The 72,089-nt window shown below is 40.8% G+C and overlaps 6 protein-coding genes, 1 non-coding gene and 1 pseudogene across 7 annotated transcripts; 3 read left to right on the top strand and 5 right to left on the bottom strand.

Moving 5' to 3' along the window:
* Positions 1-3,350: 3,350 nt before the first annotated feature.
* LOC102424896 (olfactory receptor 7A10-like) lies at positions 3,351-4,151 on the bottom strand. Its single transcript, XM_006106152.2, has one exon. The coding sequence runs from the start codon at positions 4,143-4,145 to the stop codon at positions 3,351-3,353; it is 795 nt and encodes a 264-aa protein (XP_006106214.2). The 5' UTR covers positions 4,146-4,151.
* A 3,362-nt stretch (positions 4,152-7,513) lies between these two features.
* LOC102422758 lies at positions 7,514-7,697 on the top strand (annotated as a pseudogene).
* A 4,202-nt stretch (positions 7,698-11,899) lies between these two features.
* Positions 11,900-12,868, bottom strand: LOC102424582 (olfactory receptor 7A10-like). Its single transcript, XM_006106151.1, has one exon. It carries the CDS (start codon positions 12,866-12,868, stop codon positions 11,900-11,902), a length of 969 nt encoding a protein of 322 aa, XP_006106213.1.
* A 3,542-nt stretch (positions 12,869-16,410) lies between these two features.
* On the bottom strand, positions 16,411-16,538 carry LOC111823959. The gene has a single exon (XR_002827069.1). It is a non-coding gene; the product is annotated as a small nucleolar RNA SNORA32 (small nucleolar RNA).
* Positions 16,539-26,427: 9,889 nt separating this feature from the next.
* Positions 26,428-27,381, top strand: LOC102424266 (olfactory receptor 7A17-like). The gene has a single exon (XM_006106150.1). It carries the CDS (start codon positions 26,428-26,430, stop codon positions 27,379-27,381), a length of 954 nt encoding a protein of 317 aa, XP_006106212.1.
* A 7,379-nt stretch (positions 27,382-34,760) lies between these two features.
* LOC102423960 (olfactory receptor 7A10-like) lies at positions 34,761-35,714 on the bottom strand. Its single transcript, XM_006106149.1, has one exon. It carries the CDS (start codon positions 35,712-35,714, stop codon positions 34,761-34,763), a length of 954 nt encoding a protein of 317 aa, XP_006106211.1.
* A 17,679-nt stretch (positions 35,715-53,393) lies between these two features.
* On the top strand, positions 53,394-54,347 carry LOC102423663 (olfactory receptor 7A17-like). The gene has a single exon (XM_006106148.1). The coding sequence runs from the start codon at positions 53,394-53,396 to the stop codon at positions 54,345-54,347; it is 954 nt and encodes a 317-aa protein (XP_006106210.1).
* Positions 54,348-63,354: 9,007 nt separating this feature from the next.
* On the bottom strand, positions 63,355-64,308 carry LOC102423363 (olfactory receptor 7A10-like). The gene has a single exon (XM_006106147.1). It carries the CDS (start codon positions 64,306-64,308, stop codon positions 63,355-63,357), a length of 954 nt encoding a protein of 317 aa, XP_006106209.1.
* Positions 64,309-72,089: the final 7,781 nt, after the last annotated feature.

Genomic DNA, 72,089 nt, shown 5'->3' with positions numbered 1-72,089 from the left:
CTGGTGGGGTCTCTTGGCCTGGCCTGTACCCTCTCGCAATCTGGGACCCCTCGGGGGTGTCAGAAAGCCGGTTTCAGCCCGATCTGCAAGCAAGGTCGAGGGACTCCACTAGTTCATGAATTTGTGCACCAGGCCTTCTAGTATGCATATAAATTCCTGGGTTAATCACTCCCCAATGCACTCCATCCCCCATATTCCCTTGAAATTCATCAGTCTTTCCATGCTTCTATGCCTCTGGATCTATTTTGTTCATCAGTTTATTTTGTTCATTGGGTTCCTCATATGAGTGAGATCATGTAATTATGCTCCAATAAATTAGTTAGAATTAAAAATTCTAGTGATGTATAACTCATGTCAGATCAAGAGCACAGGCAGCTGAGTCACATCAGATAGTGGTGGGAAATATATCTTATATCTGGGAAGAAAGCAAGGTCTCATATATAGATATAGGAACTGTGATATTAAATTAAGGAAATTCACATTTGATAAACCATTTTTACATAAACTGTAAGATCAACACACACACACACACAAATATATTAAACATCACATATTGGTTGAAGAAAGAAGTATAATACAGATGCACAAAACATCATGAAAGAACTTTAGAAACATAATATAGCAACTCATAATGAGCCCAGAATAGATCAGAACTACTTCCCACCATACAATCCATTTTGATTATAAACCCATTATATTCAAACAAGTGCTTTCTCCCCAAAATTAAAAATAGGACTCCCATTTGACCCAGTGATCCCACTTCTAGGAATATATCTCAAGAATCTAGAAACACCAATCAGAAAGAATATATGCACCCCTATGTTCATAGCAGCACAATTTACAATAGCTAAGATTTGGAAACAGCCTAAGTGCCCATCAGTAGATAAGTGGATTAAAAAGCTGTGGTACATCTACATAATGGAATAATACGCTTCGGTAAAAAAGAAGGAATTCTTACCATTTGCAACAGCATGGATGGAACTGGAGAGCATTATGCTAAGGGAAATAAGCCAGTCAGAGAAAGATAAATATCACATGATCTCATTCATTTGTGGAATATAATGAACAACATAAACTGATGAAAAAAAAAACAGATCCAGAGACAGAGAAGCATCGATCAGACCTTCAAACCTCAGAGGGAAGGTAGGGGAGGGTGGGGATAAGGGGGAGAGAGATCAACCAAAGGACTTGTATGCATGCATATAAGCCTAACCAATGAACACAGACACTGGGGGGTGAGGGGGCAATGGGGGATAAGAACACATATGTAATACCTTAATCAATAAAGAAAAAAATAAAAAAAATAAAACAAGTACTTTTAGGATGTCTTGTTATGCAGAAATAGGTAACTGATACACTAATAACAGAAAAGAAAACTGAGATCACTTATAATAATACTAGAGGCCCAATGCATGAAATTCATGCATGGGGTGGGGGTCCCTCAGCCTGGCCTACACCCCTGGGGGGATGTCCGACTGGCTCTCGCAATCCGGGACCGCTGGCTCCTAACTGCTCTCCTGCCTGCCTGCCTGATTGCCCCTAACCCTTCTGCCTGCCTGCCTGATCGCCCCTAACCACCTCTGCCTGCCTGCCTGATCATCCCTAACTGCTTCCCTGCTGGCCTAATTGCCCCCAACCAACTCTGCCTCGCCCCACACCCAGGACCCAGATTCCTCCGGCCAGTCTCAGGCACGAAGGACTCCGCCTGGCTTTGCCCGGGCCAGCCACAGCCACAGGGGACCGTGGGTGGGCGGTTTCACCTGGGCCGCAACCGCAGGCACCTGGGACCATGGGGCGGGAGGCTTGTCCCTCTCCCGGGCCGCAGCCCCAGCTGCCAGTGCCCAGGACCATGGGACTGGTGACTTGTCCCTCTCCTGGGCCGCAGGCACAGGTGCAGCTGCTGGCTCCCGGAACTGCAGGGCGGGCGGCTTGTCCCTCTCCAGGGCTGCAGCCTGGCTGGTCCCCATTCCTCTCTCGTGAGCTCATTTGTGCCTGGCTGGTCCCCATTCCTCTCTCCCCAGTGTTGAGTGTCTGGGCAGTTCCAGCATGAGGGTGAGGGCATGAGGGTGTGATGACCATTTGCATATTAGCTCTTTATTATATAGGATCCTCTTTCCCATTCTAGGCATTTGTACAGATATTTGAAGATAGCATTCATGTTTATTCTGTTATTGAAGTTTATTTCAGATAACTGCATTAAAAAGTGTCTCTATTTAGACTCTTATAGTTAACCAGAAGAGGTTGAAAGAATATGCATGTTTGTGCAAAACGTATGACTCTGAATCACAGAACTGGACAGGAATTCAAGCTCTCTAGTGAGTCATCCTTTGGTCACTTATGTACATATGTGACATATCTATAGATCACATATTAGTTTATATAATGGATGATGATAATATGGTTCATTCCTATACCTTTAGTGGTTATGACAATATTTAGAGTAGGGGGAGGTGCTTCATTTAAAACAATAGAGGGAATCATATTTGTAGGCAGCAATGAAACTTTCCAAGTAGAAGAGGGTGATAATTAATTGGAAACATAATTAAGCCAAGCAAAACTCCACCCCAATGTGAAATCCCTTTACACATGGACACCAATCTTACATACATCAATGAATAAACATACACCATAAAATAGTTTGCATAGCAATAAATGTACAGACTTAAAATTTTTCTTCCTCATACTCAAGGTCATCTCTGACTCTAAGGGTTTATTATGTCGATTTATTGAAATTTTTGTTTCCATGTTATCTAGAATTGGAGACATGTATTTGATTGTCAGTTTGCTAGTGACTATGGTAAGAATGTGGACCCCAAGCTAAATAAGATACAGGATCCTAATGAGAGAACACGACCCAATGACCTATAACACACACTAAATGTCTACATTTTCAGAAAGAGCAGGTATGGTAGTGATATATGAAGATATGATTTATAAAGAATGTTAAACTGTGCTCTTATATTTTCCTTTCTTATGAAATGATATAGATGGCTTTGGTTACCAAGTGCAGTTTATTTCCATAGGAGTAGTACAACTCATGATTGTTCTTTTAGTAAAATAAAAGAAAAAATTACTCAGTATGATAGATTTCATTTAAAAAATTGTTCTTAAGAAATCCATGGAGTCTCGTGAGATAAATGGGAATTTCCAAATATTTCACCCAAGGATGGGATCAATTTGGGAGAGGAGAAAAATAACATAGGAAAAGCTGTTAGGTATCACAAAGTCAAGAAATTAATGAAGTGATTCAGTTAAATTGTGTAGAAATCATAGAAACAGAAACTCCAGGAATAAACAGAGAGTAAATTCTACATCCACAACATCTGGCTCTGAGGCTTTGAGTCCAGCTATCATGTGCATTTCTTCAGCCCTAGAATAATTGGTACTTTTACAGCTACCATCCCAACAAGTCTTTTCAGAGCCCTCTTTATGTCATTGTTCCTGAGACTGTAGATAAAGGGGTTCAGCATGGGTGTGACCACAGTGTACATCACTGAGGCTGTTCCATTTGAGTATGAGCTCTGGGTAGCAGCAGAGCTGAGGTAAACCCCTAGGATCGTACCATAAAACAAGGAGACAACCGAGAGGTGAGAGGCACATGTAGAAAATGCTTTATACTTCCCCTGTGCTGATGGGATTGTACGTATGGAGGACACTATCTTAGAGTAAGAGTAAATGATACCAGCAAGGGGACCACCACCTAGGAGCACAGTTACAAAATACATCACCATGGTATTAAGAAAGGTGTTGGAACAGGCAAGTTGGACCATCTGTTTGATTTCACAGAAAAAGTGGGGGATTTCAAAGTCTGTACAGAAGGACAGTTGCAACACTATTAAGGTTTGTACCAAGGAATTCAGGGCACTCATGATCCAGGATATCAGAACCAGCAGTCCACAGAGCGGGGGGTTCATGATGACTGTGTAGTGCAGGGGGTGGCAGATGGCCACATACCTGTCATAGGCCATCACGGCTAGAAGGAAGTCATCCAGTCCTCCAGAGAATATGAAAAAATACATCTGTGTGATGCAGCCTGCATAGGTGATGACTTTGCTCTGTGTCTGGATGTTCCACAGCATCTTTGGGACGGTGGTCGAGGTGAGACAGATGTCTACCAAGGACAGGTTGGAGAGGAAGAAGTACATGGGTGTGTGGAGGTGGGAGTCAGAGCTGACAGCCAGGATGATGAGCAGGTTTCCCAACACAGTGATCAGGTACATGGAGAGGAAAAGCCCAAATATGAGGGGCTGCAGTGCTGGTTTTTCTGATAACCCCAGAAGAAAAAATCCTGAAAATCCTGTGAGGTTTCCTAGTTCCATGTGGTGGAGGTGACTGCCATAATATAGAAAAATGACATTACTAATTTTCACACAAGCAAGCATTAATAACCTAGCATAAAGGAAGTAATTTCCATATTTGGTCTATGGTTTGGTCTCCTTTGGGACATCCCTAGGGCCATTTCTCGTTAGAATTTCCTTTTCCATGTGAAGACACATGAAGAATTCTTGTCTTAATTCTTTCAGTACGAAAAGTAAAAATAAAAAGCAATGGATGAGATGTAGAGCACAGCAGGTGTCTGTAGTTAATAATACTGTATCGTGTATTGGAAAGTAGCTAGAGGGTAGATTTTAAAAGTCCTTATCACAAGAAAAAAACTGTTAACTATGGTGGTGACAGATCTATTGTGGAGGTTGTATTGCAATATATACAAATACAGAATCATTATGTGGTACTCCTGAAACTAATATAATGTTTTATGTCAATTATACTTCAATTAAAAATGTTTAAAACAAATGGAGAAGACACAGTAGGACTGATTGACAGATTGGACCACACACAGTTTATGAACTTTATACATTCTCTACAAAACACTTATACATACATTAAAGAACTAAATGGAAAACAGTCACTTTGTGTGAAAGTCTCCATTTCTTTGTTAGAAAGAATCCAATAAAAAAATCAAACAAGATGATAATGTCAATAATATTGTGATAAGTCTGCACGGTAACAGATGATTACTAGACTTGGTGTGGCAATCACATTGTAATGTATATAAATGTTGAATCAATATATTGTATATCTGAAACTAATATCACATTATATACAAACTATACTTAAACGAAAAAGGGATAAAAACACTCTGATAACACTATCCAAAAGCAAAGAACTTTCAGGTGTGTAATATAGTGAAAGTTACATTGGATGCCAACTACACTTTAATTTAAAATAAATAAATTAATAAACAAGTAAAGGAAAAAACTTACACAGAGAAATTTAGTAGAGATTCTAAATGGTTTACAAACTCAAAAATTTCATTATTCAGCCTCACAGGTAATGAAATAATTACTAAGTGAATCTCATTAGCTTACTCATTTTCATCTACCAAATAAATTTTTAAAATGTGAATAGACAAGGTGAGGGAACATACTGTGAGATGTATGTCTCATGCACTGCTATTGCAAGGGTGTATTTGCAGCCTTCCTTGGTCTGGACCTTTCTCATGCATATGGAAAGATAGTCTAATATTCCCTCTCAGAAAATTAAAAAAATGCCCTCACATCACTGTATATTCCTCCACAGTTAATTACCTATTTGTCTATTTCTGTCAATAGATAAAGTCCTTGAACTTATGTTCTACTTCTACTGAGAGGACTTTACACTTCCAATGCCCTTTCTTAATTTGTCTGCTATTCATGCCATTTAATTGTCAACGTTGGAACTTGCATTTCTGAGTGCAATGTTCACTTTCCTTTGAGCATCATGAATAACACATTAATGTATTAGTAATGTATTGGTATCTGGGCTATGTTCTAATGGTTCTAAGGTGACTTCAGGGACAAGTTCTTGGCTCTCAGTCTCTCTGATGGTTTCCTGCCATGTCTATTGGGTTCTCGGACTCACCTGCATGGGAACTCTGAGAGGAAGGTTTCCCTGTGGAGGTCCAAATTCTTGCCTGGATGGTTGATGATGCAGACCAGAGCTCTGTCCCAGACAAGACAACAGGGAATCAAGCACTGGTCTCCCATATGGATTTAGGTGATGTAACATCCAGCCAAAGGTTGCACATGCTGAGGGTCTGTAGTAGAATTGCTACTTACATGCTCTGTGTCTGCTCATTAGGCACATTTGCTGCTTGTTACTCTAACCTCTAAGCACATGGTTGCCCCTGGGGACACTGGTCTGGACAGAATGGAACGTTTTCTGCTGATTCTCTGTTCCCAGGAGACTATGCAATAAGCCAGGTGAGTGCAGTTTTGATTAGTCCTTCATTAAATGCCCTGCTTCCTGACGTCTACACCTCCCAGCACCTTATCTCAACTGGAAGGTAAAGTTTCAAACTGGATGGACCTCGAGGGTGTTATACCCAGTGAAATAAGTCAGTAAAAGACTAATACCATAGGATTTCACTTATATATGGATCTAAAGAGCAAAGTAAAGAAACCCCTCCGCCCCCCAAATTGAAATGCACTCATGGACTGGTGGTTGCCAGAGAAGGACCTTGGGTGACAGGAAGAAGGTAGTGAAGGGATTAAGAAGTATAAATTGGAAGTTTCAAAATAGTCACAGATGTAAAGTGCAGCATAGAGAATTTATCTATATAAAAGGCTAATATGCTAAGTGTCCTTCCCACCTTCCGATTGGTCGCTATGACGACTTGCTTTATAGCCAGGTGGAAACACTTTACACTGTAATCAAATGTCTGTGAAGCATTTTCCCGTGTCTCATCTCCTTTGATCCTCACAGAAGTCCTGGAGTAGGTAGAGAGGAGACTCAGTGCAATCCTATTTTCTTTTCATTAGCCGGAAAACGGAGATTTAGAAAGCTTAGAAACTTGACCTGACTGAAAAGAAGTAAGAAATGGTGGACCTTGAAAATGACTTCAGGTTTTCTCACTGTGCAGAATATAGTCAAACACTGCTGCAGTTAAATATTTTACCCTTTGTTCTCCCTGCGAGATCTACAATAATAATCTGTTCATGTTGATATTTACTGCTGTGTTGCTGACAATTACCTGAAAGAGAAGTTGGGGTGCTTCACTGGGCTGGAAAAAGTTTAGCTACATCAGAAAGCAGGTCTAATTAAGCAAGTTTATTCTATATCTATAAAAGGCTAAGTTGACTCACACATGCGCAATGCATATAAAGCTCTCGCTGGTGCCAATTGCATGCATGTGTTTTTCCATCAGTCATTGTCGATCGTGAATTTGGTTGACACTTCTATTATAGAGAAAGGGCAAATAGCAATATTAAAATATTTCTTCTAATTAATTTCCTTTCAATGTGCACCAATTCATGCACTGGGCCACTAGTATAGTCAATAATATTACAATGATATTGTAATAACTCTATTGGGTATCAGGGGTGAACACTATGTAAAGTATATGATTGTCTAACCATTAAATTGTACACCTGAAACAAATACAAAATAATAGTGAAGTAAACTGTATTTGAAAAAAAAGTCTAAAAGAGCTCTTTCTCTGCCATCGAGGTGTGTGTGTTCCCTTCTTCTTCACCATGTCTTCCCACAAGACTTTCAGGATCAAAACGTTCCTGGCCAAGAAACAAAAACAGAACCGGCCCATTCCCCAATGGATTCGGATGAAAACTGGCAATAAAATCAGGTACAACTCGAAGAGAAGACATTGGAGAAGAACCAAACTGGGCCTATGAGAAATCACACATGAGAGATGACTCACATATTTATGCTATATCCAGGTTGCCTCCACCTTGAACATTTTCTTTGGACTCAACAAAGTATATTTAACATTTTACTTGTCCCTTACAACATTCAGTTGAAGTAAGGTTTATTATTCCACATTATCTTCAGAAAGAAGAGAACTGAAGCCTGTTTGATTAGAACTGAAGCCTGTTTGATTACATTTTTAATAATAACACAATTCAGTTAAAACTTATTGTGCAGATCCAGTGTTAAATCCAAAACACCAATCAGAAAGAATGCATGCACCCCTATGTTCATAGCAGTGCAATTTACAATAGCTAAGATCTGGAAACAGTAGCTAAGATCTGGAAACAGCCCAAGTGCCCATCAGTAGATGAGTGGATAAAAAACATGTGGTACATTTACACAATGGAATACTATGCAGCACTAAAAAAGAAGGATCTCTCACCCTTTGAGACAGCATGGAGGGACTTGGAGAATTATTATGGTAAGCAAAATAAGCCAGTCAGAGAAAGACAAGTATCACATGATCTCATTCATATGATGAACAAAATAGATCCAGAGACACAGAAGCATGGAACAGACTGTGGAATCTCAGAGGGAAGGAAGAGGTGGGTTGGTGGGCGGGAAGAGATCAACCAAAGAACTTGTATGCACATATGCATAACCCATAAGCACAGACAATACGATGCTGAAGGCCTGGGGCAGTTGAAGGGTGTGGGCTAGAAAGATTAAATGGGGGAAAAAAGGGGACAAATGTACTTTCAACAATAAAGATTTAGTTTAACAAAAAACTTATTGCGCATCACCTCAAGTTATATATAAATAGACCCACCAACCATGTACTCTTAATTTATGTATGGCTTCTTTAATTCAGCAAATTGTACATTTAAAATATGTGCAGTTTGTTGTGTGTAATTACACTCTAATAAATTAGTTATGAAATGGAATTTCTGGACTGGAACCCGGATTCTTTGTCTGCCGGAATCAAAGAATGAATCCACGGACAGAAAGTGGTATAGCAAAGGTGGAGATTTATTGAAGAACAAGTACAGACTCCCACATGGGGAGAGGGAAAGAGTCCCACAGAGTGGACTTCCACGTAGGGAGGGAGAAAGGGTCCCACTGAGTTCTTTTTCCCTATGGCTTATAAAGGCTGCAGATCCTGGTGCCTTGATATCCCCTCTGATTGGTCACTATTCCCTTTCTGGTTACTATAGTAACTCCTGGGCTCAAAGATCAAACCTCACGTGGGACAGGTGAAGTTCTTCCCCCCTCCTTCCTTATTGTTTTCCTATTCCCTTTGGGCTTTCTTTTTCTCCTTTTGGATGAAGGGCTTCCTTCCCTTTATTTTGTAAATATAGACCTTTTGCTGTTCCCAGATCCCTCATTCTATGGAAATGTGCCTGTTGCAGCTTTTCAGCTTCCCTACTCTATGGAAATATACCTTCTGCTGCTCTGCAGCCCTGTGCTTCCTCCATGGTCCCCTTAATTTCTAAAATTTCCAAAACCTGTCTATTTCACCCCCCAAAATTCCTGTTTCAGTTAGATTAAAAATTCTAGTGATGTATACTCTCAGATCAAAAGCACAGGGAGCTGAGACACACCAGATAATGGTGGGAAATCATTCTTTTTTTAAAAAAATTCTTTATTGGTTAATGTATTACATATGTGTCCTTATCCCCCCCTATTACCCCCCCATCCCCCCACTCATGCCTTCACCCCCCTGTTGTCTGTGTCCATTGGTTAGGCTTATATGCATGCATACACATACTTTGGTTGACCTCTCCCCCTTACCCCCACCCTCCCCTACCTTCCCTCTAAGGTTTGACGGTCTGATAGAAAGGATATATGCACCCCTATGTTCATAGCAGCACAATTCACCATAGCCAAGATTTGGAAACAGCCTAAGTGCCCATCAGCAGATGAGTGGATTAGAAAACTGTGGTACATCTACACAATGGAATACTACACTGCGGTAAAAAAGAAGGAGTTCTTACCATTTGCAACAGCATGAAAATAATTCTTATTACTGGGAAGAAATCAAGGTTTAAGATATAAATATCAGAACCATGATATTAAATTAAGGCAATTCACATTTGAAAAGCTATTTTTTCCATAAACGGTAAGGTCAACACAGACATATATGTCTTAAACATCACATTATGGTTGATGAAACACGTGCAATACGGATGCACAAAACATCATGAAAGAGATTTAGAAATATAATGTAGTGACTCATGATGAGCCCAGAAGAGATCAAAACAACTTCCCACCATACAATCCCATTTGATTATAAAGCTATTATATTAAAACAAGTGCCCTTAGGATGGCTTGTTATATAGCAATAGCTAACTGATACAATAATAAACAGAGATCATTTATAATAATATACCTCTCCCCATTCTAGGCATTTGTACAGATATTTGAAGATAGCATTCATGATTACTTTGTTATTGAAGTTTTTTTCAGATAATTGTATTAAGTAGTAACTCCATTGAGGTTCACTTGCAGGTAACCAGGGAAGCTGGGAGGACATGCCCCTTTTCACAAAAGTTGGTACCTGAACCACATGAGTGGACAGGAACTCAAACTCTCTAATTGGTTATCCTTTCATCATATAATGAATAATATTGATCTTGTTATTCACTGCCCATTTTATGGTTATGACAAAATTTAGAAAAGAGGAGATATTTCATTTAGAGCCTTGGAGTCATATCAGTACTCAGCACTGTCAGTTTTAAAACAGAAACAGGAAGCTAAGTCAAGAGAGAAACCATAAACATGGTAACCAATCCTTCACCTCAACGAAAAAGAAAACAACCCTTGTCTTTGTCTGATATATTTCACTTAACATATTACCTTCTGGATTCACCCATGTTGTTGTAAATTTCATTCTTTTCAAGGCTGAGTAATATTCCATTGTATATATGTACCACTTCTTCTTTATCCGTTAATCTATTGATGGACACATAGGTTGCTTCCATATCTTGACTATTGTAAACAATGCTGCAATGAACACAGGGGTGCATGTATCTTTTATTGTAGATGTCTTTTTATTTCTTCAGATAAATACCCAGAAGTGGGATTCAGAAGGTTATAGAAATGTATAATCATACTATTGTATACCTGAAACTAATATTGTATATAATCTATAATTTAAAAAATTAAAAACCTTTGTACGTGGACACCAGTTTTCCATACTTCAATGAATAGATGGTCGGTATGGAAAAGAAAAACTTTCATAGTAATAAAATGTGTGATTAAAAATTTTGACTCCTCATTTCTGAAGTCATCTCTGACTATAAGACCATATTAGGTCAATATATTTATTCAAATGTGCCTTTCAATGTAGACTCCACCTGCAATTATATGTTTGATCATCAATTTTTGTCAGTGCCTATAGGGGACACCAGGCCGAATTAAAAAATGCACTAAGAGACCAGTTACAAAACTCAGTAGCATAGCTCTGGCTGGTGTGGCTCAGTTGGTTGGGGAGTTGTCCATACATCAAAAGGTTGCAGATTTGATTTCTGTTCGGGGGTGTATGGGAGGCAACTGATGGATGTTTGTCTCTCACATCGATGTTTCTCTCTCATATTTCTCTCTCTCTCCCTCTCTCGCTCCTCCTTCCCTCCCTCCCTCCCTCCCTCCAATAAATAAAAACATATCCTTGGGTGAGGATTAAAAAAACCACAATGTAGCAGCATGTTAGAGTTGACATTATCAGGAAGAGCAGTTAAGTTGGTGATAATGATGTAGAAAAGAATGACAGACCCAAATGTCACTTTGTTTTCAAATTTTCTTCTGCAATAAAATTACCTAAGTGGCCTTAATTGCCACGTGTAGTTTTGTTTCCATGTGAGTAATACAACGTCTTTCAGGAAAACTATAGAAAATTTACTAGGGAGTTAGATGTCATTTCAGAGAAAAATATTTTTAATAAATCCAATTTGTTCTACGAAAGAAATGTACATTTCCAAATATTCCTCAATCAAGGTGGGGAAACACGTGGGGAAGCTAGGAAAATAAAAATTAAAAAGTGGAAAACTGTACAGATATCAGAGCAGAAAGCTCAATCAAGGGAGTTACGAAATTGTATCGGGAATTTAAAATCAAATAAATGGAAATTTCAGACATGAAATAGAGGGAGCGAGTGCTTTCTCCAATCTGATCAAAGAATAGCAATTTCTGGCTCTTAATGTTTGCAGCCCTGTAGTCATGGGCACTTTTTCAGCCCCAGGATGATTGGTCTTTTTATAACTACCACCCCAACGAATCTTTTCAGGGCCCTCTTTATGTCTTTGTTCCTGAGACTGTAGATAAAAGGGTTCAGCATGGGTGTGACCACAGTGTACATCACTGAGGCTGTTGCACTTGAGTGTGAAGTGTGGGCAGCAGCAGAGCTAAAGTACACTCCTGCACTTGTACCATAAAATAAGGAGACAATGGAGAGGTGAGACGCACAGGTAGAAAATGCCTTATACTTCCCCTCAGCTGATGAGATTGCACATATGGAGGACACTATCTTAGAGTAAGAGTAAATGATACCGGCCAGGGGACAACCACCCATCAGCCCAACTCCAAAATACATCACCATGTTATTAAGAAAGGTGTCAGAACAGGCAAGTTGGACCACCTGTTTAAGTTCACAGAAAAAGTGGTGGATTTCCAAGTTTGGACAGAAAGACAGCCTCAATACCACTAAACTCTGTAACAAGGAATTCAGGATACACATGATCCAGGACACCAGAACCAGCAGTCCACAGAGCTGGGGGTTCATGATGACTGTGTAGTGCAGGGGGTGACAGATGGCCACAAAGCGATCATAGGCCATCACGGTCAAGAGGAAGACATCCAACCCTGCAAAGAGTATGAAAAAATACATCTGTGTGATGCAGTCTTCATAGGTGATGGCTTTGCTCTGTGTCTGGATGTTCCACAGCATCTTTGGGACGGTGGTGGAGGTGAAACAGATGTCTACCAAGGACAGGTTGGAGAGGAAGAAGTACATGGGCGTATGGAGGTGGGAGTCTGAGCTGACGGCCAGGATGATGAGCAGGTTTCCCAACACAGTGATCAGGTACATGGAGAGGAAAACCCCAAATATGAGGGGCTGCAGTGCTGGTTCCTCTGAAAATCCCAGAAGAACAAATTCTGAAGTTCGTGTATCATTGCCTTGTACCATGTGGTGGTGGTCATAACTAGGAAGAAAAACAATATTAATTTTACACATGTGGGTATTAATATAGTGAAATGCTAGAATTTTTTTATGTTTTTCAGTTAAAAAATTGTATATTATATTTATATTGATCATATCCCTTTTAAGGGATCTGCTGGGACAACTGTGATTAGGAATTCTTGTCCTACACTCAGCTTTCCCACAAGAGGTTATGTAATATAGTCTTAATGGAAAATTCTTTTATGCATTTGTGGAATTTATGTTGAGTACTGACTATCTTCTGTAAGAGTATAGAATGCTGAGGAATAGTTTTCTACAATCCAATGATGAAGAAAGGATATAAATTACCAAATAGAAAAACATATGCTGTGTCAGATAGTGACGGATGCTATGAAAAAGAAAAGCAGGCATAAAATAGAGTGAATGGATGTGTTGTATTTTACTGAGAGTTCAGAAAGACCCGCAAAGAGACATTTCAGCAGTCTTAGAGGAAGACAAAGTGGGAGCCATGAAGTTATCTGGGGGAAGTGTGTGCCCTGCTGTGGGAAGAGTCAGTGCGAAGACCCAGAGGGTGGCATTTGTTTCAGATACTCAAGGCTCTTTTAAAAAAATTAAATTTATTGCAGTGCATTGGTTAATAAATTATATGGGTTTCAAGTGCACAATTCCATGATCCATCATCTGTTTATTGCTTTGTGTGCCCACCACCCAAAGCCAAATCTTCTTCCATCACCATGTATTTGACCCCCTTTACCCTTTCCAACCGCCCCTGCCCCCCATTCCCTCTGGTAACCACCACACTGTTGTCTGTGTCTAGGAGTTTTTTATTTTTCCTGTTTGTCCATTTGTTGCTTTCAGTTTTATATCCCACATATGAGTGAAATCACATGGTTCTTGGGAAGCCAGAGTGTGAAGGGGAATGAGCAAGAGGGAGAGTGATGAGAGAGAGCATCAGAGAATGTGGGGGAAGAATGTGGCCTCACTGTTGCTGAAATCAAGACAGAGGTAGTCCTTCGCCTACATGTCATTCATTTCCTTTTTAACTTTTATTTCAAAGGATTCCTGTGAATAGAAATGTTTTTTTTTCTGTATTTCCATCTGTTGGTTAAGATTGTAGTGTCTTTATTTTTAAAATATTTTATTTATTTATTTTTAAATCCTCACCCAAGGATGTGCTTTTTATTGATTTTTTTTTTGGAGAGAGAGGAAGGGAGAGAGAGAGAAACATCCATGTGAGCGAGAAACATCGTCTGGTTGCCTCCCAATTGGTTGCCTCCTGACTGAGCTGGAAAATGTTATTAGCTGTAACTAGGTATGTGCCCTGACTAGGAATCTAAACTGCCACCGTTTGGTGTACAGGATGACACTCCAACCAACTGAGCCACACTGGCCAGTGCTGTAGTGTCTGTTTTTAAAGGGTCACATTTGGAGTATATGAGCTTAGGTACCACTGCCCAGAGAACTGCTTATGCCTCACAAAATAAATACACGTACAGACACACACACACACACACACACACACACACAGCACACTATGTCCTCCTGGGGCCATGTTACTCCCTGCTCTTCTCACAGCCACAATAATTAGGAATGATATAGGGCAGGTTGTTAACATAAAATTATCTTTACCGTAAAGAATGTATAAATAATTCCCAAATTCAAGTTGGTAAGCCTCCCATGAACACGGGACTCCATTATATTAAGATCATTTTGTGTCCTGTATTAAACAAATTAAAATCCATTTGGAAAAAAGTGAGAGAGGAAAGAAATAGACATGGAAAATAACAAGATCTGACAAACTCAGAGGGCCCCCGAGAGACTGTGCTGAGGACAAAGCTTTTTGTTTCTGGCAGAATTTCAACCCCAGTTCTATCCCCTGATGCCCAGAATAACTAATAAAACAGCAAAAACCAATTTATGCAAAAGAGAAAGGAATTTATGCAAAAGAGAAAGGAGTGCTATCTTTTTGATGTCAGGATGTATTACTGGTTGAACATCCACTAGAAAACTAGGCAAAGGGAACAAACACACAAATTATAACAGCAAATATACGATGTACAACAAGAGATGAGGATTTTGAAAAGATAAATGGTAAGACTTTTCCAAATGCTTTTAGATGCAAATCTCTTTGAATCAGAAAACTGAATCTTGGCTTTGAATCTCAATCTGCAATATGTTAGCTGCTTGAACTTGGAGAGACAACAGATTCATTCTAAGTTACTCATTCTAAATTAATATTCTCCCTCAAAAGCTTAGCATAGTTCCTTGCTGTGTGAAGTGATAAATGACTAGTTATCACTGGTGATAAGATTTGGCTGATTTTTCCCCCCTACTTCACAAATGTCTCCATTGCTTCCCCACCTCTTGGTAAAAAAGTATGGCACAACAATGCTCATTAGCATCTTAAATACAAATTTTCATGTGACTGCCCAACGTGTATGATGGTACTGTGAAATGTATGCCTCAAGAATTGCTATTGCAAGGTATATCTACTCCCATGTTTCTGGATCTTTAAAAAAAATACAAAACAGGGTAAATACATCCTATCTTAAATGGTTGAAAAAATGCCCTCTTTTACTCTATTTGCCTACTCCCCTTAACTGCAACACTCCTCTAATATGTTCTAATTTTATTAAAACACTTAATGCCTCCAATTCCTTCCTCTGTCTCATCCAATTGGACTTCCATTCTTATCACTTAATTGTCAACAATTACCCCTATATTGCTGAATCCAACAGAAACCTCTCGTTGTAACATTAAATAAATTATTTAAAAATTAATTAGCAACGTAGCACACAAACATGGCAGTCTCTCAGCTATGGGTTAGGCTGGTTTGGCTCTCAGGTGACTTCAAGTAGAAGTTCTCAGGGTCCAATCTCTCTGAATCTTTCCTGAAGCAGCTACTGGGCTCTCAGACTCACCTGGATGGGGTCTCTGAGTGGAAAGTCTTCATGTGAAAGTCTGAAATCCTCCCCAGATCACTGATGATGGAGACTGAAGCTCTGTCCCCAGACAAGACAGCAGGAAGGAGTGAAGCGTTCGTCCCCAGTCAGGCTTAGGACTCCACCCTGTTCTGTCCAGTTGAAGGTGCACACACCCTAATGGTCTGTAACAGAGGATATATTTTCAGCTTCCTTTATCAGCTCATTAGGCACTGTTTTCATTGTTACTCCCACCTCTGAGCACATTGTATCCCATGGGACAATGGTCTGGAAGGAAAAGAAAATTTCCTACTGGTTCGTTGTTCCCTGGTGACCACATTAGTAGTCAGGTGAATCTAGTTTTTATTATTCCTTCTCCATAAACTCACCTGCCTTCCAGAGGACTAACCTCCATGCATTTTATCCTAACGTTGAGTTAATATTTTCACCATATCTACAACTGAGGAACCTGTCTTGACACAGACTTCCACAGTATTGACTTGTGGTGGGGAACAATTCCTGATATCTTCAGGAAATTGGTAACCCCTCTTCAATAAGAGAGAGAGAGTTGTGTTCCTTTGCCACAAAACAAATGGTGCTAGAATCTTTGATTGATATGACTTAAAAAAGTATTCCCAAAAGGTAGACATAGCAATGCTACCAACATAGCATAAAGAAAACCTATTGGGAAAATGTTTTGTAGTCATGTTCACGGCAAATGAGAAATTGCATTCTAAAAGCCTTAGTAATGACCATGATATGACTTTTGACAAAACAATTTTAGAGTGCGCATTTATTCCTTAGAGCGATCATTTATTCCTTCTCTGCCCAATTCTAATTTAGAGTGATCATTTATTCCTTATATTTAAACATTTTAAATATAAAAATGTTTAATTATAGCCCAAACAGAGTGGCTTTGTTGGTTGAATGTTGTCCTGTGCACCGAAAGGTTGCCAGTTCGATTCCTGGTCAAGGCACATGCCTGGGTGTGGGTTTGATCCCTGGTTGGGATGCATGTGAAAGGCAACCTATTGATGTTTCTCTCTTACATTAATGCTTCTCTGTTTCTCCCTCTCTCTAAGTATGTCCTCAGGTGAGATAAAAAAGTTCACTTATAAGATATATTTAGATTTTTTCTACACACTGTGGACTGAGCTTAGAATCTAATATGGATTGTCTTATTTCATTTTTACAAAAGTCTATTGTATGTAGTCAGTACTATTATGAAATCCATTTTACATCTGCAGAAATTGGGTTAAGAGAGTGATTGAGAGCGGATGCAGGCCAGGCTGAAGGACCTCACCAGTGCATGATCGAAGCCAGGGAAGATGTGGGAGGTTGGCCAGCTGCGGAGGGGCCGAAAAGGTGCTCCAGGGCATGTCTGGCCCTTCTCACTCAGTCCTGATCAGCCAGATGCCAGCAGCAAACTAACCTACCAGTTGGAGCATCTGCCCCCTGGTGGTTAGTGCATGTCATAGCGAGCAGTTGAGCGGCCTTAGCATTCATTAGCATATTACACTTTGATTGGTTGAACGGCCGACTTTTCAACAGTACACTTAGCATATTAGGCTTTTATTATACAGGACTAGATGCCTGGTGCATGAAATTCATGCATGGGGAGGTGTCCCTCAGCCCAGCATGCACCCTCTCCAATCCGGGACCCTTTGGGGGATGTCCAACTGACGGTTTAGGCCCGATCCCTTTTGGTCCTAAACCGTCAGTCAGACATCCCTCTCGCAATCCGGGACCTCTGGCTCCTAACCGCTTGCCTCCCTGCCTGCCTGATAGCCCCTAAACACCTCTGCCTGCCTGCTTGATTGCCCCCTAATTGCCTCTGCCTGCCAGCCTGATCACTGCCTAACCGCTCCCCTGCTGGCCTGATCGCCCGCAACTGCCCTTCCATGCTGGCCTGGTCGCCCCCAACTGCTCTCCTCTGCTGGCCTGATCACCCCTAACTGCCTCTGCCTCAGCCCCTGCCACCACGGCTTTGTCTGGAAGGAAGTCAGACATCCAGAAGATGTCTGGTTGACCCGGTCTAATTAGCATATTGCCCTTTTATTAGTATAGACGGGGAATTTCCACATATGCTATGGAGTTGGTATAGAATTTAGTAATATTTATTTATTTTATTTTATTTTTTTTAAAATATATTTTATTGATTTTTTACAGAGAGGAAGGGAGAGAGATAGAGAGTTAGAAACATTGATCAGCTGCCTCCTGCACATCTCCTACTGGGGATGTGCCTGCAACCCAGGTACATGCCCTTGGCGGAATCGAACCTGGGACCTTTCAGTCCACAGGCCGACGCTCTATCCACTGAGCCAAACCGGTTTCGGCGAGAATTTAGTAATATTTTAGAGCTGGTGGGAAATTATTGGACAGAGCAGATGCTCAATCTATAGCAGCGATTGTGACACTGTCCCAGTTCTGCAATTACTAAGCTCACTGTGACACCAGAGAATCTGTAGTGACAGAAGTGAGTCCAGCATTTCCCTGCTCCTGGGAGAGAGAGAGTTGTGATCTCGAAGGTGGACTTCCTCAGGGAACCCACACAAGGAGCAGAGTGTTTGAGAGGTCAATGATCCATGCTCTGATGTACTCAGTGACACAACCTCTGACCCATTTATGCTGACGTCTAATGGCCACAGTAAGAATTTGTAGACTCCTCAAGCTGTTCCACTCTTGGGAATATCTGCAAAGTTGTTATTTCTTGGTGAATCAAATTATTCTATCTCTTCTTATCTTCCTTCTTACAAGTCTACAGCATGTATCTAGTAAACTTTTGGTGTCATCCAAAGTACAAAATGCTTGTGTGTCTGTTTCTGCCCCAAGTAGAATTTCTTTCATTTTTCAAAATTATAGATTTACCGCCTCATTCACTCAGGAGGACTGTACATCCCCACCCACTGTTTTGAGCCTTGAATGAGCTTCAAGAGGGAGGCCTGTGTATCCCTGCTGTTTAGCTTTGATTTGCACATGTGACAAGCTTTGGGGGAGAGAATGTAAAGTGACAATGCCTAAGAAGAAGCTGGAAGAGGCAATGTGACATTCCACCCTTTCCCCTACTCATGTCATGTGAACGAACACCTCTCACACAGGAGTTCCATCAGCCTGGGTCCCAGAATGAAGACTTACACCGAGCCAAGCACAGCTGAGGTAGAGCCACAAATACTCTGCAGTCTACCCATCCTATGATGAGTAAACTATTGTCATTTGAAGCCACTGTGACGTTGAGAGTTGCTTGTTACCAAATCTGACAAATACCCTTCTTTGTGTGATTCTTAATAATAATAATAATTTATTTATTTATTTCTAAATTAAAAAAATATATATTTTATTGCTTTTTTACAGCGAGGAAGGGAGAGGGATAGAGAGTTAGAAACATCGATGAGAGAGGAACATCGATCAGCTGCCTCCTGCACACCCTTCACTGGGGACATGCCCGCAACCAAGGTACATGCCCCTGACTGGAATCGAACCCGGGACCCTTCGGTCTGCAGGCCGACGCTCTATCCACTGAGCAAAACCGGTCAGGGCAATAATAATTTATTTTTAACTACAGCTGGATGGACACTGCAGGATACAGGTTTATTCAAGTTTGTATCTTCAGATGACTTGTATATGGAAGTTTAAAACTCCAAAATAAAAACAGAACTTAAGGCTTTAAAGAAATTTTTTACTGTAACTATGACAATTTCATTTTAGTTCCCACTGATTTGAATACAAAACCATAAGAATAATACTCCAAATATTTATATGTATACTTTGCTTTCTGGATTCAAACAGCTCTCACTTTCCAAAATTTGAGAATCAAGTAGTTTTGGATGTGAGAACTTACTTGTACTATACCTTCTACTAGACATGAAGAAAATCCTCATATTCTCTCTTTCTCTCCTCCCCTCCCTCTCTCTTTCTCTCTTTCCTTCTAAACCACTGATAGAAAGTTGCAAATTCCAGTTTTAGAAGTTAGAAACTTGGGAAGCACATCTCTTCCACGCTACTAAGAAAAAGACAAATTATCTATGAAATCATAACTTTTATTGAGCCCTTGAGAGAGCTGAGGTCACAGAGCAGCCAAATAGCCTGAAATCTAAGGAAAGTGAGATGACTCTAATAAGAGACAGGGATAGGAGGAAGAGCTTGTCTGGGAAAGAACATGAGAAGAAGCCAGGGCCAACATATGAGTGTACAATATTTCAGGTAAAATCTTAATTCATTTCTAAAGGCCAAGTGTGGACCAGCTACAGTGAGAACAAAATTCCTCTGCAGGGGGTATAGGTATCATCTCACTGCACCTCTCAGATAACCAGGCAGGTGGGCAGAGAGGGTTCTGTTGGTCAGATGAAGCTTCTAGGCAAAGAGGTCCAGGAGCTGACAGTTGGCAATTGGGATGAAAAATCTGAGAAATGATAGGAATCAAAATGATATGGATGGGGCACCAATATCATGTGATATAGATACAGATATTGTGGTTCCTCCCCTGGGCTGTTGGGAGTCTACCATCCCGGAGTTTGTTGGTTTGCTATGAGCATGTTAGGGTGGAATGAACATATTAATGTGGTATGAGCAAGTGATAGCCATTTTTGAATAATATTAGAGGGCCGTTTGTAAGGACAGAGAGGTCCAATTAGGGAGGCAAGCAAAAGGGATTATAGGATCAATTAGTGCGTAGACATTTCATTAAACATGATGAAAAACCATTGAAGGTATTTAATCAGAAGAAGACCACATCTTTCATTTACATCTAAGATTCAGTTCAAGTAAATTTTTGTGGATGGTATGATGGATGGGTAGAGGGTTCACAGTAATTCAAATAGTCCAAGTTAAAGAGAAATTATCAGTAATTCCAAGGAAACCTACTTTATGCTTGTTCTCTCAATGTTAGGAATGAGACATTTCTAGCCAGGAGTAAGAAAATTGGGAACATCTACAGATTCAAAATGGTTCTGTAAAGTTTAAGAGCCTAACCAAGAAGGAAGCCTCAGGTTAAAATGCAGCCTCTTTTCTCTCGGTATTTCCTTTGCTCTCGGCTTGTTCGAACATCATCTGCACAGCCCTCTCCTTCCTCATCATGAACTGTCTCTTCTAGTTCTCTCCTGGTGACCTTGGGCTTCCCCTGACATCTTACCCACTGCCCAGTCTCCTTCTGCTCACTTCACTGGCACTTGCACATCGGAGGAACCTCACTCCTCATTTACTCACACATTTTACAAGCGTTCACAGCCACCTTTAGTTGTCTCTGTAATGGGCACGCGTGATAGCCTCTCATCCCACCTTGTTTCTAGGGAGACTAAATGAGTCCATTCAGGAGAAGAGATAAGCACAGTTCCTGCACTTGGTAAGCGCTAAAATTAGTTACCATTTATATCATTTCCTGAGGCCTTCATGCCAGACCCTTTTCTGTATATGCTACATTTTTATACAATTTGGAAAAAAATTTCCCCCCATTATGTATTAGTTTATTGTGGAACCAGAAAAGAAAATTATATGTGTTTGTTTGTCTTTAATATTTTTTTATTGATTTCAGAGAGAGGAAGGGATAGGAAGAGAAAGATAGAAACACCAATGAGGAGAGAGAATCATTGGTCAGCTGCCTCCTGGATGCTCCCTACTGGGGATGGAGCCTGCAACCCTGGGCATGTGCCTTGACCAGGAATCCAACCATGGCTTCCTGGTTCATGGGTTGATACTCAACCACTAAGCAACACTGGCCGGGCAAAACACAATTTTTGTTGTTGTTTTTAAATCTAGCCTGACCAAAATTAACTTTTAGTTGTAATAGCCTTCCAATTCCTTTTAGGTAGCCAGTTTTATTATCTGAAAATGTGATTAAATTTACTTTTACCCAAGACATGAACCTATGATTGCTTTTTCTTCTTTGGTTGCATTGGTTTGAAATTTCAGAACAGTGATGACATACATGACAGTAGCAGGCATATTTGTCCTGTGTTTGACCTTCAAGCAGATTCCTCAAATATTTTCTTGTCAGGTCATATATTAGCTGATGATCAAGGAAACTATTTTATGATAGGAAATAACCTTACTTACATTTTCTCAGAACTGTTTTTATACAGTATCATTGCATATTTTATGATGATGCTATTATATTTAGATGATTCTTCTATTAATTTATTCTAAAATAATAAATAAATTCTCAATATTAGAGGCTTGTGGTTTTCATGGTGGACTGCTTCTGTTCATAATTTAAATCAGGTAGTCTGCACTCCATACACTATCCTATAGATTCAAAGGGTGCCTCAGTAAGAGAATTGCTTGCCGGTTACCGGAACCATCAGCAGAAACCAAGGAGAGCTCCTGACTGGGCCTCCATTCAGCTAAGTTCTCCTAGAGCTAAGCTTTGAGGTACTTCAGATTGACGTTAATGGACACTGGCATAGGGAGAGTTATATTGGGAGGAGAGTCAGGATGGTGGACGGGTCTGACAGTACATCAGCCAGGGTCTGGGGAGACTGAGCAGAGCCTGTGTGCTGTAGATTTCCTGGACCTTCCCACTAGCAGAAAGGAAGCCAGATTTAACTCTTCTTTTAATTTCACCATTTTGTATCTGGTTTACTAACCCCCCATGTCTGAATCTACACACTTAAATCAGGGTTCATCAAAGGACTCCCCAAAGAGCAAATCCCACCCACAGCCTGTTTTTGTAAAGAGGCTTTATCAGTAGGGTGATGGTAGCCCCGTAAAAGATATGCCTACATTCTAACCCCCAGTACCTATAAATGTGACCTTATTTGAAAAAAAAAAGGTTCTTTATAGATATAATTAAGGATCTCAAGATGAAATCATACTGGATTATCCAGTTGGATCCAAAAACCAATGACCAGGCTCCTTATAAGATACTAGAGGCCCGGTGGACAAAAATTTGTGCACTCGGGGTGGGGGGGGGAGTCCCTCAGCCTGGCCTATGCCCTCTTGCAGTCTGGGACCCCTCGGAGGATGTCCACCTGCTGGCTTAGGCCCACTCCCTGGGGGTCGGGCCCAAGCTGGCAGTCAGACATCCCTCTGGCAGAGTGGCAGCCTTCGGGGGATGTTCACTTACCAGCAGGGAGCAGACCTAAGCTGCAGTCGGACATCCTTAGTGCTGCTGAGGAGGTGGGAAAGGCTCCCGCTGCCACCAATGTGCTGGCAGCCATCAGCCTGGCTTGTGGCTGAGCAGAACTCCCCCTGTGGGAGCACACTGACCACCAGGGGACAGCTCCTGCATTGAGCATCTGCCCCCTGGTGGTCAGTGTGTGTCATAGTGACCAGTCATTTCCAGTCGTTCTGCTGTTAGGGTCAATTTGCATATTACCCTTTTATTATATAGGATAGAGGCCTGGTGCATGGGTGGGGGCCGGCTGGTTTGCCCTAAAGGATGTCCCAGATCAGGGTGGGGTCTCTCATGGGTGCCTGGCCAGCCTGGGTGAGGGGCTGATGGGTGTTTGCAGGCTGGTCACACCCCCTTCAGGGTGGGGGTCCCCACTGGGGTGTCTGGCCAGCCTGGGTGAGGGGCTAATGGGTGTTTTCAGGCTGGCCAAGCCCCCTGGCAACGGAAGCTCCCAGCCTCTCCTTTTTTTCTTTTCTTTTTTTATTCTGGGATTTATTTACCTTCTATAATTGAAACTTTGTAGCCTTGAGTGGAGCTCAGAGCCAGCCAGGGCAGGCGGGAAGCTTGGCTTCCTCCATCGCCAGGGGCAACCCAAGCCTCCTGCTCGCTCCAGCTCCATCGCCACGGCCGGCTGAAAGCAGGTATCTGGGGTTTATTTATCTTCTATAATTGAAACTTTGTTGCCTTGAGTGGAGCTCAGAGCTGGCCGCGGCAGGTGGGAAGCTTGGCTTCCTCCATCACTGGAGCAACCAAGCATCCTGCTTGCTCCAGCTCCGTGGCTGACGGCCGCCATCTTGGTTGGGTTAATTTGCATATAGTCGCTCTGATTGGCTGGTGGATGTGGCTTAAGGCATAGCGAAGGTATGGTCAATTTGTATGTTTGTCTTTTATTAGTGTAGATACAGTAGAGAGGCACAGAGAAAAGAAGACCATATGTCTCCCAAGATTGGAGTGATGCAGCACAAAGCCCAGGGATGCTTGGAGTCACAAAAAGCAGGAAGTGGCAAGGAGCACAGCCTCCCTTAGAGCCTCTGGGGAGTGCAGCCTTTCTGACATCCTGAGAAAAGACTTCTGGCATCAAGAACCTGATGAAATCAATTCCTGTTGTTTTAAGCCACCCATTTGGGCTTAGTTGTTACAGAATCCACAGAAAATGAATATCTACAGCCAAGCCCATCTGTGTGGCTATTGCCTACAATTGCTTTCACACTACAATGGCAGAGTTAAGTAGCTGCAACAGAGCACTGATTGTCCAATAATAATCTTTATCTAGTTCTTTATAACTATGTTTAGCAGTGACTGCTCTAAGTCACTATCAAGTACTGGTTTTATATTCAAAGTACTCTTTCCATCCATCGTAAAGGAATGCACTGAATAGCCTGCTGGCCAGAAAAAAATATGTACCTATGTGAGTTTAACGATGTGAATGCATTTACCCCAGATGAAAAAATTGAATAATTGGATCTGGGGAACTTGTACAAAGGAAACTCTATCTCTGCAGCCAACATAATTTAATCCCCATCAAGTGAATCTTCAGAATTGATCTCTGGTTTCAAAGTTGAGGTCAAGGGGAAGTTTCTGGGAGGTTCCTGTTTGGGATGGGTGTGGTCAGGGACATCACTAAATCTCTGGGCCAGACACTCAGTGTGACTCATAGCAGCTCAGAAGCTCATGATGTTATCCTGTCCATGTGTCCTGCATGAACACTTACATACCCTGGGGAGATGTTCATTCCAACGGAGGTGGACCCATCAGTGGGAAGGGAATATGCATCTGGACCCCAAGGTGATCCCATGGAAACCAACACTGGCAGAAAAGTTGCCTTTTATTTATGGTTCCTTGGTTTCAAGGGAGCTGAATTGCTTAGAGAACTGAGCAACAGTAAAACAGTTCATTTAATGAGGAGCCCTGAGAATTCAGCCTCTGGACCTCCCTCTGCAGACTCACCTGCAGCTCCTCAGCCACAGGCTAAGAGCAACCTCTCTGTGCCTCTCTAAGATGTTCAACTGCTCTGGAAAACCAGCACCTGACCTGCATTTCTTGCCCTTTCCACATCAATTGTCCAAGGAAGGAAGGACCGGTAGAGCCAAATCCAGTGAGTGATGCCATTGGGTGCCAGAGTGAGCACAATGGGAAAGCATCGTGGGGAGAAGCAAAGCTTTTAATAACCGTGTCTTCTGGGGGAACAGTCAGGCTGATGAAATAGTGAAAGGGATGGACTCAAGATCCCGTACATTTGGTGTCCTTAGTACTGAAGGGCTTTCTTGCAACTTATTCCTTCTCAGCCCCTTTCTTCGCACCATCTCAGAGCACAATTCCACAGCCTCTCTCCTCCCACAGCAGGAACAGACCCTCCCTTCTGTCTGCTCAGCTCTCAGGATTCTGCTTTATTTCAACCTTAGCATTTCCTCTTCTCTGTGAAGCATTGACAGAGTGAGCAGCCTTGCAGAGCAGAAAAGCACTGACTTAGAATCAGGAGGTGTGAGTTCTAATTCACTCTTCTACAGCTGGTGCCTGATGGACCTGGAACTTTTCTTACATTCTGTGGGGCTTTCTCTCATCAGCACAAAAGTGAGTATAAGGAGATCTCAGAGAATGCTCACGGAAGAACTGGTGCCATGGATCAAGTGCCCAGGACCAGTGCACTTGGCTCTCTGCTGGGTTCCTCATTCCTATTATTGTTCCCTCATTAGCAGGAACTGGCCTTGTAAACTGTTCTCGCATTTATTGCATTGAATTCCAGATTATTTTTACTGTGTCTCAAAACGAGACATGCCTTTTACATTGTGATCCAGCAATTTTTGCGCACGCGCGCGCGCGCACACACACACACACACACAAACCCCACACCCCCACATCACTGAGCATAGGGAGCGGGGCGGAACCCACCCCCATTTTTAAGGCGCCCCCACATTTTTCTTTGTGTGCGGCCTGGGGTTTTTTTTTTTCCACACTCGGGACCCTTTTTGAGCCTTTAATACCTAAAACAAGTGTCATCTCAGGGCTTTGACACTGCCTCTTTTCTTACATAATCCTCCTTCCCCAACTAACCCTGTGTCACCCCCCTCCCCATCTTCCTTGAGGTCTCTGTTCAATTGTCACCTTGTTGGCAGGGCTTCCTGAACTCCCAGTATAAAATAACACCCATTCCACTCTCTTTTATACCTACCTTTTATTTGTTCACATGACACCATCTAACTTGGTGTATGACATATTTGTACTATATGTTCTTTCACTACCATTATATTCTAGGAATTTTGTTTCTGAGCATCTTATACACTTTCCCTATAGGTGGGAAATGTCAATAAATATTCCTCAAGTGCATGAAAACAGTGTAATCCACGACCACCTTTGAAAGAAAGTTTGAGGAAGACAGGAATTCCTAATCAGAGATGTCATGGGGGAATGAGATGTACAAATAATAAATATTGTTGCTTTATTAAAAAATGTAATTGTAGCATTTCAACTATGTTTGTAATGGCCATTTGTGTAAAAACTAATCATGCTAATTTTTCTTTCCTACTAGTCACCTCCATCCCATGGGATTTGGGAATGATACTCTGTTGTCAGAATTTGTTCTTCTGGGATTTTCAGTGGAACCAGCACTGCAGCCCCTCATATTTGGGCTTTTCATCTCCATGTACCTGATCACTGTGTTGGGAAACCTGCTCATCATCCTGGCTGTCAGCTCAGACTCCCACCTCCACACACCCATGTACTTCTTCCTCTCCAACCTGTCCTTGGTAGACATCTGTTTCACCTCCACCACCGTCCCAAAGATGCTGTGGAACATCCAGACACAGAGCAGAGTCATCACCTATGAAGGCTGCATCACCCAGATGTATTTTTTCATATTGTTTGCAGGACTGGATGACTTCCTTCTAGCCGTGATGGCCTATGACAGGTATGTGGCCATCTGCCACCCCTTGCACTATATGATCATCATGAACTCCCAGCTCTGTGGACTGCTGGTTCTGGTATCATGCATCATGTGGGCCCTGAATTCCTTGTTACAAAGTTTAATGGTGTTGCGATTGTCTTTCTGTACAGACTTGGAAATCCCCCACTTTTTCTGTGAACTCAAACAGGTCATTCAACTTGCCTGTTCTGACACCTTTCTTAATAACATGGTGATGTATTTTGTAACTGTGCTATTGGCTGGTGGTCCCCTTGCTGGTATCATTTACTCTTACTCTAAGATAGTGTCCTGCATACGTGCAATCTCATCAGCTCAGGGGAAGTATAAAGCATTTTCTACCTGTGCGTCTCACCTCTCAGTTGTGTCCTTATTTTATTGTACAAGCCTAGGAGTGTATCTCAGCTCTGCTGCTACCCAAAGCTCACACTCAAGTGCAGCAGCGTCAGTGATGTACACTGTGGTCACACCCATGCTGAACCCCTTCATCTACAGTCTCAGGAACAGGGACATAAAGAGGGCCCTGAAAAGATTCTATGGGATGACATGTACAAAGGGGACAATCATCTCGAGGTAAAAAGTGCCCTTGATTTTGGGACTACAGAACTTAAAACCAGAAATTAATCACTTTGTGTTTTTTTTTTGTCCTTTTGTTTTTTTTTAAAAACATCTTTTTATTGATTGCAGAGAGGAAGGGAGATGGAGAGAGAGAAACATCAATGATAAGAGTACAGTATTGATCAGTTGCCTCCTATATACCCTCTTCTGGTGATCAAACCCACTACCCGGGCATATGCCCTGACCAGAAATTCAACGGAACCCTCCTGGTTCATAGGTTGATGCTCAACCACTGAGAAACAGACTGGGCCAGACTTTTTCCTTTTATTCTGTCCTTGAATTTCCTTTGTTTATTTTAACTTCTCTATACAATTTAAGTAACCATTTTATTAACCTTCCTGCTTTGTCTGTTATATAGACAGTTTTCCCCTTTGTCCTTTTTAAACCTTAAGTCTTTCCAACCTTGGTCAGAAATAGTGAGAAGTTTTCATTTACTTCACTAGAAACACTGATGTCTTAAGAATAATTTCTTCTCAAATGACATATATCATTGTAAAAAATTTGTTCTTGTTTTGTAAGTAGAATAGTAATTAGTAGTATTACTCATGTAGATAAACTGCACTTGGCTACCTAATCCATTGTATAATTTCATTTCATAAAATCTGAAACCTCAGTGTTCACCATGTGTCCCTCATTCTCTGTACATTGGTACCTTAACTGCTCTTCCTGGTATTATAGATTTTATCATTGTTCCCTATAAGTCTCCGTCTATTGATAGTGAGGCAATAGGATAGGGATGCCTGGGCACTGGCCTGGTTCCTACTACTTGTTCCTTCTGCATACCCCCTCCTGGGGATCGAGATCAGAGTCAACGTCCTGGGTGGATAGACTCTTGTGGTCCTTCTTATAATTACAACAACCATCATGAAACTATGAAAACGTAGGGTTTATTACTCACAGTCCTGTACGCCCAAAAGCCACACAGGAAGCTGTGTGTGTGCATGTGTGTGTGAAAGAGAGAGAGAGAAATGGACTTGAGCTGAAGGACTCTGCCTCTATTGGGGACCAAGGGCAGGATGGCTATGGTTTTGTGGGCTTGTTTTTTTAAAATGTATCTTTATCATTGAAAGTATTACAGATGTCCTCCTTTCCCCCCCATTGATCCCACTTTTCCCCTCACCCATCCCCTCCCCAGTCCTTCACCCCACTATTATCTGTGTCCATGGGTTATTCATATATGCATATAAGTTCTTTGGTTAATTTTTCCCTCCCACTCCTTCCCTCTGAAGATCCACAGTCTGTTGCATGCTTCCATGTCTCTGGATCTATTTTGTTTGTCACTTTATTTTGTTCATGGATTTCACAATTAAGTGAGATCATGTGATACTTGTCTTTCTCTTAGTGACTTATTTCACTTAGCATAATACTTCCCAGGCCCCTCCATGCTATTTCAAAGGGTAAGAGATCATTCTTTTCCACAACTGCATAGTATTCCATTGTGTAAATGTACCACCATTTTTTTATCCATTCTTCAATGGATGGGCACCTGGGCTGTCTCCAGATCTTAGCTATTGTAAATAACGCTGCTATGAACATATACTCTTTCTGATTAGTGTTTCAGACTTCTTAGGTTATATTCCTAGAAGTGGGATGACTGGGATGACTGGGTCAAATGGCAGTTCCATTTTTAATTTTTTTGAAGAACCTCCACACTGTTTCCACAGTGGCTGTATCAGTCTGCAATCCTACCAGCAGTGTCCTAGGGTTCCCTTTTCTCCACATCCTTACAAGCACTTGTTGGTAGTTGATTTATTGATAGTAGCCATTATGGCAGGTGTGAGGAGGCACCTCATTGTGGTTTAATTTGCATCTCTCTGATGATTAGTGACGTGGAGGATTTATTCATATGACTGTTGGCCATTTTTGTGTCTTTCTTTGGAGAAGTGTCTATTTAGGTCTTCTGCCCATTTTCTGATTGGGCTGCTTGTCTTCCTTTGGTCTAGTTGTATGAGTACTTTATATATTTTAGGTTTGCTTTTTATTTGAAACCTAAGAGCAGGAATTGAGGCAGGAGAAGGAAAAGCAGGGTCATTCATGTGGTCAGATGTTTAGGTTACTCAGTGTTTTCAAAAGGGGAATTTTATAACATGTTAATTTTTGTGTCAATATCACAAAAATTCTGCGTCTGTTCCTGTGTGTAATTCCAAATGAACTTTGCTCCCTAGATGTATCCATTGTATGTAAAGTTTCTTCCTTTGCTTGTTTTAGAAATGCTTCTAATTAAAAATAAAATTGCATATATTAATTATTCCAAAACAAAACAATGAAATCTATAATAATAAAAGCATAATATGGTAATTAAATCAGACATCCGAACGTCTTTCTGGACATCATTCTGGACATCCTTCTGAACGAAGCTGTGGTGGAGGGGGCCGAGGCAGTTAGGGGCAATCAGGCAGGCAGGCAGAGTGGTTAGGGGTGATCAGGTAGGTAGGCAGATGAGCAGTTAGGAGACCGTGGTCCCATATTGTGAGAGGGATGTCTGAGTGCCGGTTTAGGCCTGATCCTGCAGGGCCTAAACCGATATTTGAACATCCCCTGAGGGGTCCCAGATTGTGAGAGGGTGCAAACCGGGCTGAGTGACCTCCCCCACCACGCCCCTGCTGCTGTGCATGAATTTCGTGCACCAGGCCCCTAGTTTAAAATAAAAGGGAAACTTCATGGGTGAAGGCAACATGCGTGCTTATGTAGTAGCTTTGTTATGCACCTGGCAAAATAGTTATTTGTGATGGATGTGTTTGAAATAACAGCTTATTCAAACACATTACTGTATTTTATACCTAATTTCCAGATTTCAGTGTTGTATTTAGCTGAGCATCCAGAAAAACTATCATAGTTACGTGAAAAATTTGAATACCAAATATCTATCTGCCAGAGGAATCTACTTGGAAATATACATGATAGGTTCAGAGACAGTGAGTTACCATTTATATGACATTCCGAGCTAAAGATGAGGTAAAGCTCCTGAGGCTTCAGAAGGGAGGAAGGACATTGCAGGACAATGAGAAGAGCAGATGTTCAGTAATTAGAAATTTGCCCTGCCCTATTTATAGGTCATAAAATGTTACTAGTATCTGATGATAACTCTTATTATTGGCAAGACCCAAAATTTAAATTCTTTAAGCGAGAGGTAAAAGTTTCTCTTGGACTCCCAGGGTCTCATTGCCTTCAGCTCAAAAACAATCGAAGGACATGTCTTGGGGTGACTCATTCTGAACCCTTACAATAGTGACCCAGTTTCATTCTTTTGCCTGTGGTTGTCCAGTTTTCCCAGCACAGTTTATTGGAGACACTGTCCTTTCCTCATTTAGCATTCTTGGTTGCTTTCTCCTAAATTAATGACCTTATGTGTGTGTTTACTTCTTGGCTCTTTATTCTTTTCCATTGATCTATGTGTCTGCTTTTATGCCAGTACTATACTGCTTTCATTACTATAGCTGTATAATATAGCTTGAAATCAGGGAATAGGTTGAGTCCAGCTTTGTTTTGCTTTCTCAGAATTGCTTTGGTTAATCAGGGTCTTATGCAGTTCCACACCAATTTTACGTTTGTTTTTTTGTGTGAAAAATGACTCTTCAGCCCTCAGGTGTAAGACAGTGGAATTCTATTTCTAAATGCTACTGACTTGCAAATATAAAGTGCCTCACATCCAGCCAGGTTGAGATCTTGCTGCTCTCATAGCTGGTCAAGGTGGCCATAGTAGGGGCCAATCAGTTGCCCCAGGTTGGAATCTACCTCTAAATGTGGTTGTATAACTGGTTGAATGATATCTTAGAAATAAGAACACTTGTTCATGCACTGCTATAGCAGAAGAAGAACGAATACTGATTAGGAGAGCAGACTCTGGAGCTAAGTAACCTGTGTTTGTGCCCCAGTTTCAGCACTTACTAGCTTTATGATCTTGGGCAATTTTCTTAACCTTCTGCTTCCTCAATTTTCTCAACTTTACTTAATAAAGTTATTGTGTCAGTTAGTGATTTTCGTGTATTAAATTGCCTGAGTACTCCATAACTTAAAGTGTGTAAGTAGGGATGACTGGGTAGATCTGGTCTCTCTTATGCTTCTGGTCAGGGCAGTGGTTCGGCTGACCTTGGGTGAGTCTCTCACACAAGTATTGGATTGACTGGTGGCTGGCTTGTCTCGTGGCTTCAGCTGGAACACTGGGGCTGGAGGCTTATTCCAGATGGTCTGGGCTTGTTTACACAGCCATAGCAGAGTTCTAAGAGACAGATGTGTGCAAGGCTCAGAATTAGCCCAACATCACTTCTACCACATTATTCTGGTCAAAGAAACCCATAAGATTCAAGTGGTGGGCAAACAGACTCAATCTGTTATGGGGGTGAAAGTTATATTGGAAAGAGAGAATACAAGGAGTCCATTGATAGGGATCATTGATGCAACCAGTCCCCATCATTGTTAATCTATTCTATTAGCTTTCTTTGGTAAAGGAATTTGTGTTGAAATTTTACATTAAGTAGAAGAAAAAAATCTAAAGTCAATTTGGTGATTCTGCTCCATTAACAGATCTAGTGAATTCCCAATTTCATAAAATTGAAACCAAGCCTGAATCCCTTCTCAACCAAACCCTCTACCCTCCAATGTCTCATTTGTAAGGAAAAAGACCTGAGTACCTTTTCCTTATATTCACCAAAGTAACTTTTTCAGACATAAATCAGGGTCTTGTGGCACTAGTCCCCCATCTGGAATCTGTGATAACATGGTGACACATACCTTGAGTTGGTTTTAAAAGAACTAAATTTTTCTACCAGATAGAAAAACCACTGACTCTCATGGACCACAGTCACATAAATCCCAGGCTAGCTGACATTGGATGACTGATGATCACAACTCCTAAAATATCTCATTGTAACACCAGCTCCAACCAATCAGAATATACCAATGAGCTGATCACCCATTGAAGACCCCTAGCCCCGATTTCACCCTTTAAAACCAACTGCCAGTAAAGGAACCAGGAGTTCAAGTTTTGAGCACTAACTTTCCCATTCTCCTTGCCCAGTGCTAGCAATAAAGTGAATTTAATCTTTCCACTACAAATCTCATGGTGCCTGGTGGACAAGTTTATGGATATTTTGTGTTTAATATTGTGAATGTCCATACTATTGTTAAAGAGAAAACCATATGCCCAATTTGGCATAACTCCAGTTAAAAACCCATGATGCTAAATCTAGATTTCATACTGGATTTAATGGAAGTTTCCACCTCTCCCAGAAGCTTAATTTTAATCAACCAGCCTTGAATTTCTGGTCAAGTACCACTAAGGTAATCTGTTATGTGGGCCCTCCCCATCCCCCACAGAAAGAAGAGGGAATCTGTCTGATATAAATCCTTTCTCTCCTCTTCCCCAAAATAAAGGATGTCATGGCCCCCAAATAATCCCCTTTTCTCTGTTTTTATAGCTACTTTGTCCCTCCTTGTTTCCTATAAAAACCTTCTATTTTGTACACCCCTCTGAGCTCCCCTTTAGTTGCCAGGTAGGAACTTTTACCTCTCCCTTAAAGAATTTAAATTTTGAGTCTTGCCAATAATAAGAGTTATCATCAGAGATAACATTTTTGACCTATATTGAGGGTAGGGCAAATTTCTAATTACTGAGCATGTTTTCTTGTTATTGTCCTACAATGTCCTTCCTCCCTTCTGTAGCTCCAGGTGCTTTACCTCATCTTTAGCTCAGAATGTCATATAAACGGTACCTCGCTGTCTCTTTCTGTCTCTGAACCTTTCATGTATGTTTCCAAGTAGATTCCACTGGGAGAGAGATATTTGGTAATCAAGTTTTGCCAGTAACTATGGTAGTTATGATTGTTCCCTATAAATCTCAGTCTATTGATAATGATGCAATAGGACAGGAATGCCTGGGCCCTGGCTTGGGTCCTGCTTTTTTCTCCCGAGACCAATCCCTATGTGACCAGATGGACTCTTGCGGTCCTTATTATAATTGCCACAATTGGACCCTCAGCGAAATAAAACAATAAAACTTGGAAATTATGTATGAAATACAGTAGCATGTTTGTAGCACAAGTACTTGACTAAGCTTTTTTTTTCAAAGACATCCATCTCAGATAATCATATTGCCAGATGCATGACACTGCTACTACATAAGCATTCATGATGCCACCACCCACAAAGTTCTCCTTTTATTTTTATCTTTTCTTTTTTTAAAATTTCTTTATTGATTAAGTTATTACATATGTGTCCTGATCCCCACTTTGCCCCCCATTCCTCCCACTCATGCCCTCGCCCCCTGTTGTCTGTGTCCATTGGTTAGGCCTATATGCTTGGTTTGAAACTTGAAATATATGCAATTTTATTTTAAATTAGAAGCAATTTCAATACAAGCAAAGGAAGGAAATTTGCATTAAACAATGGATATATCTAGGAAGCAAAGTTTATTTGGAATTAAACACAGATTTTGTGATTTTTACACAATATTAACATATTATAAAATTCCCCTTGTAGAAAACCCTGAGTAACCTAGATAACTGACCAGAGGGGTGACCCTGCTTATCCTTCCCCTGCCCCAATTCCAACTCTTATGTTTTAAAGAAAAAGCAAACCCACAAAACCCTGGCCATTCTGCCTTGGACCCCAATTCAGGCAGAGCCCTTCAGTCGAAGTCCATTTCCTATCTTCTATCTGTCTGTCTGTCTCTCTCTTTCACACAACACACACACACACACACACACACACACACACACACACACACACACACTTTCCTGTGTGGCATTTGGGCATGCTGGACCTGTGAGTAATAAAACTTACATGTTCATAGTTCCATGATGCTTGTTGCAATCATAAGGACCATAAGGATCCATGTAGTCATAACACTGACTCTGGTCTGAGGAGCAAGTAGTAGGACCCAGGCCAGTGCCCAGGCTTCCCTATCCTATTGCATCACTATCAATAGATGGAGACTTATAGGGGAGAATCATAAAGTCTACAGTATCAGGAGGATCTGTTAAAGTACTGATGTACAAAGAATGAGGGACACATGGTGAACACAAGAACAAATTACTTACAATGACATGTCATTTGAGAAGAAATTATTGTTAAGACATCAATGTTGTTAGTCAATTAAAAGAAAACTTCTAAATATTTCTGATCAAGGTTGGAAAAAAGTTTGTGAGGTAAAAAAAGACAAAGGGAACAACTGTCATATAACAGACAAAGCAGAAAGCTGAATAAAATGGCTACTTAAATTGTATAGAGAAGTTGAAACAAACAAAGGAAATTCAAGGACAGAATAAAAGGACCAAGTCTGAAAACTACAATGTGATGAAAGAATCTCAATTTCCAGTTTTGAGTCTTGGAGGACTTTTTCTACCTCAGGGTGGTTGTCCCTTTTCTACCTGCCATCCCATAGAATCTTTTCAGGGCCTTCTTTATGTCCCTGTTCCTGAGACTGTAGATGAAGGGGTTCAGCATGGGTGTGACCACAGCATACATCACTGAGGCTGCTGCACTTGAGTGTGAGCTGTGGGAAGCAGCAGAGCTGAGATACACTCCTAGGACTGTACCATAAAATAAGGAGACAACCCAGAGGTGAGATGCACAGGTAGAAAATGCTTTATACTTCCCCTGTGCTGATGGGATTCCACAAATTGAGGACATTATTTTAGAGTAAGAGTAAAGGATACCAGCAAGGGGACCAGCACCTAGTAGCGCAGCTGCAAAATATATCACCATGTTATTAAGAAAGGTGTCAGAACAGGCAAGTTGGTAGACCTGTTGGATTTCACAAAAATAGTGGGCGATTTCAAAGTCTGTACAGAAGGACAGCTGCGATACCATTACGCTTTGTAAGAGGGAATTCAGTCCACTCATGATCCAGGACACCAGAACCAGGAGTCCACAGAGCCGGGGGTTCATGATGACCATGTAGTGTAGGGGGTGGCAGATGGCTACAAAGCGGTCATAGGCCATTATGGTCAGGAGGATGTCATCCAGCCCTGCAAATAGTAGGAAAAAATACATCTGTGTGATGCAGCCTTTAAACGTGATGGCTTTCCTCTGTGTCTGGATGTTCACCAGCATCTTTGGGATGGTGGTGGAAGTGAAACAGATGTCTACCAAGGACAGGTTGGAGAGGAAGAAGTACATGGGTGTGTGGAGGTGGGAGTCTGAGCTGACAGCCAGGATGATGAGCAGGTTTCCCAACACAGTGATCAGGTACATGGAGAGGAAAAGCCCAAATATGAGGGGCTGCAGTGCTGGTTCCTCTGAAAATCCCAGGAGAAGAAATTCTGAAATTGGGGTATCATTGTTTCGTCCCATGTGGTGTAGGTGACTAGTAGGAAAGAAAAAATAGCATGATCAATTTTCAAACAATTGGCTATTACTAACACAATTGAAATGCTACAATTATATTTTGCAGTAAAGTAATCAATATCTAGTTTTTGAACACATCATCCCCTTTAAGACACACACCCCAACCCATGACATCTCTGATTAGGAATTTCTGTCCTCCTCAGACCTTTCCCCCTAGGTGGCCATGGACTACACAGGTTTTTTCTGTTGTTGTTGTTCGTTTTTTTTAAAAAAATCTTTATTATTGAGAGTATTACAGATGTCCTCCTTTTTCAACTCCATTATGCCCTTTACCCAGTTCCCATCCCACTGCAGGTCTTCACCTTGTCTGTGTCCATAGGTAATGCATATATGCATATAAGTTCTTTGGTTAATCTCGTCCCTACTCTTCCCCCTTCCCTCTGAGATTCATCAGTCTGTTCCATGTTTCTATGCCTCTGGTTCTATTTTACTCATCAGTTTATTTTGTTCATTAGATTCCTTGTTCATTTACCTTGATTTTTAGTTTCAATTATTGATAGATACGCTTTTATTGCCATTCTATTCTTCATATTTTCTATCTTTTTCTTCTCCTTCTTTTCTTCCTCCCCCTTCTCTTCCTGCTTCTCCCTCTCCCTCCTCCTCATTATTCTTTTCCTTCCTCCTCTTTTTCTTCTTCTTTGGAATTCCCTTCAACATTTCCTGTAGTACTGTTTTGGTGGGAATGAACTCTTTTAGCTTTTTCTTACATGTGAAGCTCTTTATTTGACCTTCAATTTTAAATGTTGGCTTGGCTGGGTAGAGTATTTTTGGTCTTAGGTCCTTGATATTCATCACTGAATATTTCTTACCACTCCCTTTTGGCCTGCATGTTTTCTGTTGAGAAATCAGCTGAGAGTTGTATGTGTGCTCTCTTGTAGGTAACTTACTGTTTTTCTCTTGCTGCTTTTAAGATTCTCTCTTTGTCTTTTTCTAAAATATGTATTTTTATTGATTTCAGAGAGGAAGGTAGAAGGAGAGAGAGATAACATCAATGATGAGAGTGGATCATTGATCAGCTCCCTTCTGTGCACCCCTTACTGGGGATCGAGCCCGCACCCCAGAAATGTGTCCTTGACCCTTCAGTCCCAGGTCCATGCTCTATCCACAGAGCCACACCAGTTAGGGCTACAGCTTAATAATTATTAATATCCTCACCTGATGGTGAAGATTGCAGTATCCATCGGCCTATGATGGTGGACAGATAATCAATATACTGTATGTAGAGAGCTTATGCATCTCCTTCTTGTGGGTAAATGAATGGTTACCACTATGAAGGGATGAGGCTAATTATTTTCTTCCTCCTCTCAAATGTCTTATTGTTTCCCAATACCTCGGTCTCCAATTCCACAGACATATTTCAGTTCCCTGTCATCTCTCCCATCTAACAGGCAGACACCCCTTTAGCCAAATATTCACATTGACTCAGAGAGAACTTTAAAGCTGATCATCGAACTCTCTGATTTAAATTCCTTCCCTGGTGATACCTCACTGGAGATAGAGGCCAAAATTCTATAGCTTCAATCATGAGTGTCTGTGAACTTTGGGCCAGCTCCACCCTCACAGAGCCCTGGCCTCCCTCATGCTGGTCTCCTAAACACTGAACTGAGTCCACTTCACCTGACACCGCAGCTTCAGGGCTCAGAGCCTTTATGGGCTCACTTTCCTCTGCTTGGGGTCTCCCCACTGGTCTTTTGGAATTTTCACCCCCGCTCCATCCTCCAAACTCCAACTCCTCTTTCAGAGAGACTGGATCCTCTCCTTCACGAACCTTTGCTTTTTCTAACATTAGCACAGGAAAAGGTCACTTTCTCATGCTCTTAATCTAAGTGTTAGGGCACCCATGGTGAGATTTTTATTTAATCCCGTGTCTTTGTTCCATGCTAGACTGTGAGTACCTGAGGCATATAGCATGTTATACAAACACCTACTGTCCCTCCAGATTTAGTTTAGTGTGGCTGATAAACGTGTATTCTATGACAGGATTCTATGAAGTTAGGTGTGGACGACATGCTTGAGGAGTGCTCTCCACATTCTGAGATCAGGAGCCATTAGGGTATCAGATTACAGTTGTAGAAATAGAATGAAATCAAGGAGGCACAAAAGAAAGTATTAGAGTATGTCATACACAGTGAGGGTACATACATAATCATTTCATGTTTCCCTTTGTTCTCTCGTGTGTGTGTGTGTGTGTGTGTGTGTGTGTGCATGTGTGTGCATGCGTGCAAAAATGCTGGATCACAATGTAAAAGGCACGTCTTATTTTGAGACACAGTAAAACAGATCTGGAATTCAACACAAGAAATGCAAGACCTGCTTAAAAAGCTATTTCCTGCTAATGAAGAAAAAGTAATAAGAGGGACGAGCCCAGCAGAGGGCCAAGTATAGAGAGAAGAGGGAGCCAGCATGGGTGCTGAAGTTTCCTCGGACTCAAGGAACCACACACAGACTGGACCTTCACTGGGCCTCTTGCCTCATCACAGCGTCCTCACCAGCCTCTGATCTAATGGTGATTCCTGCACCTATTCCATGTTTATTAGGTCACTCTGGTGTTTATATGGCTCAATAGCATCTTTCCTTTGCTATTTTTGGCTTTGAATTTTCATCTCCTTTGTGACACAACTGATTGGGGGGCACTAGTCCTGGTTCTGTTCCTTGTCAACCTACAAATCATCCCCAAACATTTTTTTTTATAAAATCCTGCTTATGCCACAGCAATTGATACCCTTTCTTCACATATTTATCCCTGAGAATGTGATATCATAGCACACTTATTTCATTGTACTGGGCCTTTTTTGTATAATGTGAGGTTAAATGAGCATGGCTCACTGATTTTGTTTATTTATGTAGTTTTATAAATGTTTGTTTTCATATGGAAAAAAAGTTAAGGTATGGAATATTCATAATATAAAAATGGCAGGGAAAATAAACATAGTTAAATATTGTGTATTCAAATAATGGCATTAATAAAATTGAATAAAATTATAAAACTAATTAAAAAAAGCAACCCCCCACCCCCCACCCCCCCAAAAAAAAACCAAGCAAAATTTTAATTACATCAGTATGGGTCTCCAATCCTAGATATATGGGCAGGATGTGGAAAAAAGCACACAAAAATATACTTTTAAAAGGCAGTGAAGAAAGCAGTATCTACAGTTATAATTTCTCCCTATGTAAACATAAATAGATTATGCTCCAAAAATAGATAGAAAAGATCATTAATTGAATGTGAAAGAATGTGTTTGCCAAGGTGAAAAATGTAGAACTGTTTATGTTTAAAAGTAATTGGTGAAGACACAATATGACAGACTGATAGAATTGACCTCACAAAATTAATACATTTTCATCCATTTCCCTAACTCCATCCATACCTATATAAAGGGATTCTATGCCAAACAGCGATGTTTTTAGGAGAACACTAGTTTCACATACTAAATGTATTAACTGCATACTTGCCCACCTAGCACACAGGTATGGTGGTCTCTCAGCTCTGAGCTGGCCTGGTTAGGCTCTCAGGTTACCTCAGGGGGAAATTCTGGGATGCATTCCTTGAATCTCCCCACAGCACCTGCTGCACTCTCAGACTCACCTGGATGGGTCTCTGAAAGGAAGGGCCCCTTGTAGAAGTCTGAATTGCTTCCTGGATGGTTAATGTTGGAGACTGAAGCTCTGTTCTCAGACAAAAGAGCAGGAAGGAGTCAAGCACTAGTTCCAGAGTCAGACTTAAGACTCCAAAAGAAACAAATATGTTCTTTTCCAGCCTAACGTTGCACATGTTGTGAGTCTGCTGCAGAGAAGATATTATTCCTCCCTGTAACTGCTCATTAGATGCTGTTGGCATTGTTGCTCCCACCTCTGAGCACCCGGTTTCCCTGTGGACACACTGGTCTGAACAGAATGGAAAAATTTCCTGCCGATTCTTTGCTCCCCAGGGATCAGGTTAGAAGTTAAGTGAATCCTGTTTTTGTTACTCCTTCTCCATGACCCTCTTGAGGTCTCATCTCCCAGCACCTTTCCCAACATTGAATTACATTTTCTCTAAAGTCCAAGACTGAGGAAACTGGCTTGACTAGGAACTTGGATTTTCAAAGTACTGACCTGTCGTGGGGCACAACCCATGATACCTCCAGAAAATTGCTATTTCTCTCTTCAACAAGGGAGAGAACTGTGTGACTTTGATGTAAAGCTTGGGCACCACCCTCCTTGGGTTCATGACACCTCTTCCAAATCAATGAGAAATTTCATACTTATATCAGAAGATAAGAGCTGCTACTTAGTCCCACATTATAAGACCTTTGTTAATTATGAGACATAATTATATAATTTAATGCTATCCAATCTGAGTTTAGTACCTTATATGCATTGTTTGATTTAAATTTTATAAAAGTTCTCTATCTGAAGTGATATAATTTTGAACTTCATTCTCCATTGCAGAAGTGGGGCTTGAAGAAGTTTAGTGACCAACCCAAAATTATAATCAGAGTAAGGAATAGGTTTTGATTAGAATGTGTCATGATGCTTTCAGTTCTCAAACAGTGCAGTGGTTCCCAAAGAGGGAATATCTGAAGGTAGACTGGTAAATACTTGCAATACCCAACACAAATAATTATGTCATATTAAGAAGGTAAAAATTCTTAGTCTAGATGAGACCTTCTCCAACTTCACAGTGCATATTATTGACTAAAAAATATTATTGCCTAGGTGTTTCATCACCAAGAGGATTTATTCAGAAAAAAAGAAAGTATTGTAACCCATGCATGTAGATATGACAAGCCACATGCACACTCTAGCCTGTGTGCCAAGATGGAGGGGTACTTATGGAGGGGGAAGGAAGAAGGAAGGGGCAGTTAGGACCATGGGGTTTTATAAACATAGAGTTCCTCTTGTAGGGCTCTCACAATTACATACAGTGTGAGAAATTCCATTAGTGCTATCCCCTCCCATAGACGCTCATGACTGGTTATGTTTGCTTAAATTGCTGTTAGTCTTTATCAGTATGAATCACCCACGATACTAGTTCAAGTTCAAATACTGATTCAGGAGATGCTGGTGGGCCCAGGATATCTGCATTTCTCAGAAGTTCCAGGAAAATGCTGATTTTGCAGTCCTGGTCTGAGGACCACTCTTTGAGTAGCAAGTTTTGGTCCTGTTGTGGAGTAAGGGGTAGGTAGTTGTAGGCCATCTTCACCAAAAATTGTGTTTGCTTAAGAATTTGAATGAAAGATATACAGTCATGCACTGCTTAACAAACAGGGACATGTTCAGAGAAATGCATCCATAGGCGATTTTGTCATTGAGTGTGAATCAGAAAGTGCACTTATGCAAACCTAGATGGTATAACCTTCTACTTCCCTAAGCTATATGGTATAGCCTGTTGTTCTGTAGGGGCGGAGAAATAATTTAACCTCTACCTTTCTGGGTTCTTGGCTTACACATCCTACACAATAAAAGGGTAATGCATGTAGACCGAACAGTGAAACAACCGGTATCTATGGTGCACAATGACCACCAGGGGCAGACACTCAAAGCAGGAGCTGTCCCTGGTGGACAGTGCGCTCCCACAGGGGGAGTGCTGCTCAGCCAGAAGCCGGGCTCATGGCTGGCTAGCACAGCAGCGGTTGTGGGAGCCTCTCCAGTTTCCATGGCAGAGCTAAGGATGTCCACTGCGACACATCCCCCCCTCCTACCCCCAGCCAGGGCTTCTGGACTGCAAAAGGGCGCAGGCTGGCCTGAGAGACCACCTGCCCCCTCCCACACCCGAGTGCATGAATCTTGTGCACTGGGCCTCTAGTCTTTGTAATAAAAGACAGATTGACAGGAGAAAAACAAACAAAGGTTTAATAACATGTATACCTCCTATATATGTGGGAGAGAACTAGGAAAACGAAGTAACTCCTGAAAATACCACCTTAACCACCATCATTAACTGAAGACAGAAAAAGGTGTTGAGGGAAGGGAGTCAGATATGGGAGGTTACCAGGGAAAACATAGTAAACAACGTAAGGTTGCTATGCAAGTTCAAGTCATTATCTTTTGCGTTGATATGAGTTTCTAGAAATAAGGTCACTGCCTCCCCATTCCTAGTACAGGCTCAGACAGCACACTCCTTTGTGGGCTGTGAGCTCAGACAGCATGGCAGGGGGGCCGGGAGTGTGGGGCTTGTGCAGTCCTCTAGGCTGATGCAGATTGGAGGGGAGTGCTTTCCCCAGGAAAGATGGCATTGGTCTCAATGTGGCTCCTTCTGCAAATATTTGGTTGTGAGACTTCTGTTCAGCTGTTTTCAGTTGGTTATTTAGGTTGATTTTTGTATAATTTATTTGTGATTCCAGTTTAGGGCTGGGAGGAGGAGAGAGCAACTTCCACCAGCTCTGCCGCCATCTTCCTCAACAATTCTACTTTACATCTTCGTGTCTAAATTTTTACTTCCTTTTAGTTTCATGTGAGTTTAGTAATTTGTTCTTTTAACTTCTATTCTCTCCAGTGTTTTCAAGTTTTCTTTAAACATTCAAGGTGAAAATATTAATGAGACTGTGTTGGACATATATGTCTATGTGTTGATTAGAAAGAAAATCATATAAAGTGTACACAGATGTATGCATACATAGACTCCACACCTGTGAAAGAGTTCTTAGACTCACCAAATATTTTATTTATTAATGGAATTGACTGAATTAGGTTTATCACCTCACATCACCACCAGAAATAAGGAAGCAGAGAATCAGGGTGATTACATGTACTCTTAATTTCTGTATGGCTCCTTTAATTCAGAAAAGTTTGCATTTTAAATACGTTCAGTTTATTTCATTCAATCACTCCAATAAGTTATTTAAAATAAAAACAATTTGTTAGAACCAATAAATGAATTCAGCAACATTGTGGGATACAAAATCAATTTACAGAAATCTGTGGTGTCTCATAACAAACTGTCAGAGAGAGTAATTAAGAAAATAATCCCATTTACAACTGCATTAAAATGAATAAAATACTAGGAGTAAACATAACCTAGGAAGTGAAAGACCTGTACGTTGAAAAGTATAACATATTGCTTGATGTTATTGAAGAAGACACAAAAAAAGGCCCTAGCCAATTTGGCTCAGTGGTAGAGCATTGGACTGCAGATGGAAGGGGCCTGAGTCCAATTCTGGTCAAGGGCACATGCCTGGGTTGAGGGCTTGATACCCAGTAGGGGGAGTGCAGGAGGCAGCCAATTGATGATTCTCTCTCATCATTCATTGATGTTTCTATCTCCCTCTCCTGTCCTCTCTGAAATCAATAAAAAAATATGGAAAAAGCCCTAGTTCGTTTGGCTTAGCGGATAGAGTGTTGGCCTGTGGACTAAAGGGTCCCACATCGATTCCAGCAAGGCCACATGCCTGAGTTGTGGGCTTGATCCCTAGTAGGGGGTGTGCAGGAGGCAGCCAATTGATGATTCTCTCTCATCATTGATGTTTCTATCTCCCTCTCCCTCTCCCTCTCTCTTCCTCTCTGAAATCAATAAAAATATGTTTAAAAAATATGAATGAAAACACAAGAATGGAAAGGTATACTCTGCTCACTAATTGGAAAAATTAATATTGTTACGCCATACCACAGGCTCAAAATGGCATCACTCATGCTAAAAGTCCAGGATGCCAAACCCAGATTTAATACTGGACCTAATGGAAGTTTCTACATCTCCCAGAAATACAATTCTAATCAACCAGGTTGGAATCTTTTGGTCAAGCACCAGTTAGGTAATCTGTCACATGGGCCCTCTCCATCCCTGTAGAAAGAAGAAGGAATCAGCATGAGAAAACCCTCTTGTTCTCATCTCCCAAAGAAAAGATGTCAATCCCCCTGCCCCCACCCCCGCCAAATCCTTTCCTTTCCTTTATTAATAGCCCCCTTAAGCTACTCTTTTTTTTCTTCAGTAAAACCTTCTAGTTATGTACAACCCTTCAGAAATTTCTTTTAGTTGTTAGATGGGATGCTGTCTGACTCATGAATCACTTAATAAAGCCAAATAGATATTCAAATTTACTAGATTGAATTAAAGAAATACCCAAAGCAATCTATAGATTCAATGCAATCTCTAGTCAGTCCTTGTTGTTGTGACCTCTAACCACTGCAGGGGGTTTCCTGCCATAAACTGTTCTCTCTCTGATCATGCCCAGAAATGGGGGCTTTGGTTTCTTTCTCTCCTGCCTCATATCCATATAGAAGCCACTGGGACATATGTACTTGATAATCAAGGTTCCCAGGTATTATTGTAGGTATTCTGGACACTGAGTTGAATAAGATAATAAAACTAGGAGATTAGTTATAAATCCTAGTAGCATGATACTAGTGTAAATACCTGACATTAAACTTTTGATGTATGTGGCATGTGTTTCAAAGACATCTATCTCCAATAATCCTATTGCCAGCTTTATGACAAGGCTACTAGAGAAGCGCTCCGGTCTCCCCTCCCAACTCTCTCTCTCTCTCTCTCTCTCTCTCTCTCTCTCTCTCTCTCTCTCTCGTTTTCCTCCCTCCCCCATTCTGAGACCTTCTGATGTGGCCCTTAGGATGCTGTGTATCCTCCAGGACCTGTGAGTAATAAACCTAGTGATTTCATAGATGCCTCATGATTGTTACAATTTTAATATGGACCACAAGAGCCCGTCCAGCCACAACATTGACTGTGGTCTGAGGAACCAGTAGTAGGGCCCAAAGGCCAGTGCCCAGCATTTTCAGCCTATAGCATTACCATCAATAGGCCGAGACTTATAAGGAACAATGATAAAGTCAACATTATCAGGAAGAGCATTAGAGTACTGATGTATAAAGAATGAGAAACATAAAAGTTAAAATTGAGGTTTTAGATTTTCCTTGAATGAAATTATATAAATAGTGTGAGTAACCAAGCAAAGTTTTTCCCAGCGAGTAATAAAAGTTATGCTATTCTATCTATAAAATAGGAACACTTCCTTACAATGATGTATGTCATTTGAGAATAAATTAATGTTCAGAAATCCATATTGTCTATGAAATAAACTGGAATTTACATTTCTGATCAAGGTTGGAAATAACTATGTGAGTTTAGAACAAAGGAGAAAGGGAAAGACTCTCTGTATAATAGACGTAGCAGAAAGTGTAATAAAATGGTTACTTAAATTGTATAGAGAAGTTGAACTCAAACAAAAGGAAATTTGAGGAAATAAGTAAAAGAAGCAAGTTGTACAAACTCAATCTGATTAATGGATCCTAATTTCTGGTTTTCAGTCTTGAAGCCTGGAAATTAAGTGCACTTTTTTTGATGTATGATGTATGTATGTGGAATATTTCCCAGAAACTTGTAATATGTTACTTTCCATTGCAAGATAGGATTAGAGTAGCAGATTGAATAGTTGGCTAATCAGCTGACTTTAAGGTAAGATTGGCCATAATAATGTAGATTGGACTAATGAAATCATGGTGGTTCTAACATTTGGAAGAGGAAGGAATAATTGTTGGAATCAGAGGGAGACTAAAGATGCTACACAGCTGGCTTTAAAGATGGAGAAAGGGCCATGTGGCATGAGAAACTGGAGTAGGAGAGGAAACGGATTCTCCCCTGGAGACTCCAGAAGTAACACGCCCCTACAGACATCTTTAAAAAATTACTATTTGATTTTTTTCTTTATTGTTGAAAGTATTACAGATGTCCGTCAATTCCTCCACTCCCTCCCACCCCCACCCAGTTCTCACTCCGCCCCAGTCCTCCACCACACTATTGTCTATGTCCATGGATTATACATATATGCGTATAAGCATATAAGTTCTTTGGTTATTCTCTGCCCGCCCCCTTCCCTGTGGGATCCATCAGTCTGTGCCATGTGTCCATGCCTCTAGATCTATTGTTTTGGTTGGTTTGTTATGTTCATTAGATTTCACAAATAAGTGAGATCATGTGATGTTTGTTTTTCTCTGAATGGCTTATTTCACTTAGCATAATACTCTCCAGATCCCTTCATGGTGTCTGAAAGGGTAATAGATCCTTCTTTTTTAAAGCTGCATAGTATTCCACAGCTTTTTAATCCATGCATCTACTAAGGGGCACATGGGCTGTTTCCAGATCTTAACGATTGTAAATAGTCCTGCTATAAACATAGGGGTGCATATATTCTTTCTGATTGGTGTTTCAGGATTCTTAGGATATATTCCTAGACATGGGACCATGAGGTCAAACAGCAGTTCGATTTTTAATTTTTTGAGGAAATTCCATACTGTTTTCCATAGTGGCTGTACCAGTCTGCATTACCACCAGTAGTGTACTAGGATCCCCTTTTCCCCACATCCTTGCCATCACTTGTTGTTTTTAGGTGTCACTGAGTTACCACCTGACATCTACCAAGTATATTATTGGATGTGGAAAAAAAGGAACCCTAGTACACTGCTGGTTAGAATGCACACTGTTGCAGCAATTGTGGAAGATAGTATGGAATTGCCTCAAAAAAATAAAAATCAAACTGCCGTTTGACCCAGAGATCCCACTTCTGAGAATATAGCCTAAGAATTCCCAAACACCAAATCAGGAAGAATATATGCACCCCTATGTTCATATTTATTTACAATAGCTAAGGTCTGGAAACAATCCAAGTGCCCATGAGTAGATGAGTGAATGAAAAAGCTGTAGTTCATTTACACAATAGAAGACTAAGTAGCTGTGAAAAAGAACTATCTCTTATCCTGTGTGACAGCATGAATGGACCTGGAAATTATGATGCTAAGTGAAATAAGCCAGTCAGAGTAAGAAAAATATTATATAACCTCAGTTTATGTGGAACATGATGAACAAAATAAACTGATTAACAAAATAGGTCCAGAGACATGGATACATAGCACAGACTGACACATGGCAGAGGAGATGGAGTTGGGGGGACAAGAAGGAATTAACCAAATATATGTACATTTGTATAACCCATGGACATCAACAATAATGTGGGAAAGGCTCGGGTGGGGGCACAGAGGAGAAAGGGGGACATTTGGAACACTGTGAACAATAAAAAGATATCTTCATTTAAGGCAATGATTGACTTTTTCATGGAAGATTCTAGCCTAGGTGATGACTGCCTACTATAACCTGCTTTTAGTTAGAAAGTTTTAATTTCAGGCCATCTTATGTGGTTGCATTAGGTTTCTGATTTTTTAAGGCTACTATGCAGGCCCCCACCCCTGTCCTGAGCTTTTCAGTTTTAGTATGTGGTACTTTTTTCATCTACATGACAAAATTTAGAAAAGGAGAAATATTTTGCTTAGAGCTATGGAGGAGTCACAATTGTAGACAGCACTGGAATTTTCAAGCAGAAAGGGAAATATAATTCATTAAAAAATACACTAAGGAATCACTGACCCAAATACAAAAAAGCCCCTTATATATGGACATCAATCTTCCATACTTTGATGACTACAGCATAAAAAGCAATACTTTGGAAGATTAAAAATGGCAGCAGAATAGGAGGATGCTGCACGGACATGCTTCCAGGAACAAGCTGGAATTATAACTGAAATAAGGAAAGGCTTCCTGAATAATTAATGGAAAACTCACAGGAGAGAACCCTGATACCCAAGGACAGAAGGTGGAGACCGCATAGAGACTGATAGGAGAGGTGGAGGCATGAAAGGGCTGGCTGGGCACCCACAAACGGCAACTGAATTCCTGGAGAGATATATCAGCTGTAGGGGGAGGGGGGGAGTGTGCCACTGAGAACTCTGGGATCTAATCCTGAAGTTGGACTCCCAGAAGAGAGCAGAAAACTGAGGAGGGTACCCATATAACATCTAGCTGTGAAAAGCAGTGGGGTGTCTGCCAGGGAGTGGCAGCTGAAAGTTAGCAGAACCCAGGACAAAGGACTTGGGGGATAGAGCTCAGGAGGCAGACACCCCAAGTTTCCTGGGTGAGTCATTCCCTCACACAGTGGAGGACATCTTTCCCACATAGACATTTGCCTTGCCTGGGGGGAAGACAGTTGACACACCCAATTGGAAAACACCTTGCCCTGAGGCCACTTAAGAGATTAGATGTAAAAATTAGCCTCCAGGCAGAAGCAACTGCCCCACCCTGTTGAAAAAACTCTCACCACACCTGAGGACAATTGCTTGGGGGCCAATTCAAGTCAGAATCCTATTAGTCTGCAGACAGAGGTGATCTTTGGAGGCTTTGTGTCTTTGCCTGATCTAATTAGTCAAAAACAGCCTTTAACACTGTCCTGCATTAGAGATTGAGAGGTATAGAGTATCTATCTAAAACATAGTCACAAACCCAAACAGAGAACCAAAATAAGGAAACAGAGAAACAACCCCCAAATGAAAGAACTAGCAAATTCTCCAGAAGAAGAGATAAATGAAGCAGAGATAAGAAATTTATCTGAAACAGTTCAGAGTAATGATATTAAAAATGCTCAATAGTATGAAAGAAGATATAGTAACTATAAAAAACGAACAGTCTGAGATAAAGAATGACATAACACAAATAAAGAACACATTGGAAGAAATACACAGCAGATTAAGGGAAGCTGAGGATCGAATCAGTGAGTTAGAAGACAGAGTTGAAAATGTCACTCAATTAGAGAACCAAAAAGAGAAAAACAATTAAAAAATAGGAAGAAAGCTTAAGGGAGCTGTGGGACAATATGAAATCTAACAATATTAGAATAGTAGGTGTGCCAAAAGAGGCAGAAAGGGAGAAAAGAATAGAGAAGGTGTATGAAGAAATACTGGTAGAAAACTTCCCTAATCTGGTAAAGGAAAAAGTTACAAAAGTTCAGGAGACACAGAGAACCCCAAATGAGAAGAACCCAAACAGACCCACACCCAGACACATCATAATTAAAATGCCAAAAATTAAAGACAAAGAGAGAATCTTAAAGGCAGCAAGGGAAAAGAAAGCTATTACCTACAAAGAAGTTCACATAAGGCTGACACCTGATTTCTCATCAGAAACTCCACAGGCTAGAAGGGGATGTCATGAAGTACTCAAGAGAATGGAAAGCAAGGATCTGAGACCAAGATTACTATATCCAGCAAGGCTATCATTCAAAACAGATGGTCAAATAAAGAGCTTCCCAGACAAAAAAAGGCTAAAGGAGTTCATCACCACCCAGCCAGCATTACAAGAAATGCTAAAGGTATTGCTGTAAGGGATTGCTGAAAAAGGAAACAGAGAGAGAAACCTAGCCATACTGAATTAAAATGGCTATAAATAAGTACCTCTCAATAATAACCCTAAATGTAAATGGAACAAATGGTCCAATCAAAAGGTGTAGGGTAGCTGAATGGATACAAAAACATGACCCAACTATATGCTGCCTATGAGAGCCCCACCTCAAAACAAAAGACACACACAGGATGAAGGTGAAAGGATGGAACAAAATTTTCCATGCAAATGAAAAAGAAAAGAAAAAGCTGGAGTAATAATACTCATATCCAACAAAATAGACTTTAAAAGCATCATGCTAAGTGTAATAACTCAGTGGGAGAAAGATAAAGATCATATGATCTCACTCATTTGTGGAATATAATGAACAACATAAACTGATAAAAATAGAGCCAGAGGGAAAAAATATATATACTAGAATATAATAGAAGTAATCCTGTTATTTGCAGATTTTTAATATTTCCTACAACTTTTGTGATATCATACTATGTTAGTTCAGTTTTGGCAATATTATTATACTTTAAGTCTTTTTATTCTTTACATATTAATGTTAATTGCATGTAATATTATTATATGTGAGATCATTTTTCTTGAATAATTGGTGTTTATTGCATGTAATATTATCATATTTAAAATAGTTTTTCTTGAGATATTAATGTTTATTGCATGTAACATTATTATATTTAAAATAGTTTTCTTTGAAATAAAAAAGCTGGAAAAAAATAAACGTTGACTCACGCATGCACCATACATATAAAGCTCTTGTTGTTGCCAATCGCAAGCATGTGTTTTGATCTGTCACTGTCGATCGTGAATTTGGTTGTTTTTGTTGACATTCTGAAGCTGAAAGAAAGTGGTGCATCTACAGAATGTGTCTGAAGACCAACTATTGGCACAACGCACCTCTCAAGCTGAAAGAAGTCTGTGTCTCTGCCTGACACTGGGCTCCCATTTAAATTAATTCAAAGAAAGTTTTCCATGATGCCAACCTTTGGGATGACTATTAATAAATCACATGGACAAACTCTAGATAGACTAGGAATATTCCTACCTGAACCCGTTTTTGGACATGGTCAGTTATATGTTGCTTTCTCTTGAGTTCGAAGAACACGTGACATTAAAGTTAAAATACTTCATCAAAGGGAAATTAGTCAAGTGCTCTGAAAGTGTTTTTACTCTTAATGTGGTATACAAGGAGATATTAGAATAATTTTAATCAACTTATCAGTCATTGTATTTATCAATGTTGTTTTTATATCATGTTTTTATTGTAAAACAATCCTAGATAATAAAGGGTAATATGCAAATCGACCAAATGGCAGAAGGACCAGTCTCTATGACATGCACTGATCACCAGGGGGCAGTCGCTCAATGCAGAAGTTGCTCCATGGTGGTCAGTGTGCTCCCACAGGGGAAGCGCTGTTCAGCCAGAATCTGGGCTGACAGCTGGCAAATGCAGAGGCGGTGGTGGGAGCCTCTCCCGCCTCTGTGGCAGCGCTAAGGATGTCTGACTACCAGCTTAGGACCACTCTCTGGGAGTAGCGGGCCTAAGCCATCAGTCAGACATCCCCCGAGGGCTCCCGGACTGCAAAAGGGCACGGGCCAGGCTGAGAGAACCCCTCCCCCCCTCCCCCCCAGTGCACAAATGTCTTGCATCGGGCGTCTAGTAAAAAAGAAATAATAAAATAAAAACAAAAATGCAATACTTTCCACAGTAACAAAATTAGTGTTTAACAATTTTGTCTCTTCATATTTCAGGTCATCTCTGACATTAAACCCATATTAGATTAACTGATGAAAACTTGTCTTTCTATGTAGACTTCACTAGTAGATATACATTTGATAGTCAATTTTTGTCAGTGTCTATAGTAGGAATTGGGGACACTGAGCTGAAGAGCATCATAAAGCCAGGAGACCATTATAAAGCAGAGTAGCAGGTTTGTAGTGTAATTGCCTGACACTTAACTTCTAATTTCCAAGTCATTCATTTGAAAGATAACCATGCTGAATAAACATATGGCCACCTCTGTGACACAGCTATGAGATAAGCACCCAGGCCAACTGGCCCGTGAAGTTCTCCTTATGGAAAGCCCTGGATAACATACATAACTGACCTCATGAGCGACTCTCCTTTTCACTTTTATCATGCTAACACCTGTTCTTAAGTTTTCCACAGCCTGTTTTTGTAAAGAGGCTTTATCAGTAGGGTGATGGTAGCCCCATAAAAGATATGTCTACATTCTAACCCTCATTACCTGTAAACGTGACCTTATTTGAAAAATGGCTCTTTATAGATATAATGATCTCAAGATGAAATCATCTTGGATTATCCAGTTGGACCATAAAACCAATGACCAGGGTCCTTATAAGATATACAGTGGAGAGGCACAGAGAAAAGAAGACCATATGTCTCCTGAGATTGGGGTGATGCAGCCACAAAGCCCAGGGATGCTTGGAGTCAGGTAAAGGAGGAGGTGGCAAGGACTCAATCTCTGGTTTTCAAAACTGAGGTCAAGGGGAAGTTTCTGGGAGGTTCCTGTTTGGATGGGTGTGGTCAGGGACATCATTAAATCTCTGGGTCAGACAATCCTGTGACTCACAGCAGCTCAGAAGCTCATGATGTTATCCTGTCCGTGTGTCCTGCATGAGCACTTACATACCCTGGGGAGATGTTCATTCCAGGGGAGGTGGACCCATCAGTGGGAAGGGAATATGCATCTGGCCCCCAAGGTGAACCCATGAAGACCAAACTGGCAGAAAAGTTGCCTTTTATTTATGGTCCCTTGGTTTCAAGGGAGCTGAATTGCTTAGAGAACTGAGCAACAGTAAAACAGTCCATTTAATGAGGAGCCCTGAGAATTCAGCCTCTGGACCTCCCTCTGCAGACTCACCTGCAGCTCCTTAGCCATGGATAAGAGCATCCTCTCTGTGCCTCTCTAAGATGTTCAACTGCTCTGGAAAACCCGCACCTGACCTGCATTTCTTGCCTTTTTCACATCAATTGTCCAAGGAATGAAGGACCAGTAGAGCCAAATCCAGTGAGTGATGCCATTGGGGTGCCAGAGTGAGCACTGTGGGAAAGCATCGTGGGGAGAAGCAAAGCTTTTAATAACCGTGTCTTCTGGGGGAACAGTCAGGCTGATGAAATAGTGAAAGGGATGGGCTCAAGATCCCACACATTTGGTGTCCTTAGGACTGAAGGGCTTTCTTCCAACGTATTCCTTCTCAGCCCCTTTCTTCTCACCATCTCAGAGCACAATTTCATGGCCTCTCTCCTCCCACAGCACGAACAGACCCTCCCTTCTGTCTGCTCAGCTCTCAGGATTCTGCTTTATTTCCACCTTAGCATTTCCTCTTGTCTGTGAAGCATTGACAGAGTGAGCAGCCTTGCAGAGCAGGAAAGCACTGACTTAGAGTCAGGAGGTGTGAGTTCTAATTCACTCTTCTACAGCTGGTGCCTGATGGACCTGGAACTTTTCTTACATTCTGTGCGTCTTTCTCTCGTCAGCACAAGAGTGAGTATAAGGAGATCTCAGAGAATGCTCACGGAAGAACAGGTGCCATGGATCAAGTGCCCAGGACCAGTGAACCTGGCTCTCTGCTGGGCTCCTCACTCTTATTTTTCCCTCATTAGCAGGAACTGGCCTTTTAAACTGTTCTCGCATTTATTGCATTAAATTCCAGATTATTTTTACTGTGTCCTAAAATAAGACAGGCCTTTTACATTGTGATCAAGCAATTTTTGAATTTTTGCACACAAACACACACACACACACACACACAAACACTTGAACAAAGGGAACCATATACCCTCACTATGTATGATGCACTCTCATATTTTCTTTTGGGCCTTCTTGACTTTCTTCTATTTCACCATTCTGGATTCTTTTTGAGTCTTTTATACCTAAAACCAGTGTCATCTCAGGGCTTTGGTACCGCCTCTTTTCTTACATAATCCTCCTTCCCCAACTAACCTCATGTCACCCCCTCTGTCTTCTTTGAGGTCTCTGTTCAATTGTCATCTTGTTGGCGGGGCTTCCTGAACTCCCAATATAAAATAACACCTATCCACACTCTTTTATACCTACTTTTTATATCTTCACATGACACCATCTAACTTGGTATATGACATATTTCTTGTATATATTCTTTCACTATCATTATATTCTAGGAATTTTGTTTCTGAGTGTCCTGTACACTTTCCCTAGAGGTGGGAAATATTAATAAATATTCCTCAAGTGCATGAAAGCATTTTTCATAAAAACAGTGTAATCCACAACCACCTTGGATACAAAGTTTGAGGAAGACAGGAATATCTAATCAGAGATGTCATGGGGGATGATACATACAAAAAATAAATATTGTTGTTTTATTACAAAATGTAGTAGTAGCGTTTCAATTATGCTTGTAATGGCCATTTGTGTAAAAACTAATCATGTTATTTTTACTTTCCAACTAGTCACTTCCACCCCATGGGACCTGGGAATGATACTCTGATTTCAGAATTTCTTCTTCTTGGATTTTCAGAGGAACCAGCACTGCAGCCCCTCATATTTGGGCTTTTCCTCTCCATGTACCTGATCACTGTGCTGGGAAACCTGCTCATCATCTTGGCCGTCAGCTCAGACTCCCACCTCCACTCACCCATGTACTTCTTCCTCTACAACCTGTCCTTGGTAGACATCTGTTTCACCTCCACCACCGTCCCAAAGATGCTGGTGAACATCCAGACACAGAGGAAAGCCATCACCTATGCAGGATGCATCACACAGTTGTATTTTTTCATATGCTTTGCAGGACTGGATGACTTCCTTCTAGCCGTCATGGCCTATGACAGGTATGTGGCCATCTGCCACCCCCTGCACTACACAGTCATCATGAACCCCCGGCTCTGTGGACTGCTGGTTCTGATGTCCTGGATCATGGGATCTCTGAATTCCTTGTTACAAAGTTTAATAGTGTTGCGATTGTCCTTCTGTACAGACTTGGAAATTCCCCACTTTTTTTGTGAACTTAAAGAAGTGGTCCAACTTGCCTGTTCTGACACCTTTCTTAACAACATGGTGATGTATTTTATAACTGTGCTACTGGCTGGTGGTCCCCTTGCTGGTATCCTTTACTCTTACTCTAAGATAGTGTCCTCCATACGTGCAATCCCATCAGCTGAGGGGAAGTATAAGGCATTTTCTACCTGTGCATCTCACCTCTCAGTTGTCTCCTTATTTTATTGTACGAGCATAGGAGTGTATCTCAGCTCTGTTGCTACCCACAGCTCACACTCAAGTATAGCAGCCTCAGTGATGTACACTGTGGTCACACCCATGCTGAACCCCTTCATCTACAGTCTCAGGAACAGGGACATAAAGAGGGCCCTGAAAAGATTCTTAGGGATGTCAGGTACAAAGGGCACAATCAATCCGGGGTAAAAAGTGCCCTTGATTTTCGGGCTACAGAACTAAAAACCAGAAATTATGATTCTTTTATCACTTTGTGTTTTTTAGACTTGCTCCTTTTGTTTTTTTAAAAACATATTTTTATTGATATTAGAGAGGAAGGGAGAGGGAGAGAGAGAAAGATCAATGAGGAGAGAATAGTATTGATAGGCTGCCTCCTGCATACCCCCTCCTGGTGATCAAACCCACTACCCGGGCATATGCCCAGACCGGAAATCCAATGGAGCTCTCCTGGTTCATAGGTCGACACTCAACCACTGAGAACACAGGCCGGGCCAGACTTGTACCTTTTATACTGTCTTTCAATTTCCTTTGTTTATTTTAACTTCTCTATACAATTTAAGTAATCATTTTATTAAGCTTTCTGCTTTGTCTGTTATATAGACAGTTTTTTTCTTTGTCCTTTTTTAACCTTCACAAAGTTTTTTCCAATCTTGGTCAGAAATAGTGAGAAGTTTTCATTTACTTCACTAGAACATTGATTTCTTAAGAATAATTTCTTCTCAAATGACATATATCATTGTAAAAAATTTGTTCTTGTTTTGTAAGTAGAATAGTAGTAAGTAGTATTACTCATGTAGATAAACTACACTTGGCTACATAATCCACTATATAATTTCATTCCATAAAATCCAAAACCTCAGTTTTCACCATGTGTCCCTCATTCTCTGTACATTGGTACCTTAACTGCTCTTCCTGATATTATAGATTTTATCACTGTTCCCTATAAGTCTCTGTCTATTGATAGTGAGGCAATAGGATAGGGATGCCTGGGCACTGGCCTGGTTCCTACTACTTGTTCCTCAGACCAGAGTCAATGTCCTGGGTGGATGGACTCTTGTGGTCCTTCTTATAATTACAACAACCATCATGGAACTATGAAAATGTAGGGTTTATTACTCACAGTCCTGTACGCCCAAAAGCCACACGGGAAGCTGTGTGTATGCATGTGTGTGTGAAAGAGAGAGAAATGGACTTGGTCTGAAGGATTCTGCCTGTATTGGGGACCAAGGGCAGGAAGGCTATGGTTTTGTGGTTTGCTTTTTAAAAATGTATCTTTATTATTGAAAGTATTACAGATGTCCTCCTTCCCCTCCCCCCACCCCCTCATTGACCTCACTCCTCTTTCCCATCCCCTCCTCAGGCCTTCACCCCACTATTATCTGTGTCCATGAGTTATTCATATATGCATATAGGTTCTTTGGTTAATTCCCCCCATTTCCCTCTGAAGATCCACAGTCTGTTGCATGATTCCATGCTCTGGATCTATTTTGTTTGTCACTTTATTTTGTTCATGGATTTCACAATTAAGTGAGGTTATGTGATACTTGTCTTTTTCTTAGTGACTTATTTCACTTAGCATAATACTCTCCAGGCCCCTCCATGCTATTTTAAAGGGTAAGAGATCTTTCTTTTCCACAACTGCATAGTATTCCATTGTGTAAATGTACCACCATTTTTTTGTCATTCTTCAATGGATGGGCACCTGGGCTGTCCCCAGATCTTAGCTATTGTAAATAACGCTGCTATGAACATAGAGGTACATATATTCTTTCTGATTAGTGTTTCAGACTTCTTAGGTTATATTCGTAGAAGTGGGATCACTGGGTTAAATGGCAGTTCCATTTTTAATTTTTCTGAGGAAACTCCACACTGTTTTTCATAGTGGCTGTATCATCTGCAATCCCACCAGGAGTGTATTAGGGTTCCCTTCCTCCACATCCTTACAAGCACTTGTTAGTTGATTTATTGATAGTAGCCATTATGGCAGTTGTGAGGAGGCACCTCATTGTGTTTTAATTTGCATATCTCTGATGATTAGTGATGTTGAGGATTTATTCATATGACTGTTGGCCATTTGTGTGTCCATCTTTGGAGAAGTGTCTATTTAGGTATTCTGCCCATTTTCTGATTGGCCTGTTTGTCTTCTTTTGTTGAGTTGTATGAGTATTTTATATATTTTGGGTTTGCTTTTTAGCTAAGAGCAGGAATTGAGGCAGAGGAAGGAAAAGCAGGGTCACTCATGTGGTCAGTTGTCTAGGTTACTCAGAGTTTTCAAAGGGGAATTTTATGACATGTTAATTCTTGTGTCAATATGACAGAAATTCTGTGTCTGTGCCTGTGTGTAATTCCAAATGACCTTTGCTCCCTATATGTATCCATTGTCTAATGTGAAGTTTTCCCTTTGCTTGTTTTGAAAATGTTTCTAATTAAAAATAAAATTGTATATATTAATTGTTCCAAAACAAAACAATGAAATCTATAATAATAAAAGCATAATATGGTAATTAAACCAGACATCTGAACGTCTTTCTAGACATCATTCTGGACACCCTTCTGGACGAAGCTGTGGTGGAGGGGGCTGAGGCAGTGGCAGTTAGGGGCAATCAGGCAGCAGACAAGGTGGTTAGGGGTGATCAGGCAGGCAGGCAAGTGGTTAGGGGCGATCAGGCAGGCAGGCAGATGAGCAGTTAGGAGACCGTGGTCCCGGATTGTGAGAGGGATGTCCGAGTGCCGGTTTAGGCCCGATCCCGCAGGGCCTAAACCTGCATTTGGACATCCCCTGAGGGGTCCCAGATTGTGAGAGGGTGCAAACCGGGCTGAGTGACCTCCCCCTCACCCCCGCTGCCGTGCACAAATTTCGTGCACCAGGCCTCTAGTTTAAAATAAAAGAAGAACTTCATGGGTGAAGGCAACATGAGTGCTTATGCAGTAGCTTTGTCATGTACCTAGCAAAATAGTTATTTGTGATGGATGTATTTGAAACAAAAGCTTATTCAAACACACTACTGTATTTTATACCTAATTTCCAGGTTTCAATGATGTAATTAGCTGAGCATCCAGAAAAGCTACCATAGTTACTGGCAAAACTTGTTTATTAAATATCTATCTGCAGGGGGAATCTACTTGGAAATATACATGAGAGATTCAGAGACAGGAAGAGACAGTGAGGTAGTATATATATGACATTCTGAGCTAAAGATGAGGTAAAGCTCCTGAGGCTTCAGAAGGGAGGAAGGACATTGCAGGACAATAAGAAAAAAAGATGTTCAGTAGTTAGAAATTTGCCCTGTCCTATATATAGGTCATAAAATGTTACTAGTATCTCTGATGATAACTCCTATTATTGGCAAGACCCAATAATAAGGGTCTTTAAGCTAGAGGTAAATTCTTTAAGCGAGAGGTAAAAGTTTCTCTTGGACTCCCAGGGTCTCATTGCCTTCAGCTAAAAACAATCAAAGTACATGTCTTGGGGTGACTCATTCTGAACCCTTACAATAGTGACCCAGTTTCATTCTTTTGCCTGTGGTTCTCCAGTTTTCCCAGCACAGTTTATTGGAGACACTGTCCTTTCCTCATTTAGCATTCTTGGTTCCTTTCTCCTAAATTAAGGACCTTATGTGTGTGTGTGTGTTTATTTCTTGGCTCTGTATTCTTTTCCATTGATCTTTTTGTTTGTTTTTCTTCCAGTACCATACTGCTTTCATTACATTAGCTTTACAATATAGCTTGAAATCAGGGAATAGGTTGCCTCCAGCTTTGTTTTGCTTTCTCAGAATTGCTTTGCTTAATCAGGGTCTTATGCAGTTCCACACAAATTTTAAGTTTGTTCTATTGTTGTGACAAAATTACTCTTCAGCCTTCAGGTTTTAAGATAGTGAAATTCTATTTCTAAATGCTACTGACTTGCACATATAAAGTGCCTCACATCCAGCCAGGTTGAGATCTTGTTGTTCTCATAGCTGGTCAAGGTGGCTATAGTAGGGGCCAATCAGTTGCCCCAGGTTGGAATCTGCCTCTGAATGTGGTTGTATAATTGGTTGAACGATATCTTAGAAATAAGAACACTTGTTCAAGCACTGCTTTAGCAGCAGAAGAACGAATACTGATTAGGAGAGCAGACTCGAGCTAAGTAGCCTGTGTTTGTGCCCTAGTTTCAGTACTTACAAGCGGTGTGACCTTGGGCAATTTGCTTAACCTTCCAGTTCCTCAATTTTACTTAATAAAGTTATTGTGTCAGTTAGTGATACTCATGTATCAATTTGCCTCAGTACTCCATAACTTAAAGTGGGAAGCAGGGGTCACTGGGTAGATCCGGTCTCTCTTACGCTTCTGGTCAGGGCAGTGGCTCGGCTGACCTTGGATGAGTCTCTCACACAAGTTTTGGATTGACTGGTGGTAGGCTTGTCTAGTGGCTTCAGCTGGAACATTGGTAGGTTTATTCCAGATGGTCAGGGCTTGTTTACTAAGGTACACAAGCCTTGGCAGAGTTCCAAGAGACAGATGTGTGCAAGGTTCAGAATTAGCACATCACTTCTACCACATAATTCTGGTCAAAGAAACCCATAAGATTGAAGGGGTGGGCAAGCAGACTCAATCTATTATCGGGAGTGGGGGGGGGAGGGTGGTGAAAGTCATATTGCAAAGTGAGAGAATATAAGGAGTCCACTGATAGGGGTCCTTGATGCAATCAATCTTCATCATTGTTAATCTATTCTATTAGTTTTTTTTGGTAAAGGAATTCATGTTGAAATTTTACATTAAGTAGAAGAAAAAAATCTAAAGTCAATTTGGTGATTCTGCTCCATTAACAGATCTAGTGAATTCCCAATTTCATAAAATTGAATCGAAGCCAGAATCTCTTCTCAACCAAACCCTTACCCCCAATGTCTCATTTGCAAGGAAACAGACCTGAGTACCTTTTCCTGATATTCACCAAAGTAACTTTTTCAGACATAAATCAGGGTCTTGTGGCACTAGTTCCCCCTCTGGAATCTGTGATAACATAGTGACACATACCTTGAGTTGGTTTTATGAGAACTAAAATGTTCAACCAGATAGAAACCACTGACTCTCATGAACCACAGTCACATAAACCCCATTCTAGCTAACATTGGATGACTGATGATCACAGCTCCTAAAAGAGCTCATTGTAACACCTGCTCCATCCAATCAGAATATACCAATGTGCTGATCACCCATTGACCCCTACCCCCAATTTCACCCGTTAAAACCAACTGCCAGTAAAGGAACCAGGAGTTCAAGTTTTGAGCACTACCTTTCCCATTCTCCTTGCACGGTGCTACCAATAAAGTGAATCTAATCTCTCCACTACAAATCTCATGTTCAGTGTGTGTGACTCACGTGGGAGCTGGTGGACAAACTCTTCAGTTACAGAAGTAAATGTGGTTCTGACTTTGAGGTCTTTGTGCGTTAATATAGGAAATGTAATTCGTTACTAAAATTAAGGTCAACCTTCTACGTTACATCATTGTATCTAAATCTCTAAGTTATTTTAGTTTCATATTAATTGAATCATTCATTCTTTAATTGCTATTGTCACCAAATTTCTTTAAAATTTTCTTTCAACATTAAAGGTGAGAATATTAGTGTGTGTGTTATGTCTTTGTGTGTTGTGTTCATTTGAAAGACAATCACGTACAAATGTACATACATGTAGACATACCTACACTTCTTACTTATGGAAGCGTTATTAGACATACTCTATGTTTAAAAATATTTTATTTATTTCTACCAGTATTTACCAGAATTAGGTTTATTATTCCACATCTCCAGCAGAATTAAGGAAACAGAGGACCAGGCTAATTACATTTTTAACAATTTATAATGAAGATAGTAAAACTTTTGTGTGTTTTTGAGTTATGTATATGAACCTATGCAGTATGTACTCTTTTTTAAAATTTTGTTTTATTGCTTAAAGTATTACAAAGAGTAGCACATGTGTCTCCTTTTTTTCTCCTCCCTTGACCTTCCCCCAGGCTCCCCATCCCCCAGTGTCTTGTGTCCTTTGGTTATGCTTATATGCATGCATACAAGTCCTTTGGTTGATCTCTTACCACCCCACCCAACCCTCCCTGGCCTTCCCGCTGTAGTTTGACAGTCTGTTCGATGTTACTCTGCCTCTGTATCTATTTTTGTGCATCAGTTTATAATGGTCTTTATTATCCATAAATGAGTGAGATCATGTGGTATTTTTCTTTCATTGACTGGTTTATTTCACTTAGCATAATGCTCTCCAGTTCCATCCATGCTGTGGCAAATGGTAAGAATTCCTTCTTTTTTACAGCAGCATAGTATTCCATTGTGTAAATGTACCACAGTTTTCTAATTTTTGCATAACAGCAGAATTAAGGAAACAGAGGATCAGGCTAATTACATTTTAACAATTATATAACAAAGATATTAAAGCTTTTGTGTGTTTTTTTGAGTTATATATATATATGAACCTATGCAGTATGTACTCTTAATTTTTGTATAACTCTTTAATTCCGAAATATTCCTGTTAACTATGTTCAGTTTATTTTATATTATTATACTCCAATAAATTATTTTAAAAATTTCTTAGAACCAATAAACAGGTTCAATAATGATACAAAATCAATATATAATAATCATTTGCATCTATATGAACAGTTAGAAGAGAAATTAAGAGAAGAATTTCATTTCTAATTGCATCAAAAAGAATTAAGTACCTAGAAATAAACTATAAAACATTGCTAAAAACATTGAAAAAGGCACAAATAAATGGGAAGATATTCTGTGTTTAAGGATATTCTGTGTTTAATATTGTGAATGTCCATACTATTGTTAAAGAGAAAACCACAGGCCCAAAATGGCATCACTCCAGTTAAAAATCCATGATGCTAAATCTAGATTCCATACTGGATTTAATGGAAGTTTCCACCTCTCCCAGAAGCTTAATTTTAATCAACCAGCCATGAATTTCTGGTCAAGAACCAGTAAGGTAATTTGTCACGTGGGCCCTCCCCATCCCCCACAGAAAGAAGAGGGGATCTGTCTGATAGAAATTCTTTCTCTCCTCTTCCCCCAAATAAAGGATGTTATGGTCCCCAAATAATCCTTTTTTTCTCTGTTTTTAATAGCTCCTTTGTCCCTCCCTATTTCCTATAAAAACCTTCTATTTTGTACACCCCTCTGAGCTCCCCGTTAGTTGCCAGATAGGAACCTTTACCACTCCCTTAAAGAATTTAAATTTTGAGTCTTGCCAATAATAAGAGTTATCACCAGAGATAACATTTTATGACCTATATCGAGGGCAGGGCAAATTTCCAATTACTGAGCATGTTTTCTTCTTATTGTCCTACAATGTCCTTTCTCCCTTCTGTAGCTCCAGGTGCTTTACCTCATCTTTAGCTCAGAATGTCATATAAAGGGTACCTCGCTGTCTCTTTCTGTCTCTGAAGTTCTCATGTATGCTTCTAAGTAGATTTCACTGGGAGAGAGATATTTGATAACCAAGTTTTGCCAGTAACTATGGTAGTTATGATTGTTCCCTATAAATCTCAGTCTATTGATAATGATGCAATAGGGTAGGAATGCCTGGGCACTGGCTTGGGTCTTACTACTTTTTCCTGAGACCAATCCCTATGTGACCAGATGGACCCTTGCGGTCCTTATTATAATTGCAACAATTGGACCCTCAGCTAAATAAGACAGTAAAACTTGGAAATTATGTATGAAATACAGGTTCAAGTCCTCGTCATGTCTTGCCCAATTTATTGCTGTAGCCCACTCTGGCCTTCCCACTTCAGATCATGCTCCTTGTCACTGCTACTACATAAGCACTCATGACGCCACCACCCACGAAGTTCCCCTTTTATTTTTAACTAGAGGCCCAGTGAACAAAAATTTGTGCACTCGGATGGGGTCCCTCAGCCTGGCCTGTGCCCTCTTGCAGTCTGAGACCCCTCAGGTTATGTCCACCTGCTGGCTTAGGCCCGCTCCCCGGGGGATCAGGCCGAAGCTGGCAGTCAGACATCCCTCTGGCAGTCCAGGAGCCCTCGGGGATGTCCACTTGCTAGTGGGGGAGCAGGCCTAAGCTGCACCCGGACATCCTTAGTGCTGCTGAGGAGGTGGGAGAGGCTCCCGCCACCACCAATGAGCTGGCAGTCATCAGACTGGCTTGTGGCTGAACAGAACTCCCCTTGTGGGAGCGCACTGACCACCAGGGGGCATCTCCTACACTGAGTGTCTTCCCCCTGGTGGTCAGTGTGTGTCATAGTGATCAGTCATTCTCAGTCATTCTGCTGTTAGGGTCAATTTGCATATTACCCTTTTATTATATAGGATTTGATTTGGAACTTGAAATATATGCAATTTTATTTTTAATTAGAAGCAACCTCAATACAAGCAAAGGAAGGAAGTTCACATCAAACAATGGATATATCTAGGAAGCAAAGTTTATTTGGAATTAAACACAAAATTTTTGTGATTTTTACACAAGATTAACATATTATAAAATTCCCCTTGTAGAAAACCCTGAGTAACCTAGATAACTGACCACAGGGGTGAGCCTGCTTTTCCTTCTCCTGCTCTAATTCCAACTCTCGTGTGTGGTATTTGGGCATGCTGGACCTGTGAGTAATAAAACTTACATATTCATAGTTCCATGATGGTTGTTGAAATCATAAGGACCATAAGGATCCATCTAGTCACAGCATTGACTCTGGTCTGTGGAACAAGTTGTAGGACCCAGGCCAGTGCCCACACATTCCTATCCTATTCCATCACTATCAATAGACTGAGACTTATATGGAACAATCATAAAATCTACAGTATCAAGAAGATCAGTTAAGGTACTGATGTACAAAGAATGAAGGACACATGATGAACACAGAACAAATTACTTACAATGATATAAGTCATTTGAGAAGAAATTATTGTTAAGACATCAGTGTTGCCAATGAATTAAATGACAACTTCCAAACATTTCTGATCTAGGTTGGAAAAAACTTTGTGAAGGTACAAAAAATGACAAAGGGAACAACTGTCTATATAACAGGCAAAGCAGAAAGCTTAATAAAATGGTTACTTAAATTGTATAAAAGAATTGAAACAAACAAAGGAAATTCAAGGACAGAATACAAGGAATAAGTTTGAAAACTACAATCTGATGAAAGAATCTCAATTTTTGGTTTTGAGTCTTGGAGGACTTTTTCTACCTCAGGATGATTGTCCCTTTCGTACCTGCCATCCCATAGAATCTTTTCAGGGCCCTCTTTATGTCTTTGTTTCTCAGACTGTAGATGAAGGGGTTCAGCATGGGTGTGACCACAGTGTACATCACTGAGGCTGCTGCACTTGAGTGTGAGCTGTGGGTAGCAGCAGAGCTGAGATACACTCCTAGGCTTGTTCCATAAAATAAGGAGACAGCTGAGAGGTGAGACGCACAGGTAGAAAATGCTTTATACTTCCCCTGAGCTGATGGGATTGCACGTATAGAGGACACTATCTTAGAGTAAGAGTAAAGGATCCCAGCAAGGGGACCACAACCCAGTAGCACAGATACAAAATACATCACCATGTTATTAAGAAAGGTGTCAGAACAGGCAAGTTGGATGACCTGTTTGAGTTCACAAAAAAAGTGGGGAATTTCGAAGTCCATACAGAAGGACAATCGCAACACTATTAAACTTTGTAACAAGGAATTCAGAGATCCCATGATCCAGGACATCAGAACCAGCAGTCCACAGAGCCAAGAGTTCATGATGATCATATAGTGCAGGGGGTGGCAGATGGCCACAAACCTGTCATAGGCCATGACGGCTAGGAGGAAGTCATCCAGTGCTGCAAAAAGTAAGAAAAAATACATCTGTGTGATGCAGCCTGCATAGGTGATGACTCTGCTCTCTGTCTGGATGTTCCACAGCATCTTTGGGACGGTGGTGGAGGTGAAACAGATGTCTACCAAGGACAGGTTGGAGAGGAAGAAGTACATGGGTGTGTGGAGATTGGAGTCTGAGCTGACGGCCAGGATGATGAGCAGGTTTCCCAACACAGTGATCAGGTACATGGAGAGGAAAAGCCCAAATATGAGGGGCTGCAGTGCTGGTTCACCTGAAAATCCCAGGAGAAGAAATTCTGAAATATGGGTATCATTGTTTCGTCCCATGTGGTGTAGGTGACTAGTAGAAAATAAAAAAATAGCATGATCATTCTTAAATCATTGGCTATTACTAACATAATTGAAATGCTACAATTATACTTTGCAGTAAAGTAATCAATATCTATTTAAGACACACACCCTAACCCATGACATCTCTGATTAGGAATTTCTGTCTTCCTCAGACCTTTTCCCCAAGGTGGCCATGGACTATACAGGTTTTTTTTGTCATTGTTGTTCGTTTGTTTGTTTTAAAATCTTTATTATTGAGAGTATGACAGATGTCCCCCCTTTTCAAATTCATTACCCCCTTTAACCATCCCACTGCAGGCCTTCACCGTCTTATTGTCTGTGTCCATAGGTAATGCATATATGCATATAAGTTCTTTGGTTCATCTCTTCCCTTCTCTTCCCCCTTCCCTCTGAGATTCATCAGTCTGTTCCATGTTTCTATGCCTCTGGTTCTATTTTATTCATCAGTTTATTTTGTTCATTAGATTCCATGTTCATTTATCTTGATTTTAGTTTCAATTATTAATAGATAGGTTTTTATTGCCATTCTATTCTTCATATTTTCTATCTTTTTCTTCTCCTCCTTTTTTCCCTCCCATCTTCTTCCTCTTCCCCCTCACCCTCCTCCTCATTATTCTTTTCCTTCCTCCTGTTTTTCTTCTTCTTTAGAATACCCTTCAACATTTCCTGTAATACTGTTTTGGTGGTGATGAACTCCTTTAGCTTTTTCTTGTATGTGAAGCTCTTTATTTGACCTTCAATTCTAAATGGTGGCTTGGCTGGGTAAAGTATTCTTGGTCATAGGTACTTGATATTCATCACTGAATATTTCTTACCTCTCCCTTTTGGCCTGCATGTTTTCTGTTGAGAAATCAGCTGAGAGTCATATGGGTGCTCTCTTGTAGGTAACTTACTGTTTTTCTCTTGCTGCTTTTAAGATTCTCTCCTTGTCTTTTTCTAAAATATGTATTTTTATTGATTTCAGAGAGGAATGGAGAAGGAGATAGAGATAGGAACATTAATGATTAGAGAGGATCATTGATCGGCTGCCTTCTGCACACCCCTTACTGGGGATCAAGCCACACCCCAGAAATGTGTCCTTGACACTTCAGTCCTGGGTCCATGCTCTATCCACAGAGCCAAAGTGGTTAGGGCTACAGCTTAATAATTGTTAATATCCTCACCAGATGATGAGGATTATAGTATCCAACAGCCTATGACGGTGGACAGATAATCAATATACTGTATATAAAGAACTTGGTGTACTTCCTTCTTGTGGGTAAATGAATGGTTACCACTCTGATGGGATGAGGCTGATTATTTTCTTCCTCCTCTCAAATGTCTTTATTGCTCCCTAACATCTCGGTCTCCAATTCCACAGACATATTTCAGTTCCCTGTCATCTCTCCCATCTAACAGGCAGACACCCCGTTAGCCAAATATTCACATTGACTCAGAGAGAACTTTAAAGCTGATCATCGAACTCTCTGATTTAAATTCCTTCCCTAGTGATACCTCACTGGAGATAGAAGCCAAAATTCTATAGCTTCAATCATGAGTGTCTGTGAACTTTCAGCCAGCTCCACCCTCACAGAGCCCTGGCCTCCCTCACACTGGTCTCCTAAACATTGAACTGAGTCCACTTCACCTGACACCTCAGCTTCAGGGCTCAGGGCCTTTATGGGATTGCTTTCCTCTGCTTGGGGTCTTCCCACTGGTCTTTTGAAAATTTTCACCCCCTCTCCACCCTCCAAATTCCAGCTCCTTTTTCAGAGAGACTGGATCCTCTCCTTCATGAACCTTTTCTTTTTCTAAGATTAGCACAGGAAAAGGTCACTTTCTCATGCTCTTAATCTAAGTGTTAGGGCACCCATGGTGACATTTTTGTTTAATCCCATGTCTTTGTTCCTTGCTAGACTGTGAGTACCTGAGGCATATAGCATGTTATACAAACACCTACTGTCCCTCCAGATTTAGTTTAGTGTGGCTGATAAACGTGTATTCTATTACAGGATTCTATGAAGTTAGGTGTGGAGGACATGCTTGAGGAATGTTCTCTATGTTCTGAGATCAGGAGCCCTTTGCAGATTACAGTTGTAAGAATGAAATAGAATGGAATCAAGGAGGCACAAAAGAAAGCATTAGAGTGTGCCATACACAGTGAGGGTACATACATAATCATTTCATGTTTCCCTTTTTTTCTCGTGTGTATGTGTGTGTGTGTGTGTGCGCAAAAGTGCTGAATCACAATGTAAAAGGCATGTCTTATTTTGAGACACAGTGAAACAGATCTGGAATTCAACACAAGAAATGCAAGAACTGCTTAAAAGGCCATTTACTACTAATGAATGAAAAGTACTAAGAGTGAAGAGCCCAGCAGAGAGCCAGGTGCAGAGAGAAGAGGGAGCCAGCATGGGTGCTGAAGTTTCCTCGGACTCAAGGAACCACACACAGACTGGACCTTCACTGGGCCTCTTGCCTCATCACAGCGTCCTCCCAGCCTCTGATCTAATGGTGATTCCTGCACCTATTCCATGTTTATTAGATCACTCTGGTGTTTATATGGCTCAATAGCATCTTTCTTTGCTACTTTTGGCTTTGAATTTTGATCTCTTTTGTGACACAACTGATGGGTGGGCACTGGTCCTGGTTCTGTTCCTTGTCAACTTATGAATCATCCCCGAACATTTTTTATAAAATCCTGCTTATGCCACAACAATTGATCCCCTTTCTTCACATATTTATCCCTGAGAATATGATGTCATAGCACACTTATTTCACTGTACTGGGCCTTCTTTGTATAATGTGAGGTCAAATGAGCAGGTAGCTCACTGATTTTGTTTATTTATGTAGTTTTATTAATTTGTGTTTTCATATAAAAAAGTTAAGGTATAGAATATTCATAATATAAAAATGGCAGGGAAAATAAACATAGTTAAATATTGTGTATTCAAATAATGGCATTAATAAAATTGAATAAAATTATAAAACTAATTTCAAAAAAAAGCAATGACCCCCCCCAAAAAAAACCCCCACCACATTTTAATTACATCAATATGGCTCTCCAGTTCTAGATATATGTGCAGGATGTGGAAAAAAGCACACAAAAATATAGTTTTAAAAGGCAGTGAAGAAAGCAGTATCTACAGGTATAATTTCTCCCTATGTAAACATAAATAGATTATGCTTAGAAAATAGATAGAAAAGATCATTAATTGAATGTGAAAGAACGTGTTTGCCAAGTTGAAAAATGTAGAACTGTTTATGTTTAAAAGTAATTGGTGAAGACACAATATGACAGACTGATAGAATTGACCTCACAAAATTAATACATTTTCATCCATTCCCCTAAATCCATCTATACATATATAAAGGAATTCTATGCCAAACAGCAATGTTTTTAGGAGGAAACTAATTTAGCATACAAAATGTATTAACTGTATACTCGCCCACCTAGCACACAGGTATGGTAGTCTCTCAGCTCTGAGCTGGCCTGGTTAGGCTCTCAGGTTACCTCAGGGGGAAATTCTGGGATGCATTCCTTGAATCTTCCCACAGCTTGTGCTGCACTTACAGACTCACCTGGATGGGGTCTCTGAAAGGAAGGTCTCCTTGTAGAAGTCTGAATTGCTTCCTGGATGGTTAATGTTGGAGACTGAAGCTCTGTTCTCAGACAAAAGAGCAGGAAGGAGTCAAGCACTAGTTCCAGAGTCAGACTTAAGACTCCAAAAGAAACAAATATGTTCTGTTCCAGCCTAACGTTGCACATGTTGTGAGTCTGCTGCAGAGAAGATATTACTCCTCCCTTTTACTGCTCATTAGATGCTGTTTGCATTGTTGCTCCCACCTCTGAGCACCTGGTTTCCCTGTGGGACACATTGGTCTGAACAGAACGGAAAAATTTCCTGCCTATTCTTTGTTCCCAAGGGACCTGGTTAGAAGTTAAGTGAACCCTGTTTTTGTTACTCCTTCTCCATGACCCTCTTGAGGTCTCATCTCCCAGCACCTTTCCCAACATTGAATTACATTTTCTCTAAAGTCCAAGACTGAGGAAACTGGCTTGACTAGGAACTTGGATTTTCAAAGTACTGACCTGTCGTGGGGCACAACCCATGATACCTCCAGAAAATTGCTATTTCTCTCTTCAACAAGGGAGAGAACTGTGTGACTTCGATGTAAAGCTTGGGCACCACCCTCCTTGGGTTCATGACACCTTTTCCAAATCAATGAGAAATTTCATACTTATATCAGAAGATAAGAGCTGCTACTTAGTCCCACATTATAAGACCTTTGTTAATTATGAGACATAATTATATAATTTAATGCTATCCAATCTGAGTTTAGTACCTTATATGCATTGTTCGATTTAAATTTTTATAAAAGTTCTCTCTCTGAAGTGATACAATTTTGACCTTCATTCTCCATTGCAGAAGTGGGGCTTGAAGAAGTTTAGTGACCAACCCAAAATTATAATCAGAGTAAGGAATAGGTTTTGACTAGAATGTGTCATGATGCTTTCAGTTCTCAAACTGTGCAGTGGTTCCCAAAGAGGGAATATCTGAAGGTAGACTGGTAAATACTTGCAATACCCAACACAAATAATTATGTCATATTTAGAAGGTTAAAATTCCTAGTCTAGATGAGACCTTCTCCAACTTCACAGTGCATATTATTGACTAAAAAATATTATTGCCTAGGTGTTTCACCACCAAGAGGATTTATTCAGGAAAAAAGAAAGTATTGTAACCCATGCATGTAGATATGACAAGCCACATGCACACTCTAGCCTGTGTGCCAAGATGGAGGGGTACTTATGGAGGCGGAAGGAAGAAGGAAGGGGCAGTTAGAACCATGGGGTTTTATAAACATAGAGTTCCTCTTGTAGGGCTCTCACAATTACATACAATGTGAGAAATTCCATTAGTGCTATCCCCTCCCATAGACCCTCATGACTGGTTATGTTTGCTTAAATTGCTGTTAGTCTTCATCAATATGAATCACCCACGATACTAGTTCAAGTTCAAATACTGATTCAGGAGATGCTGGTGGGCCCAGGATATCTGCATTTCTCATAAGTTCCAGGAAAATGCTGATTTTGCAGTCCTGGTCTGAGGACCACTCTTTGAGTAGCAAGTTTTGGTCCTGTTGTGGAGTAAGGGGTAGGTAGTTGTAGGCCATCTTCACCAAAAATTGTGTTTGCTTAAGAATTTGAATGAAAGATATACAGTCATGCACTGCTTAACAAACAGGGACATGTTCAGAGAAATGCATCCATAGGCGATTTTGTCATTGAGTGTGAATCAGAAAGTGCACTTATGCAAACCTAGATGGTATAACCTTCTACTTCCCTAAGCTATATGGTATAGCCTGTTGTTCTGTAGGGGCGGAGAAATAATTTAACCTCTACCTTTCTGGGTTCTTGGCTTACACATCCTACACAATAAAAGGGTAATGCATGTAGACCGAACAGTGAAACAACCGGTATCTATGGTGCACAATGACCACCAGGGGGCAGACACTCAAAGCAGGAGCTGTCCCTGGTGGTCAGTGCGCTCCCACAGGGGGAGTGCTGCTCAGCCAGAAGCCGGGCTCATGGCTGGCTAGCACAGCAGCGGTTGCGGGAGCCTCTCCAGTTTCCATGGCAGAGCTAAGGATGTCCACTGCGACACATCCCCCCCTCCGACCCCCAGCCAGGGCTTCTGGACTGCAAGAGGGCACAGGCTGGCCTGAGAGACCACCCGCCCCCTCCCACTCCCGAATGCATGAATCTTGTGCACTGGGCCTCTAGTCTTTGTAATAAAAGACAGATTGACAGGAGAAAAACAAAGGTTTAATAACATGTATACCTCCTATATATGTGGGAGAGAACTAGGAAAACGAAGTAACTCCTGAAAATACCACCTTAACCACCATCATTAACTGAAGACAGAAAAAGGTGTTGAGGGAAGGGAGTCAGATATGGGAGGTTACCAGGGAAAACATAGTAAACAACGTAAGGTTGCTATGCAAGTTCAAGTAATTATCTTTTGCATTGATATGAGTTTCTAGAAATAAGGTCGCCACCTTCACATCCCTAGTACAGGCTCAGACAGCACACTCCTTTGTGGGCTGTGAGCTCAGACAGGATGGCAGGTGGGCCGGGAGTGTGGGGCTTGTGCAGTCCTCTAGGCTGATGCAGATTGGAAGGTAGTGCTTTCCCCAGGAAAGATGGCATTGGTCTCAATGTGGCTCCTTCTGCAAATATTTGGTTGTGAGACTTCTGTTCAGCTGTTTTCAGTTGGTTATTTAGGTTGATTTTTGTATAATTTAGTTGTGATTCCAGTTTAGGGCTGGGAGGAGGAGAGAGCAACTTCCACCAGCTCTGCCGCCATCTTCCTCAACAATTCTACTTTACATCTTCGTGTCTAAATTTTTACTTCCTTTTAGTTTCATGTGAGTTTAGTAATTTGTTCTTTTAACTTCTATTCTCTCCAGTGTTTTCAAGTTTTCTTTAAACATTCAAGGTGAAAATATTAATGAGTCTGTGTTGGACATATATGTCTATGTGTTGATTAGAAAGAAAATCATATAAAGTGTACACAGATGTATGCATACATAGACTCCACACCTGTGAAAGAGTTCTTAGACACACCAAATATTTTATTTACTAATGAAATTGACTGAATTAGGTTTATCACCTCACATCACCACCAGAAATAAGGAAGCAGAGGGTCATGGTGATTACATGTACTCTTAATTTCTGTATGGCTCCTTTAATTCAGAAAAGTTTGCATTTTAAATACGTTCAGTTTATTTCATTCAATCACTCCAATAAGTTATTTAAAATAAAAACAATTTGTTAGAACCAATAAATGAATTCAGCAACATTGTGGGATACAAAATCAATTTACAGAAATCTGTGGTGTCTCATAACAAACTGTCAGAGAGAGTAATTAAGAAAATAATCCCATTTACAACTGCATTAAAATGAATAAAATACTAGGAGTAAACATAACCTAGGAAGTGAAAGACCTGTACGTTGAAAAGTATAACATATTGCTTGATGTTATTGAAGAAGACACAAAAAAAGGCCCTAGCCAATTTGGCTCAGTGGTAGAGCATTGGACTGCAGATGGAAGGGGCCTGAGTCCAATTCTGGTCAAGGGCACATGCCTGGGTTGAGGGCTTGATACCCAGTAGGGGGAGTGCAGGAGGCAGCCAATTGATGATTCTCTCTCATCATTCATTGATGTTTCTATCTCTCTCCCTCTCCTGTCCTCTCTGAAATCAATAAAAAATATGGAAAAAGCCCTAGTTCGTTTGGCTTAGCGGATAGAGTGTTGGCCTGTGGACTAAAGGGTCCCACATCGATTCCAGCAAGGCCACATGCCTGAGTTGTGGGCTTGATCCCTAGTAGGGGGTGTGCAGGAGGCAGCCAATTGATGATTCTCTCTCATCATTGATGTTTCTATCTCCCTCTCCCTCTCCCTCTCTCTTCCTCTCTGAAATCAATAAAAATATGTTTAAAAAATATGAATGAAAACACAAGAATGGAAAGGTATACTCTGCTCACTAATTGGAAAAATTAATATTGTTACGCCCTACCACAGGCTCAAAATGGCATCACTCATGCTAAAAGTCCAGGATGCCAAACCCAGATTTAATACTGGACCTAATGGAAGTTTCTACATCTCCCAGAAATACAATTCTAATCAACCAGGTTGGAATCTTTTGGTCAAGCACCAGTTAGGTAATCTGTCACATGGGCCCTCTCCATCCCTGTAGAAAGAAGAAAGAAT

The sequence above is a fragment of the Myotis lucifugus genome, unplaced genomic scaffold (genome assembly GCF_000147115.1).
Source record: "Myotis lucifugus unplaced genomic scaffold, Myoluc2.0 scaffold_773, whole genome shotgun sequence".
Classification (NCBI taxonomy): domain Eukaryota; kingdom Metazoa; phylum Chordata; class Mammalia; order Chiroptera; family Vespertilionidae; genus Myotis; species Myotis lucifugus.
The sequence above is the reverse complement of the archived record's forward strand: the minus strand, read 5'-3'. Positions and strand labels throughout refer to the sequence as shown.

Excerpts from the sequence above, each read along its gene's own strand:
- LOC102424266 (XM_006106150.1), top strand. The coding sequence starts at position 26,428 with ATGGGATTTGGGAATGATACTCTGTTGTCAGAATTTGTTCTTCTGGGA.
- LOC102424582 (XM_006106151.1), bottom strand. The coding sequence starts at position 12,868 with ATGGTACAAGGCAATGATACACGAACTTCAGAATTTGTTCTTCTGGGA.
- LOC102423363 (XM_006106147.1), bottom strand. The coding sequence starts at position 64,308 with ATGGGACGAAACAATGATACCCATATTTCAGAATTTCTTCTCCTGGGA.
- LOC102424896 (XM_006106152.2), bottom strand. The coding sequence starts at position 4,145 with ATGTACTTCTTCCTCTCCAACCTGTCCTTGGTAGACATCTGTCTCACC.
- LOC102423960 (XM_006106149.1), bottom strand. The coding sequence starts at position 35,714 with ATGGGACGAAACAATGATACCCCAATTTCAGAATTTCTTCTCCTGGGA.
- LOC102423663 (XM_006106148.1), top strand. The coding sequence starts at position 53,394 with ATGGGACCTGGGAATGATACTCTGATTTCAGAATTTCTTCTTCTTGGA.